Source organism: Gadus chalcogrammus, chromosome 17 (genome assembly GCF_026213295.1).
Source record: "Gadus chalcogrammus isolate NIFS_2021 chromosome 17, NIFS_Gcha_1.0, whole genome shotgun sequence".
Taxonomy (NCBI): Eukaryota; Metazoa; Chordata; class Actinopteri; order Gadiformes; family Gadidae; genus Gadus; species Gadus chalcogrammus.
The window spans coordinates 4,352,291-4,422,134 of NC_079428.1; the positions used below are offsets into that span (position 1 = coordinate 4,352,291).

Sequence of the window (69,844 nt, forward strand, 5' to 3'; positions counted from 1 at the left end):
GCACAGAGTTGCCGAATGAGCCCCTGGACATGTCTAACATGTAAAAACGGACAAAGGGGCCGGGGGAAGACCAAGACGCAGCCGCGCAGATGTCTTCCACAGAAACGCCCTTGAGTATAGCCGTTGAAGCGGCCACGCTCCGTGTGGAGTGAGCTTTAACGCCCAACGGTGGCGCCAAGCCCTGTCGAGAGTAGGCTAAGCAAACACCCTCACATACCCAGCGAGAAAACCGCTGCTTAGAGAGAGCGCGGCCCCTGCTAGCGTCGCTATAACACACAAACAACTGTTGAGTGGAGCGGAACGCGGCCGAGCGATTCACGTACATAGCCAATGCCCGAACCGTGCACAGGAGATGCAACTCCACCTCCGCCTCACTAGAATGAGGCGGGGGGTGAAAAGCCTTAAGCACAATATCCCTAGACCGAAAATAACTATTAATGTTCCTCGGGAGGAACGCAGGATTAGGTCTGAGCAACGCGAAGGAGCTGTCCTCGTTTAGCAACAAGCAACTCGGGCTGACAGACAGAGCGGTTAGCTCACCGGCCCGCTTGGCAGAAACCAAGGCCAAGAAGAGCACCGTCTTAAAGGACAGGGCATCCAAAGGGGCCTGAGAAAGAGGCTCAAAAGGATCCCTGGACAATCCGCGCAACACGGTGGGGAGATCCCAGCGTGGTGTAAGCACGGGTGAGACAGGCCTAACCCGTCTAGCCCCACGCAAGAATCTCTTGACCAGTGGATGGCTGAAGATCGGTCCACCATCAAAGCCTGCATGGCCAGCCGAAACGGCTGCCGCATAGACCTTGATTGTGGAGAAGACCAAACCTTTCTCCAATAAGTTTTGCAGAAACTAAAGCACGCTTCCCACCTCGCATTGAGATGGGACAGCGTGGTTCCTCTCACACCAATTAGAGAAGGCGCACCACTTCACCGCATAGAGGGAAGAAGTAGGAGGCGCACGAGCACTCAGAATAGTGTTGATAACCGTCTCAGGCAAACCTTTGCCCTGCAGGATCAACCTCTCAGGAGCCAAACCAACAGCCGTCCCGAGATATCGGGCGGGTGGTGCACCGTCCCGTGGGCCTGTGAAAGGGGGGGGAAAGAGGCAACATGGAGGAACGCACCACAAGCGTAGGATGCAGGTGGCCTAAGGAATATCGCTCTTTAGGTACCATGTACTGCCGTTCGGCCGAACGGTCTTTACTTTTTTCTTTATTGGGGAGGGAAAAAGTAGGAGCAAGCTTCCGGAACTTCCCGGTCCGTGGCGCTGCTCTCCCCGTCTGCGGCGGCGGCGGCTGCGGCTGCTGCTGCTGCTGCGGCACCGGGGCTGGAGTCGGAGGCGGCCCCCTGGAACGCTGGGACCGGCCTGGACCCCGCTTCCTCCCGGCCTGCTGGTGGGAGGAGCCCGTGAGAATCGCCCCGAACCGGGAACGATTCTCACGGACAGACTGCTGGTGCGCGAGAACCTCGGAGAACCGGGGACCAAAAAGGCCATCCGGCGCTAATGGACCCTGGACGAGGCTGGCCCGCTCTCGTTCCGGCACCGCAGTGTGGGAGAGCCATATGACCCTTTGGATCATGGAAGCCCACGCCATATGCCGGCCGGCCGAAACGGCTATCGGCTGGCATAGCTGGAGGATGGCGCTGGAAAAGCGGGAAACCGCCAGCCATCTCGCGGCTCCCTCCGGGCCGTAGGCCTCCCTGTCAGCCGACAAGGAGACCATGGCAGAGGAGAGCAGGGCGATGTTGTTGACCGCCGCCGCGGATTGAGAGGCACAAACGAACACCCTGTCTGTTAGGCCAACAATCTGCTTCTGGAGGCGGTCGGGGGGCAGCGGCTTTTCGTTAGGGCGCCATCCGGCGCCCGGACAGAGAAGCGCTGCCAGGGAAGGCTCCAGGCGAGGGATCCACCTCGCCTGAGTATCGGCCCACCCCTCCACGTTGGTGAAATCCGTGTAGGATTTCACCGGGGCCTTCAGGGTCGAAGGGTCCCCACCGGCAGCAGTGAACAAGTGCTGCACAGGCGGGAACAAGGGGCACTGGGTAACCCGTCGGGAAGAAGATGGGATGCGAAAGCACTCGCCCTGCATATATTCAGATACGGGGGCGAGATGCGGGGCCGGCATGGGAATCCCCTTGATGGCCGCCGCCTCACCCATGATCTCCCCGAAGAGATCGGCCATCCGGCGCGGTCTCTCGTGTTGCACGGCGGTGGCGGTTGAAACCCGGGAGTGGGAAAAACCGGACGCAGAGTCGCCGAAGACGTCGTCCATGGCGGCGTCGTCGTCGGCGTCGATGATGCCATCGTTGTCGTCAGGGCCGGCCCTGAACAGATCGATGGCGTCAGCCAGGTCCACCGCAGGGGAAAAGAAGAGCTGCCTGGAGAGGATCCCCTCTTCACTCTTCGACGACGCCTCCATGGACGACGTCTTCGGCGGGACAAGCCCATAAGGCGAAGCCTGGACGGCGTAGCCTACATGAAATACAACTGAATAATCCAGTTGCTTGTTTTGTTTGCGTGATATTTAGATAAAAAAACCGCAATGAATGCCGGGAAAAGGGCACGTGGTTTAAAAAATATATGCATAAAAGACGTTTCAAGCGTTCCATCGAGTCTCACGCATTCTACAATGGCCAGCGTGGGAGCCGGCGAGTCTGCGAGTGGGCGATCTGAAACTAAATCGGAAACTAGATTTCTTCTTCAAAGGTTTTGCTCCACACAGAACCTCCTCACCATCATAACGGAGCACATCGGGGCACCAGATTGCTTATGAGCGGTACTGATCGCGTCAAGTGTCTTTCCAGTATCAAATAGTTGACGAATAAAATCTCAATAAGGTTCAAGTGCGGCCATAACTAAGGCTAAATATAAATAGACAGTCTATTGCTGGTTTAGGTGGTTGGCTCTTTTTTCTTCGCTGCGTTCTGCCTTCTGGTGTAGCCTATAACTATAAATGTATCCATTTTTGTTTTTCTGTTTCGGGTTTAAAAAACCAACACACAAAACACACAAACACAAATAAAATGCTGTTGATTTGTTTATTCCTTTTACCCTTTTTCAGTTTAAAAACCAAATCAGAAAAACCAAAAAAACGACTTAATTGTTTTTTCTGATTTCGTTTTAAATCGGAATATTCAAAGAACGAACCATACACGGATTCAAAATCATCTGTACAGATGTCATGTTTGCGATTGTCGATGCCGTTAATTTGTGAAACGACAGTCACTGCCCTCTAGAGGATTTATGCGTAACATCCACAACAACGCTGAAACCAGACGGAGGTATGAAGGGTAGTTCCGGGGATAACGTTTGGGTCGACGGACGAATTTCGTCCGGATCCGGAGGTTTGGATCGGCCTTTACAGGCATCGTCATGGGCCTTTAATTAGCAAAATCCTTCCATTAATGAACTGAAGATAGAAAAAAAAGTATTTTACAAACAGTCAAAAAGTTACTGTTAACGTAGTTATTTTACGTAGTTAATTAAATGTAAATGTTTTGTTCATCAAATAAAAAAATGTGGATGCTAAGGATTGTATTTTCACAAGTACGTTTTTGTCACTTCTTAAAGTTGCTTTAAAGTTTCTTTATAGCAAGGCCAGCCCCATGGTCCCTAGGATGATGAGTAGAGCTGCAAATGGGGGCAAGAGAGGAAAAGAGGTGAGATTATTTCATCATTACTTTAAAACAATGAATTTAAGATTATCAGACAACTAGTTGCTACTTAAAAGCAAGGCCGAAGCAACTTGTATATTGATTAGTGAATAAAAGGATATGCAGATAACGCGGATATAGCTTTGCTAGCAGTTAGCGGGCCAAAACTAGAGGTTTAGCCTGGAGCGTAGCAAGAGGTTTAGCGTACAGCATTACTTGAGGTTTAGCTGGTAGTAGGGCTGGGCGATATAACTAAATATCATATCCCGATATAGGTCATTCATATCCCGATAACGATATATATCAGGATATAGCACATTTTCTGTAAATTCAATGAATAGATAGTTTATATAAAATGACCACATTTCTGTGGCCTATTTCGTATTACATTTTGAATTATATACTCTACAAATAAAGATAACTTACTCATGATTATTTTTCTCCTTTTATTTAGAACCTTGGTGCAATTTATGCATGGAACAAAATTTAAAATATGAATGTATAAATATAAAAAGGTAAATAGAAAATAAATTTTTGGTTGGTTTTCAAAAATATTCAAACCAACCATACCAATAGTCTTTAACAGTAGAACTTTGTATAGTAGCGGCAAACAAAAATGAATACAGGCCTAACATAAATATTGGTATATAAAATACGAAATGTAAACATGGAACACTTTCAAGTTTAAACTAATGCAGCAATATAAGGCTCACAATATAAATATATAGAATATAACAAGTACGTTTTGAGCACTCGACGTACTCGAGCACTGTACTTTTGTGGACTTCATCCGTAGACTCTCCATACTGTTTTTCGTGATTCTTTCGTAGGCGGTAAAATAGGTTTGTGGTGTTTGAGTCTGGTGAGGGGACCGGTTAGCCACTCTTTTAGGTACGAGCTCACTTTGTCTTGGCTGGTCGTCAGAGTCCTTCTCCTGTTCAGAATTGTCGAATTCACTCTCCTCCATGTTTGTTTGTGTTGCCTTCATGTGACGTGTGGAAGAATGAAAAGCGTTGTCCAAATGACGAAAAATATTACCGTAAAGTGTGATTTGCGACAAGATGATATAAACAATAGAGCATAATATGAAACGATAGACATTTTTATATCATCACACGATATATATCGTCATATCGCCCAGCCCTAGCTGGTAGCCTAGCTAGAGTCAAGTGTGCAACCTAGCAAGAGTTTAGTTTGCAGCCTAGCTAGAGTTTAGTGTGCAGCCTAGCTAGAGGTTAAGCAGGCAGCCTAGCTAGCTGTTTAGCGGGCTACCTAGCTCATGGGTTAGCACGCTTCTTAGCGCGAGGTTTAGTGGTCAGCCTAGTTAGCACTTTAGTGGGCAGCCTAGCTAGAAGTCAAGTGAACAGCCTAGCTTGTGGTATGGCGGGCAGAAAGAGAAGTGAGGAGAAAACATGAAAAAGTCATTGAATTAAATACTTTCTTTTAATATAATCAGACTAGTGGCTACTTAAAAGAGCCAGTAAGCCCAATGTTTCAGCTGGAATTCGAACACTACGTGATCATTTGATCTTCCTCCTGCACTGACAAGTGATTCGGGAAATTGACAAATGGGTTGCGGATCCACTCATTCATATAGACTTATGGCATGTAAAAGAGTGACAGTATTGCGAAGTAAATTGAGTTTATTAAGTGTGCGTGCATTTTGCATGAATTTTTTTTATTTATTTTTTCTATTCATGTCGTAGCCTACTAACCTACGGCCCGGTTAGGAATGTCCCGCGGCCCGGTACGGGCCGGTGGTTGGGGACCGCTGCATTAGATGACAGATGATAAGCCCATCCTTCCAATTAGCTTGTGTGGAGCGCAGATGCATACCACCAATCACCTTGAATGGTCATGACCATGATTGAAGAGATCGGGTTGCTCTAGTCTAGCATGTAAAATAATCCAATATAGGCCATTCCATCATGTAATGACCAGAAATTAGGTAAAGCATGGTTGCGTTACAAAGTAGGCAAGAACAGAATCAAGTTGACTGGTATAGGTATATTTAATTTAACAAACAAACAAAACAAAACATATTAGTTGTTGCAACAAAGTGCATAACAATCGGATCATACCACCACTGTTTGAATGCATGTTTTTTCTGTGAGCAGAATTAACTTAATTTAATACTGCTCTTAATTTTCGTGCTTAGATAATCACAAATCGCAAGTTTATTTAACATACAAGCCAGTATCGTTTCTGCCATCCAGTGGCATCATTCAACGAAGAGAGAGGGGACAAACATTGGTTCAGTGCCTGATAACCTGTTGGTCTGAGACTTACGCAATAAATACATGACACATACAATGGAATGCGTGGAAATATACACAAAACTCATGACTCACCCAAAGGCAAACAAAAGGACAAAATTGTTAGAAAAATAAATAGCTACTTGTTTAAGGCTAATTTCTAGGCATCGTCATGGGCCTTTAATTAACAATATCCTTCCATTAATGAACTGAGGATTGAAAAATACAAAGTATTTTACGAATTGTTCATATATTTTTGATGTAGTTAATATATGTAATGTAGGTTTTTACTACTTTTGGAACTTCTTAAAGCTGCTTTATAGCAAGGTCAGACCCATGGTCCCTAGGATGATGAGCAGAGCTGAAAATAGAGAGAAAGAGATTAAGTTATTTCATAATTGCATTAAACGTTGCTTTTACGATTAACAGACAACTAGTGGCTACTTTAAAGTGAGGCCTAGGCAACTATATCTGCTGAAGCAGATATTGACTTGCTAGCAGTTAAGATAGGGGATTTGTGGACAGCCTAGCTATAGGTTAACAGGGTAGCCTAGTTAGAGGTTAACAGGGTAGTTTACTTGAGGTTTAGCTTGTAGCCTAGCTTGCACTTAAGTGGCAGGCCTAGCTAGAGATTAAGAGGGCAGCCAAGCTCATGGATTAGCGTGCAGATACCGGTTTAGCAGGGAGCCTTGCTAGTCCGCCTACCTTGTGACAGTGCCTGGTAGGTTGGCCTGCCGCCGGCGGAGGTGATGAGGTTGGTGCTATTGGAGTTGGGGTTGCCCAGCTCCACCCTTCCGGTCTGGACTCTGGCCTCGGGAGCTCCCAGGACGTCGGTGGCTGGTTAAGAACATGTACAGTTAAGGATAAGCGATTGAAGATCCTGTGATCATATGATCCTGTTTGGTGTGTGTGTGTGTGTGTGTGTGTATGTGTGTGTATGTGTGGGGGTGGGTTGGTGTGAAACTTTCTTGGGCTTTTACTCGATTGGCTTACCGGGGTCGAATGCTCCGGTGACAAGAGCTAACGAAAAGGTAGACGGCGTCATTCTGACTGTCGCATTGGGGATAGTGGCTGCGAACGTACACTGGATTCTGTTTCCGTCGATGCGTCCCCTCACCGAGTTTGCATTCAGCTAAGAAGGCAGAGTCGAAGCCAGTCAATGTTTTGATATCAGCACGTCCATTGATAGTTAGTTAAGAGGTTACTGTTAAGGGGAACTTTCAGGTGCCGAATGAACTTAAACTTACAGTTCGTCGAATCAATTGATCGTTTTGCAAGATCGTTCCGATGAATTCAACCCTTCCATTGTTGTTGGCGCAAACGTAAGTAGTATCTCCTCCTCCCTGTGATGAGAACCAGCAAACAGACAGCACATTAGCAATGTTGCAGATATAAGTCGATTTTAATTGACCTGTGCGATTGTCAGGGATATTTACCAAAGCAATGTCCGGTGACAACGTGCAGCCTATGTAGCCATCGGACTGTCCAGAGAGTCCAAACTCAAAGTTCTGTCCGGCAGTCCGTCTGGCACCCACAAAGAAACAGGATCCAGCCAACGATGGGTCACAGCTCTGTGGCTGTGAGGCACAGAGCTGGGAACTGCTGCAGCCTTGGTTGGAGATGGGGCTCTGTGATTGATGACGGCGGGAAAAAGGATTTAATAAGTGCGGGAAAATTATTAATATTATGTGTCTGAATTTTTTTCTTTCCTAATTTATTATTGTGTACGCTATTTGATATAACACAATTTCTGTCAGTGTATTATTTAGGTTAAACACTTACCAATGGACCTACGGTATTGTTGGGTATCAGTACTGGTGGACTCGTTGTGGTTGCGGCGACTGTCGTGGTTGCGGCTGCTGGGGTTGTGGCGGCTGTCGTGGTTGCAGCTGCTGTTGTGGTTGCGCCTGCTGCTGTTGTGGTTGCAGCGGCTGTTGTTGCTGCTGCGGTGGTGGTTGCGGCTGCGGTGGTGGTTGCGGCTGCGGTGGTGGTTGCGGCTGCCATTGTGGTGGTTGCGGCTGCCGTGGTGGTTGCGGCTGCCATTGTGGTGGTTGCGGCTGCCGTGGTGGTTGCGGCTGCCATTGTGGTGGTTGCGGCTGCTGTTGTGGTGGTTGCGGCGACTGTCGAGGTTGCGGCTGCTGGGGTTGTGGCGGCTGTCGTGGTTGCAGCTGCTGTTGTGGTTGCGCCTGCTGTGGTTGTTGCGGCAGCTGTTGTTGCGGCTGCTGTTGTGGTTGTGCCTGCTGCTGTTGCAGCTGCTGTGATTGCACCTGCTGTTGTTGTTGCGGCAGCTGTTGTTGCGGCTGCTGTTGTGGTTGCGGCCGCTGTTGTGGTTGCGGCCGCTGTTGTTGTTGCTGCTGCCATTGTGGTTGCGGCTGCCGTGGTGGTGGCAGCGGCTGTTGTTGTTGCAGGGGCGGTGGTGGTTGCGGCCGCTGTTGTTGCTGCTGCGGTGGTGGTTGCGGCTGCGGTGGTAGTTGCAGGGGCTGTGGTGGTTGCGGCTGCGGTGGTGGTTGCGGCTGCGGTGGTGGTTGCGGCTGCGGTGGTGGTTGCGGCTGCGGTGGTGGTTGCGGCTGCTGCTGTTGTGGTTGCAGCGGCTGTTGTTGCTGCTGCGGTGGTGGTTGCGGCTGCGGTGGTGGTTGCGGCTGCGGTGGTGGTTGCAGCTGCCATTGTGGTGGTTGCGGCTGCCGTGGTGGTTGCGGCTGCCGTGGTGGTTGCGGCTGCCATTGTGGTGGTTGCGGCTGCCGTGGTGGTTGCGGCTGCCATTGTGGTGGTTGCGGCTGCTGTTGTGGTGGTTGCGGCGACTGTCGAGGTTGCGGCTGCTGGGGTTGTGGCGGCTGTCGTGGTTGCAGCTGCTGTTGTGGTTGCGCCTGCTGTGGTTGTTGCGGCAGCTGTTGTTGCGGCTGCTGTTGTGGTTGTGCCTGCTGCTGTTGCAGCTGCTGTGGTTGCACCTGCTGTTGTTGTTGCGGCAGCTGTTGTTGCGGCTGCTGTTGTGGTTGCGGCCGCTGTTGTGGTTGCGGCCGCTGTTGTTGTTGCTGCTGCCATTGTGGTTGCGGCTGCCGTGGTGGTGGCAGCGGCTGTTGTTGTTGCAGGGGCGGTGGTGGTTGCGGCCGCTGTTGTTGCTGCTGCAGTGGTGGTTGCGGCTGCGGTGGTGGTTGCGGCTGCGGTGGTAGTTGCAGGGGCTGTGGTGGTTGCGGCTGCGGTGGTGGTTGCGGCTGCGGTGGTGGTTGCGGCTGCGGTGGTGGTTGCGGCTGCTGTTGTGGTGGTTGCGGCTGCGGTGGTAGTTGCGGCTGCCGGTGTGGTTGCGGCTGCCGTGGTTGTTGCGGGGGCTGTGGTGGTTGCGGCTGCCGTGGTGGTTGCGGGGGCTGTTGTGGTCTGGCTAGAGGCTCCAGCCAGAATGGTCAGTGCCAAAAGCAGGGAGAACAGCATTCCTCCGGCCATGTCTAGCAATGGTAAAGTTAAAGTTGTGAGACATTGCCCCAGTGCTGCCATTTTTTGTGTTTGTTAGCATTTCAAATAATTGTCTTCAAATTGTTCTTGTATCGCCTAGAACAGATTGTTCTCAAACTATTTTAATTCAAAGGCTCATAGTTTGGTTACAACAAAGAATCTCCCTCTCTTAAAAAATTACACAATTTTGAAAATACCAACAGATTGATCCCTATTTAAAATAACCTAAATGTACACATTTGGCCTTGCTTAAAGTATACTTTACTATGAATGATTAATGTGAAGATTATTATTCTATAATAAAATACTAATCTATATCGTAGGCTGGTTTAGTTATACCACATGTATTATTATAACATGTGTGTAGGCGAACCCAACCTGAGCCTACTTTTTAGGAATAAACAAATTTATATTAAGAGATATCACTGGATTTAGCCGCTCACATATGTATGTTTTACATTTGCATTAAGCAAATAAAACCACTGGACACATTATCTTTGGTATAAGATTCAGAACACAAGGTGCCTTATAGTTAGTACAACTCAGTTAGTAGCCTCAATAAAGTGGGTTTACCTACCAGTCTCCTTTTTCACACGTACAAATCAATTTAGAGTAACAGTGGGGTTAATGTAGTCCGGCTCAGCTGGAAAAGATTTCTTTCCTCTCCTAAAGTCTCTCTTGCAGGTGTCTGCTGTCTGTGAATGGATGGACAGGGGATCTGTGTTCGGTATTTAAAGGAAGAAGGAGGAACTTGATCTTGTGGATAACACATGATCTTGCGTGTATGAGGTGTGGTGGAAATAATTCCGGATTATCAACTACGTCAAACCTTTTGTCATCCTCCTGATGGTAAACCTCCCAAGACTCTTGCTTCCTTTCGACAATTTTTGGACATTTTTGTCTCATTATTTCCCGTCATTGGCAAATTATGTCATGACCAGTTTTTCAGATTCAGACAATTATATTCATCCCAAGAAGGGCATTTAATTTGCAGCACTATACACAACTTTAAAAAAGTAGAAAACTCAGACAAAACAAGATAGTTATATGTCAGAGGCAACAGATCAGCGTTCATAGGTCAGTACAAGAAAACAACGGGCAGCAGTCAATTAAATAAAACATTTGTCATAGCTCATATTAATAATCAAGGTTAAAGGAATGTATCAGTCATTTAAAATACTGTCTGCATTCAATAGCCTGATACCAGGACAAAGGTAGATGTTGTGGGAAACTGGTTTATTGTAGAATTGGACGGTTTTGTGCATGCAGAGCAGGTATTGAATACTGACAAGGCAGAGTTCCTAATGAGTGTGTTGTTGTTGTTGTTGTGGTTGTGGTTGTTGTAACCTGAAAACAACAACAGAGTTGGAAGAAGTGTCAGTCAGGGAAGGTGCTCCGTATTGGCATGTCAGAGCTACCCATGAGCATGTGTGGTGATTGCTGGTTCAACCTGTGTGCCCTGATTATTGGATGTGTCACAGGTGTGCAGCCCCACCCAGCCCCAGAGCCTGTCAAGAGGATTCGGGTTAGTTGAGGCTGCCTAAACGCGCCATCAACAAAACTCTACATTGGTATCTATGTCTAGATATGGATATATTTCTGTCTGGATATATTTTTCTGTACAGTAAAAACTGAGATCTCCTAAAATCGACAAATACAAAATCAAATGACTTTTGAGCATTGAGCGATTACACTTTTGCCTTTAATTAACCCATTCATAGTCTTGACATTAAATAGCCGTATAGCAGGCGTTTGCCTTATAACAAGGCCAGTCCTATGGCTTCTATGATGATGGGCAGAGATAAAAATGCAGACAAGAGAGGGAAAGGGAGGAGAATATTTCATAATTACATTACAAAGCCATTATTTAAAAAAGGTTGCTTTTACAATTTGACAATGAGGCAACTAGAGGCAGTATCGTTTCTGCCATCCAGTGGCATCATTCAACGAAGAGAGAGGACAAGCATTGTTTCAGTGCCCGATAACCTGTTGGTCTGAGAGCAACACAATAAATACATGAAACATACAATCGGATGTGTGGAAATATACACTAAAGTCATGTCTCACCCCAAGTTAAAAAAAGGACATAATTGTTAAGAAAAATAAATAGCTCCCTCTTTAAGGCTAACTGACAGGCATCGTCATGGGCCTTTAATTAACAAAATCCTCCATTAATGAACTGAATATATAAAAAAAAAACAAGTGAAGTATTTTACAAACAGTCAAAATGTTTTTTTTATGTAGTTAATTAAATGTAAATGTTTTGTTCATCAAATAAAAAATTGTGGATGCTAAGGATTGTATTTTCACAATTATGTTTTTGTCACTTCTTAAAGTTTCTTTAAAGTTTCTTTATAGCAAGGCCAGGCCCATGGTCCCTAGGATGATGAGTAGAGCTGCAAATGGGGGCAAGAGAGGAAAATAGATGAGATAATTTCATCATTACTTTAAAACAATGAATTTTAGATTATCAGACAACTAGTTGCTACTTAAAAGCAATGCCGAAGCAACTTGTATATTAATTGGTGAATAAAAGGATATGCAGATAACGCGGATATAGCTTTGCTAGCAGTTAGCGGGCCAACAGATAGAGGTTTAATGGTCAGCCTAGCTAGAGCTTTAGTGGGCAGCCTAACTAGAGGTTTAGCCTGGAGCGTAGCTAGAGGTTTAGCGTACAGCATTACTTGAGGTTTAGCTGGTAGCCTAGCTAGAGTTAAGGGTGCATCCTAGCAAGAGTTTAGTTTGCAGCCTAGCTAGAGTTTAGTGTGCAGCCTAGCTAGAGGTTAAGCAGGCAGCCTAGCTAGCTGTTTAGCGGGCTGCCTAGCTCGTGGTTTAGCACGCTTCCTAGCTCGAGGTTCACTGGTCAGCCTAGTTAGCACTTTAGTGGGCAGCCTAGCTAGAAGTTAAGTGAACAGCCTAGCTTGTGGTATGGCGGGCAGAAAGAGAAGTGAGGAGAAAACATGAAAAACTCATTGAATTAAATACTTTCTTTTAATATAATCAGACTAGTGGCTACTTAAAAGAGCCAGTAAGCCCAATGTTTCAGCTGGAATTCAAACACTACGTGATTAAAAGCATTCTGGGCTGAAAGCTTTAGGAAAGAGCGGGGCGTGTTATCCTGTTGGTAACGACCCACGCCGACTTTATGATACTTTATGATGCCGGCCTAGCTCGTGGTTTAGTGGGCAGCACAGCTACTGGTTTGGCAGGAAGCCTTGCTAGTCTGCCTACCTTGTGACAGTGCCAGGTGAGTTGGTCGGCCACTGTTTGCAACGGTACTGGTTGCGACTGTGGTGGTTGCGACCGTGGTGAGGATACTGGTGCTGGAGCTGGCATCTGATATGTCCAGCACTTGTGTCTGCACTCTGGCCACAGGATTTCCCAGTACACCTGTGCCTAGTGAAGAACACGTACAGTTGAGGATAAGCGATTGCTGGTCACGTGATCATGTTATCCTGTATGTGGTTTTGTTGGTGTGTGGTTTGAATTGTGCGGATGGATGTGAAGCTTTGCGTGGCTTTGCTTAGATTGACTTACTGGAAAGGTTTCCGGTGAGAATAGCTAGAGAATAGGAGGTAGACACTGCTCTGGTAGTGGCATCAGGAATGGTGGCAGTAAACGTACACTGGATTGTGGTTCCGTTGATGAGACCCTTCACCGAGTTTACGGTCACCTAACAAGGCAGAGTGAGATCCAGACAATGTATTGATATTTACATTTACATTGATTTACAGTTGGGGGGTAAAGGTTAAGTAGAACTTGGAAGATGCCAAAAGTACTTAAACTTACGGTTTGTCTAATCAAAGCACTGTTGTTCAGCGAAGCACCGATGAATTCGAAGGACTCTTCATTGTTGGCGCAAATATAGGTAATGTCCCCTCCTCCCTGTTATGAGAACCAACAAACAGACAGAACATTAGCAGTGGCACAAATATATGTCGACTTTAATTGGCCTGTGCAATTAATAGAGCTGCCTTTGGAGTTTTTTCTTACTAAAGAGCTGTCAGTTGACAACGCGACGGCTATGTAGCCTTCCGACTCTCCAGAGAGGCTGAACCCATAGTTCAGGCCTTCAGTCTGCTGGGCGGATACAAAGTAGCATGTTGTCACCGATGGGTCGCAGCTCGCCGGCTCTTGGGCACAAAGCAGGGTCTCGGTGCAGCCTTCGCTGGAGATGGCCGTCTGCATTTTGAAGACGGAGGGAAAAACCATTTAAGAAGAGAAGAGAAAAAAAGTGTTTTGATATTATAATCTTTCAACTCTTAATCATTATTATCAAGGCTATTTGATTGAATATAGTTTCAGTCAATTGCATGGAATTGGAAGTGGATTGTATTTGTTCTAGATTAGACAAATCCTTACCAGTAGAGCTTCAACTGGGGTTTTAGTAGATGCTGCCGTAGAGGTGGCTACGGCAGACGTTGCAATGGTGCTAGCAGTGGTTTCAGCAGGCGTTGCCACGGTGCTAACGGTGGCACCGGCGGATGTAGAGCTCATCATTGGGGTACTTGTAGTGGATCCAGCTGCTATAGAGCTCATCATTGGGGTACTTGTAGTGGATCCAGCTGCTGTAGAGCTCATCATTGGGGTACTTGCAGTGGATCCAGCTGCTGTAGAGCTCATCATTGGGGTACTTGCAGTGGATCCAGCTGCTGTAGAGCTCATCATTGGGGTACTTGCGGTGGATACGGTTGCTATAGAGCTCATCATTGGGGTACTGACTGTGGATCCAGCTGCTGTAGAGCTGATCATTGGGGTACTAGGGGTTGATCCAGCTGCTATAGAGCTCATCATCGGGGTACTTGCAGTGGATCCAGCTGCTGTAGAGCTCATCATTGGGGTACTTGCGGTGGATACGGTTGCTATAGAGCTCATCATTGGGGTACTGACTGTGGATCCAGCTGCTGTAGAGCTGATCATTGGGGTACTAGGGGTTGATCCAGCTGCTATAGAGCTCATCATCGGGGTACTAGGGGTTGATCCTGATGCTATAGAGCTCATCATTGGGGTACTTGTAGTGGATCCAGCTGCTGTAGAGCTCATCATTGGGGTACTTGCAGTGGATCCAGCTGCTGTAGAGCTCATCATTGGGGTACTTGCAGTGGATCCAGCTGCTGTAGAGCTCATCATTGGGGTACTTGCGGTGGATACGGTTGCTATAGAGCTCATCATTGGGGTACTGACTGTGGATCCAGCTGCTGTAGAGCTGATCATTGGGGTACTAGGGGTTGATCCAGCTGCTATAGAGCTCATCATTGGGGTGCTAGCCGTGGATCCAGCTGCTGTAGAGCTCATCATTGGGGTACTTACGGTGGATCCAGCTGCTGTAGAGCTAATCATTGGGGTACTTGCAGTGGATCCAGCTGCTGTAGAGCTCATCATTAGGATACTAGGGGTTGATCCTGTTGCTATAGCGCTCATCATCGGGGTATTTGCGGTGGATCCGGTTGCTATAGAGCTCATCATCGGGGTACTTGTGGTGGATCCGGTTGCTATAGAGCTCATCATTGGGGTACTTGCGGTGGATCCGGTTGCTATAGAGCTCATCATTGGGGTACTGACTGTGGATCCAGCTGCTGTAGAGCTCATCATTTGGGTACTTGCGGTGGATCCAGCTGCTGTAGAGGTCATCATTGGGGTACTTGCTGTGGATCCGGTTGCTATAGAGCTCATCATTGGGGTACTTGCGGTGGATCCGGTTGCTATAGAGCTCATCATCGGGGTACTAGGGGTTGATCCAGCTGCTATAGAGCTCATCATCGGGGTACTAGCGGTTGATCCTGATGCTGTAGAGCTCATCATTGCGGTACTAGCCGTGGATCCGGCAGGCGTTGCCAGGTTACTAGAGGAGCTCACGGTAGTTGAGACTGTGGTTTGGGTGCTGGGGCTGTAACTGGCGTCTGATATGTCCAGAACTGGGGTCTGGACTCTGGCCACGGGAACTCCAAGTGTACCTGAGCCTAGTGAGGAACATGTACAGTTGAGGATATGCGGTTTCTGGTCACGTGATCATTTGATCCTGTATGTGGTTTTGTTCGTGTGTGTGTTGGATGTGCGGATGGATGTGAAGCTTTGTGTGGCTTTGACCAGATTGACTTACTGGAAAGGGTTCCGGTGACAATGGCTAGAGAATAGGACGTAAACAGTGCTCTGGTTGTGGCATCGGGAACGGTGGCTGTAAACGTACACTGGATTGTGGTTCCGTCGATGAGACCCTTCACCGAGTTCACGGTCACCTAAGAAGGCAGAGTCAGATCCAGACAAATGTATTGATATTTACATTTGTATTGATAGTCAGTTGGGGGGTTTGGTTTAAGTGGAACTTCCAGGTGCCGAAAGTACTTCAACTTACAGTTTGTCTACTCAAAGCACCATTGTCAAGCGAAGCACCGATGAATTCGAAGGACCCTTCATTGTTGGCGCAGATATAGGTGATGTCCCCTCCTCCCTGTTATGAGAACCAACAAACGGACAGAACATTAGCAGTGGCAAAAATATATGTAGACTTTCATTGGCCTGTGCAATTTTCAGCTGCCTTTGTAGTTTTTTCTTACTAAAGAGCTGTCGGTTGACAACGCGACGGCTATGTAGCCTTCCGACTCTCCAGAGAGGCTGAACCCATAGTTCCGGCCTTCAGTCTGCTGGGCGGATACAAAGTAGCATGTTGTCACCGATGGGTCGCAGCTCGCCGGCTCTTGGGCACAAAGCAGGGTCTCGGTGCAGCCTTCGCTGGAGATGGCCGTCTGGATTTTGAAGATGGAGGGAAAAACAATTTAAGAAGAGAAGGGAAAAAAAGTTATGATATTATAATCTTTCAACTCTTAATCATTATTATCTAGGCTATTTGATTGAATATAGTTTCAGTCAATTGTATGGAATTGAAGTGGATTGTATTTTTTCCTGATTAGACAAATCCTTACTAGTAGAGCTTCAACTGGGGTTTTAGTAGATGCTGCCGTAGAGGTGGTTACGGCAGACGTTGCAATGGTGCTAGCCGTGGTGCCAGCAGGCGTTGCCACGGTGCTAACGGTGGCACCGGCGGATGTAGAGCTCATCATTGGGGTACTTGTAGTGGATCCAGCTGCTGTAGAGCTCATCATTAGGGTACTAGGGGTTGATCCTGTTGCTGTAGCGCTCATCATCGGGGTACTTGCGGTGGATCCGGTTGCTATAGAGCTCATCATCGGGGTACTTGTGGTGGATCCGGTTTCTATAGAGCTCATCATTGGGGTACTTGCAGTGGATCCAGCTGCTGTAGAGCTCATCATTGGGGTACTGACTGTGGATCCAGCTGCTGTAGAGCTCATCATTGGGGTACTTGCAGTGGATCCAGCTGCTGTAGAGCGTATCATTGGGGTACTGACTGTGGATCCAGCTGCTGTAGAGCTCATCATTTGGCTACTTGCGGTGGATCCAGCTTCTGTAGAGCTCATCCTTGGGGTACTTGCGGTGGATCCGGTTGCTATAGAGCTCATCATCGGGGTACTTGCGGTGGATCCGGTTGCTATAGAGCTCACCATTGTGGTACTGACTGTGGATCCGATTGCTATAGAGCTCATCATTGGGGTGCTAGGGGTTGATCCAGCTGCTGTAGAGCTCATCATTGGGGTACTTGCGGTGGATCCAGCTGCTGTAGAGCTCATCATTGGGGTACTTGCGGTGGATCCGGTTGCTATAGAGCTCATCATCGGGGTACTAGGGGTTGATCCAGCTGCTGTAGAGCTCATCATTGGGGTACTTGCTGTGGATCCAGCTTCTGTAGAGCTCATCCTTGGGGTACTTGCGGTGGATCCGGTTGCTATAGAGCTCATCATCGGGGTACTTGCGGTGGATCCGGTTGCTATAGAGCTCACCATTGTGGTACTGACTGTGGATCCGATTGCTATAGAGCTCATCATTGGGGTGCTAGGGGTTGATCCAGCTGCTGTAGAGCTCATCATTGGGGTACTTGCGGTGGATCCAGCTGCTGTAGAGCTCATCATTGGGGTACTTGCGGTGGATCCGGTTGCTATAGAGCTCATCATCGGGGTACTAGGGGTTGATCCTGATGCTGTAGAGCTCATCATTGGGGTACTGACTGTGGATCCGGTTGCTATAGAGCTCATCATTGGGGTACTTGTAGTGGATCCAGCTGCTATAGAGCTCATCATCGGGGTACTAGGGGTTGATCCAGCTGTTGTAGAGCTTATCATCGGGGTACTAGGGGTTGATCCAGCTGTTGTAGAGCTTATCATCGGGGTATTAGGGGTTGATCCAGCTGTTGTAGAGCTCATCATCGGGGTACTTGCGGTGGATCCGGTTGCTATAGAGCTCACCATTGTGGTACTGACTGTGGATCCGATTGCTATAGAGCTCATCATTGGGGTGCTAGGGGTTGATCCAGCTGCTGTAGTGCTGATCATTGTGGTACTAGCGGTGGATCCAGCTGTTGTAGAGCTTATTGCCGTTGTCTGGGTAGAGGCTACTGGCACAATTGTCAGTGCCAATAGCAGGGAGAAGAGGAGACTCCAGCCCATGGCTAGAAATGGTAAAGTTAAAGTTAGTCGAGAGGCAGGGTTTATAGCCTGTGCTTTTGCAAGTTTTTACCATAAACTAGCCTCCTTTTAACTCTGAAACACTATGTTAGCATTTCAAATTGTTTTTTCCATATTTTTTCTATATTGCCTAACATGGTATTATTCTCAAATTTAACTCAAAGGGAGTTGGTGGTTACAGTTCAGATTCTCAACCAAATGTAAAAAAAAAAACAGCAGGTTCAATGCATTTGAATGACCAAAATTGACACATTTGACCACGCTGAAAATATACTTTACCCTTAATGTTTAATGACAAGATTATTATTCCATAATTATAAGCCTAATGTAGTATATATTAATTTGAACAGATGTTGTATTATTAAAGCTCGGTAGGCAAACCCAATATAAGACATTGTAGTAATAAACCAATTCATATAAATCAATAATCGCTAAATTAATATCATATTAGTAGGCCTATCGTTTAATATTTATGTTTAGCAATTAAAAACAATTGAAAATATAACCTTAAGCGGTAATTAACGGGGTCCGAGGAAAATGAAAAGTCAAGAACACATAATGGAAGATATATAAATATGACATATAATTATGAAGGAAAGATGTTGACGTTCCCCTTAATGCCATACTGTGCCTCGGCTTTCAGGTGACTGTGCTGTAGAGCAATGGCCGAATGTCATGTTCAGCTTGTTTATAATTGTCTCATCGGGATTCAAACTCTCAAACTAAGGATCACCAGTACAAGGCATTATCCCATTGAGCCACTGACAAACCTGAAATGTAGCCTCATTCACATGGTCAAAATGTATATTGATAAGCACACAACATCCAGAAAACTCCAAGCAAACATTTCTCAAATGAATTAAGGGCTTTCAAGCAAATACCTGAAAAATCTTTGAAATTCTGGGTAAATTAAACATTTGTTGTCAAGAACGCTAACGGAAGAAATATTAATATGTCAGAGTTCATTATGAAGGAAAAATGGTGAACGAAGAAGTTCCCCCTAATGCCATACTGTGTCTTGGAAGTCAGATTCTTGGAAACTAATGAGCGGGAATGTTGATTGCCTGATGAATTTCAGGTGGTGTTTAATGTTGTGTTTCTTAAATGATTGGCAATGACAGGATGTCATGTTCAGCTTGTTCATAATGCTCTAATCAGGATTCGAACACTCAACCTGAGTATCACCAGTACACGGCATTATCTTGTTGAGCCACTGACATTCCTGAACTGCTTGAAGCCTCATTCACATGGCGAAAATGTCTATTGATAAGCACACAACATCAAGAAAACAGTGCAAAAAAACATCAAGAGAATGTTTCACTGTTAACGGTTTCCAGCTAATAATAGCCCTATGTTATTGTATAGCTGTAGCTATACAATAACAAAATGTTCATATCGGCAAAACCGGCTGAGACTGTGGACGTTTGGCTTTTCTATGAAATTGTGGGAAAATCAAACGATTTTAGAGCAGAAGACCAGGGTTTTATAGATGCATCTGATTCTAGAGATTAATAATATGAGTCCAGGTCAATCTGGTGAGGAGAAATAAGGCTAATTCATGATTTTTTACAATAGCGCCACCTTTGGGGGTAGTCCCACCAATTTGGGTTTATGGGTAGTGGGGGTTATTGGTAACCATACCTCAAGATTTCAAGTGTTTTCGAACATACGGTATAGGCTGCAGAATGACTTACAGAATTTGAGGGGAAAAAAAACATTAAAGAAACAACAAACAACAACAACAACAAAGTAATGAAAACGCATGCTTTGTATTTTTGACTTTGGCTAGTGTCTAACAGTTGGGCCAACATCTCAGAGATAGTAGTAAGGTTTGTTAACCTACCTGTATTTTTTTTCGTTTCTTTTTAAATCACACGTCTGAATCGATTCGAAGTAAAAGACACTGGTGCTAAAGGTAGTGCGGCTCAGTGTTGGATGGTTATAGTTATTTTCCTCGGTCAGATCCCTCTCTCAGGTGAACAGTGTGTGAAGTGATGGACAGGGGAACCGGGCCCGCTATTTAAGGGGATGAGGAGGGACTTGAAATCGCGCTCTGCAAGACCTGGCCTCTCATGCATAATGCATATTGGAAACACTTCAGGGTCTGCAGAATGTGTCGGGCTCCTTGTCAACCTCCCAAGAAAAAACCTACCCTCTCAGTAATTGCTGTCTTGAGCAAAATACGGTCCAACCTGTTTGACTAATGGACAAGAAACCGACTCAAATGGAGGCGTCAAAAACATATAGTCCTAGGCCTACCTGAAATTTAGTTAAAATACATAAAGTTGCAGGCAACCATGACGGGGTCCTAATGTTTGACGAGTATGGTGGCCCAATGAAAGCCTGATAGTATACATTATTATTGGATGTAATGACACGTTTCACAGAATCGTTGTTTGCGATTGGTCTTGAAACAACAACCCCATGGTCATGTGGCCGACACAATACTACTACACTACATGGACATATAGAATATGCATGGTAGATAATAGTATATTTTGAGAAATAGAGGTTTTTCGTACGTGGCGGTATGGTGAGCTTGGTTGGTATGGTAATATGGCATTGGTATGCCCTAAAAACTGGTTTACCGGAGTCAAACATATCAAAACAATCACCAGCCATGTTTCTAAGGCATACTGTGTCAAAATCCAAACTGACCTTTGTGACATTACATTTGTACCACTTTTAGGCCGAGCCTGCTTTGGAGAGAGGCCGTGGTTCAGAAAGGCCACTTCGAACAAATGCATCTAATTTTTATTTTTTCAGATATAGACTTGAAATTTGGCAAGGCTATACTATTAGTAGCCATATTCGGATAACGAATACAATAGGGTTCCTGCGTTTTTTGTCGGAACTCCAATGATTATTATTATATGAAAGATATTTGTGTTTTTGGCACGTCTGACAGAACCCAAAATTGCCAGTATCCAAGGAGATGAAGCAGTGGAAGGAATGGACCAATGCAAGGAACAACCCTCAATGTTACTGCTAGATGCAATAATGTGTAGTTAAATTTTACCTCCTGTGTGTCTAACGTTAATTGTTAGGCACAGTGAACCACCAGATCCTCCTCTCAACCCTCAGAGAACTGAGAATCTCAGGCTCTGCATTCTCCTTGTTCACATCCTGCCTCAAGGATCGCACTGACAGGGTCACCTGGAAAGAATCTGTGTTAGAACCTTGTAGTCTCACTACTGGGGTCCCACATGGTTCTCTTCTGGGTCCCATCTGTTATTATTTACTCACATGGTCTCCCTACGACAGCTATGCAGAGGAAACACAACTTATTGTCTTTTCCAACGTCTAAAACCACACAGCAAGAACCTCTGCATGTCTGTTAGACATCTCTCAGTGGATGTGGACACACTACCTTAAGTTTAATCTGGACGTGACTGAGCTGCTCTTCCTGCCAAGGAAGGCATCTCCCATTCACAACCTCTCCATCAATATTGACAACCAGCTCCTGCAGATTAATTCTCAACAACATCCGGAGGACACATCAGATGTGTCCTCCTCACTTGTTTGGCCATCTGGATGAGGAACAGATTCTGTTCCTCATCCAGAGGGCCAAAAAAGTGTTGGACTCTAGACTCTACGTTCTTGTCATCTTGCAACTAGACTAATGCAACTCACTTCTGGTTGGTCTGCCAGCATGTGCAATTCATCCTCTGCAACTCATCTAGAATGGTGCAGCCAACCAGTTATCCCCCACTGCATCTCTCCTCCGCACCCTGCCCTTGTGGTTTGTCCAATCTGATGAAAAGTCACTGGTATTTGAATTCTGTGCTGCAAACTACTCCACCCCATCCTCCATCCAGGACATGGTTAAACCACACCCCCGAGCCAGTCAACTAGGCTGAAAGTCTGTCTTCCGGCTTGCTACTCCATCACGCTTTACAAAATCTTAACTGTTAGCGTTTCTGGCTCCACAATGTTGGAACAAACTCCTCACCGACATCAGGAAAGCTGAAACCCTACATTTCTGCTGTTGCAGACAGATATTATTTTTTGAGTGCATGTTGGCCCATGATTTATTCATTTTTTTTAAACAGCAATCTCTTGTACATTGTGTGTAATGTAGCACTTGAAATTGTCTCATGTGCTTTGGATAAAAGTAAGCAAGAGGCTTTGAATAAAAGCTAAGTAAATGTAATGTAAAGACTATCAAAGGAATATCCAAAGCTGGCAAACAACTTGCAAATATGAAAAAACACTGTTCAGTGGTTTGGTAGAATTGTAATTCAAATAAAACCAAGTTTAAAAACTCAGTTTTTAGACAGTATTTATTTATTATCTTTTTATTTTGGATTAATGAGCTGATATATTAAACAAACGTTTCTACCAAGGCAAACAAGGCTTTTAGAGCAGGACAATGTCAACTTTTAATCAATGACATAATGCAATATTGACCGTGGCCTACTTTGTCTCTCTAGCCTGTAAGAAAATCCAACATAGGCCCAATCATCATGTATGACAAGAAATAAGGTAAAGCAAGTTTGCATTACTTTTTCCGAACATATTTTCCCAAAAAGGTTTATTGTACAAAGTAGGCAAGAACAGAATCTAGTTGACTGGTATAGGCTATTTATATATTATTTAACATTCAAACAAAGCAAAACATATTAGAAGTCGCAACACGGTGCATTAACTGATACAACCAGTGTTTGAATGCCTGTTCATTCTGTGAGCAAGATTAAAATATGCAGTGATCACTTTAATCACTTTCCTCTTGTGCTTAGATAATAAAAAATCACTATTTCATTCAGCATTCAAGCCAGTATCGTTTCTGCCATCCAGTGGCATCATTCAACGAAGAGAGAGTGGACAAACATTGATTCAGTGCCTGATGATCTGTTTGTCTGAGAAGAACACAATACATAGAGTACACATATAGATGTGTCGAAACATACAGAAAAACTCATCTCTCACCCAAAGGCAAAAAAAAGGGCATAATTGTAAGAAAAATAAATAGCTCTTTCTTTAAGGCTAACATTCAGGCTTCGTCATGGGGCTGTATTTATCACGATCCTTTGATTAAATAAACGATTTGAGGCATTTTACTAATTGTAAAAAAAAAAGTATCTAATGAAATGAACGTCTTTGTTCATCAAATAAAAATAATTTGATTCTAAGGATTTTATTTCCACATGTATTTTATCAATTTATACAGTTTCAAAGCTGCTTTATATATGAGCGGCCAGTCCCATGGTCACTATGATGATGAGCAGAGCTGAAAAGGAAGCAAGAGAGGGAAAGAGATGAGATTATTTCATAAATTGATTAAAACGTTTCTTTTGCTAGGCCAAGGCAACTTGTATATTAAATGGTAAAAAAAAAAGGACATGCAGATAAACACTGTAGCGATATAGCCTTGCTAGCAGTTTAGCGGGCAGCCTACCTAGAGGTAAAGTGAGCATCCTAGCTAGAAGTCTAGCCTGGAGTGTAGCAAGAGATTTAGCAGACATCGTAATTTGAGGTTTAACTGGTAGCCCTGTTCAGAGTTTAATGGGCAGCCTAGCTAGAAGTTTAGCTGCCACACCTTTCCCCTAAATATCCGCATTTTGATGTGTTTTCATGTTCAAATCAATTCAACTCATTATTTATTTCTTGCATTCTCTTTGTTTCTCTCATTCTCTCGGTTGTGATTAGACCGTTCTTGCCGTGCGTTGGCGTGTAATGAGGTTATTTGGAACAGAAAGCCTCAACAGAATTATTTGCCTGTAACCGCTGCGACACGTCACGGAGGATGCACAACGGGTCCCCCCACGGCACGAAATGGGGGGGTCTAAGTCCACAACCCTCATGAAATTGTCTGTGGTTGAAAATGCTTAGCTAGAGGTTTAGCAGGCAGCCTAGTTAGTGCATAAGCGGGCAGCCTAGCAAAAGATTAAGTGGGTATTCTAGCTAGTTTTTTAGCGATCAGCCTAGCTAATGGATTAGCATGCAGCCTAGCTAGAGGTTTAGCAGGCATCCTAGCTTATGGTTTAGCGGGCGGCCTAGCTTGTAGTTTAGCAGGCAGTTTAGCTAGTGATTCGGCAGGAAGCCGAGCTAGTGTGCCTACCTTCTGACAGTGCCTGGTTGGTTGGCCGGCCGCTGTTTAGGATGCTTGAGGTGATGGAGTTGGTGTCTGCTATGTCCAGCACTTTTGTCTGGACTTTGGCCTCAGGAGCTCCAAGGTCACCTGTGCCTGGTTAAGAACATGTACACGGTTGAGTATAAGCGTTGGCAGGTCATGTGATCGTGTGACACTGTATGTTGTTTTGTATGTGTGTTTGTTAAAAGTCTGTTGGTGTGAAGCTTTGTGTGGCCTTGACTTGAACGGCTTACCAGGCGAGAAGGTTCCACTGACAACAGCTAACGCAAAGGACGTTGCCGACCCTCTGGCTGTGGTGTCGGGAACGGTGGCTTTAAACGTACACTGGATTGTGGTTCCGTTGATGTGACCCTTCACCGAGCTTGCGTTCACCTAACGAGGCAGAGTGAGATCCAGACAATGTATTGATATTTACATTTGTATTGATAATCAGTTGGGGGGTTAGGATTAAGTGGAACTTCCAGGTGCCAAAAGTACTTGAACTTACAGTTTGTCTACTCAAAGCACCATTGTCAAGCGAAGCACCGATGAATTTGAGGGTCCCTTTGTTGTTGGCGCAAATGAAGGTAATATCCCCTCCTCCCTGTTATGAGAACAAACAAACAGACAGAACGTTAGCAATGGCACAAATATGTAGACTTTAATGGACCTGTTTAATTAACAGCTGCCTTTGGAGTTTTTTTCTTACCAACGAGCTGTCGGTTGACAACGTGCAGCCTATGTAGCCTTTGGACTCTCCAGAGAGGCTGAACTCAAAGTTCTGTCCGGCAGTACGTTTGATACCCACAAAGAAACAGGATCCAGGCTTCGATGGGTCACAGCTCTCCGGCGCTCCGGCACAAAGCAGGGAAATGCCGCAGCCTGCGTTGGAGATGGGGCTCTGTATTTTCATGACAGCGCGACAAAGGACTTGATTAGAGTGCAAACCGTTTTCGACAAGAGCAGGGTTATTATTATCAGTCTTATTTTTGATGTTCTCTTTGTGCTCCTACTCATCATTACGTAGGCTATTTGATTGATTATAAGTTCAGTCAATTGTATGTTATTGAAGTAAATTGTGTTGCGAATACTAATAATAGCTCACCATTGTGGTACTAGCGGTGGATCCTGCTGCTGTAGAGCTCATCATGGCGGTACTGGCGGTTGATCCAGCTGCTGTAGAGCTCACCATTGCGGTACTGGCGGTTGATCCAGCTGCTGTAGAGCTCATCATGGCGGTACTAGCGGTTGATCCAGCTGCTGTAGAGCTCATCATGGCGGTACTGGCGGTTGATCCAGCTGCTACAGAGTTCATAATTGGGGTACTGGCGGTTGATCCAGCTGCTGTAGAGCCCATCATTGCGGTACTGGCGGTTGATCCAGCTGCTGTAGAGCCCATCATTGCGTACTGGCGGTTGATCCAGCTGCTGTAGAGCTCATCATGGCGGTACTGGCGGTTGATCCAGCTGCTGTAGAGCTCATCATGGCGGTACTGGCGGTTGATCCAGCTGCTACAGAGTTCATAATTGGGGTACTGGCGGTTGATCCAGCTGCTGTAGAGCCCATCATTGCGGTACTGGCGGTTGATCCAGCTGCTGTAGAGCTCATCATGGCGGTACTAGCGGTTGATCCAGCTGCTGTAGAGCTCATCATGGCGGTACTGGCGGTTGATCCAGCTGCTACAGAGTTCATAATTGGGGTACTGGCGGTTGATCCAGCTGCTGTAGAGCCCATCATTGCGGTACTGGCGGTTGATCCAGCTGCTGTAGAGCTCATCATTGCGGTACTGGCGGTTGATCCAGCTGCTGTAGAGCTCTCCATTGTGGTACTAGCGGTGGATCCAGCTGCTGTAGAGCTCATTGTCGTTGACTGGGTAGAGGCTTTTGGCACAATTGTCAGTGCCAATAGCAGGGAGAAGAGGACACTCCAGCCCATGGCTAGAAATGGTAAAGTTAAAGTTAGTCGAGAGGCAGGGTTTATAGTCTGTGCTTCGGTTAAAGTTTTTAACAATAAGATGGCCTACTTAAAATGTGAAACATTGTTTGCAGCATTTCAAATAGTTTTCATCATATTGTGCATGTATCACCTAGCATAGTATTATTCTTTATTATTATTAAAAATATCAGGATTGTTTCATATTTTATATTGAATGCATTTTTGACAAAAATTGACACATTTGACCACTCTGAAAATATACTTTAAGATTATCATTCTATAATTATTAGCCTATCGTAGGCTGTATTAATTATACCAGATATAATGTTATCATAACTGTGTGTTGGTAAACACAATAAAAGACTACATTGTAGTAATAAACAAATTATTATAAACTGATATCACTGGATTAATATCATATGAGTTGGTCGAATTACATTTAGCAATTCAAACAAAGTAAAACAACATTTTAGGTTCAGGTATCATAACTTGAGGTTTGTATTTTTTCATACTAGTGCCTCACAGTTAATCTCACAGGTTTTCTCTCAGAGTTAGTAGTAAGGTTCGTTTACCTACCTGTCTTTGATTTAATTTTTAATAATCACACGAATAGATTGGGAGTACAAGTTGTGCTAAAGATACTGCGGCTCAGTGGTGGATGGTAATAGGCCTAGTTATTTTCCTCTTCTCAGATCCCTCTCGCAGGTGAACAGTGCAGGGAAGTGATGGACACTGAGAACGTGCCCGCTATTTAAAGTGATGAGGCGGGACTTGAACTCGTGCTGTACAATACCTGATGTCTGTGCGTGTGGTCTCGTCGGAAACACTTCGTGGTCTACCGACTGGCTCGAGCTTCTCATCATCAAAACGTCATTTTGTCTCTGATTTACGCCATTTTTCTCTCCCTAATTCTCGTCTTGAGCAAAACAAATATAACGGTCTGAACGAGTGAGAAACAAACGTCTCAAATCTGGACGGCAAAGAAAAAAATAGTCCGATACCTGAAAAATCGAATTAATATAATTATTAAAACGATTATACAAGATAAATAATAATAACAATGATTATAAGGAATTGTATTAAAGACATTTGGGTTGTTGCCATGTCTGTCAGACACACGAGTGTAATAATCCAAGATGAAGCAATGGACAAGGAACCCACATTGTTAAAAAATAACATCTATCCTCAAGCAATTATCGTGTCTACCGTTAATTGCTAGAATAAAATGACGACGAACACATTCATTGTCTGAAATTATCTGGTTTAAACATCTAGCTTGAGATATACATCTAGCTTGAGATATATAGCCTACCTCATACAAAATATATAAATGTTTTGTATGAGGCCTACGTTGAAGATATATTTTTTTTTCATTCGCATTTTATGCGTTTCAATGTTCAAATCAAAACTTTTGAATCAACTTTCTTTTTTCTTTCTTGCATTCTATTTCTTTGTTTCTCTCAGTTGTAAAGGGCAATGTTCGTTGCCGTGCGTGTCCGTTTGATGATGTTTGACACACAACGGACTGTTCCTGTAACGCGACCCGTCACGGGACAAGGACAAAAAAAAAAAAACAGGTCCGTCCTCATGAAAACGTCTGGGGTTGAAAATGCGCATTGTGCTCTGCGGAAATGGTACTCTGCAGCTTAGTTGACCCGGCAAGCCCAGGCGGCAGGGAGGTCTTGGTTACCATGGACACAAGTGACAACTGACACTCAATCCAATTGACACAAATGACAATTCAGCTCACACTGATTTCCCGCATACAAATTCTACATTCAAATCCCGAGGAACCCCAGGACCCTTCTCCCTGAGACTGTGTTTCTGCTACGTTATTTTAAAAGCCAGTGAACTTTAAATCGGTAGGATTCACAAGGAGATTAAAAAAAAACATGAAAAAAAGGAAATATGAATGGGAAAATAATCTAAAACACAGATAGGGTTGAATTAAAGTAAATGACAGAAAAAAAGTATTACAAAAACAGGTTGCATGTTTATATACGAATGTTCAACTCAGCTTTTTCAGACCAACAGAGCATTCAGTGAAGTGATCAAGGAAGGGGAAATCTCCTGTCTAACCTGTTGACCACTTGATACTCAGTTTCTGAAATCTTTTGTGCTAGTTCATAGCTGGCTCCACACACACACACACACACACACACACACACACACACACACACACACACACACACACACACACACACACACACACACACACACACACACACACACACACACACACACACAACACACACACACACACACCCTGATTCTATGTAAAAAGCAGAAGTGGCGAATCGGTTATATCTAAACTATAGCTTATAGCAAATGAAAGGGGAAGAATAGTGACCCGGGCGGGCCTTCCAATCAGGACAAGGAAGTGGACCAGTGAGAGGAAGAGTCGGAGAAAGTGAAATTGATGAGGAACAGGAATTTCTTAAAAAATACACCTGTGTGTGTGTGTCTGATTCTCTAGGCTCCTGTTATAATGAACAGCAGACCATGTAGTAGGCCTATTTCTGTCATGTGCAATTTGTGTTTACTGAAGGTGGGTGACACGTCCATGCCGGACATATCCGGGTCACAGCCGGTTTTCCTTATGTACCTTCACACAACACGTACAGACTACAATAATATCAGAGGGATTAATTTATCAGTCATTCGCAACGTTCAATGCATCACACACCGATTGGTTCCTGCTCTCTCTCTCTCCCCCAATCATACGATCTTTACCTGTTCCGCCCCTGGTCTGTGGTATCTATGTTCAGACTGTGAAAACAACTATCCTCATTCGTTCTGAAACCACAGCTGTGTAGGTCACAATCTTTACCATAAACCAGATGTGTCAAACCAAAATAATATCCAACTATTACAGCTCTTAAACGGACCGAAGGAACGCTTAAAGAGTGAACCATTAACACAAAAGGAGGGAGACCCATTACCAGCTCTATGGATTTGTAGATTGCACCCTCAGCATGAAAAGTACGATTTGGAATTTGTAGGCAGCAGAGAAGACTACCGGGACTTGAAGTGGCGTTTTAATTGACAGCGGTTTAAAAGCCTGAAGCATCAAGGTCTTGGGGAGGCCGTCACATGTAAATGCTGTGAGCTATACCGATGTAAATCAGGAAAGCAGGGGGGATTGTGACTCACCCCTTGGGGAAACACCTTATTAGGTACTACTAAATAGATCCGGCTCTTTATATTATAGACTGGTACATTTTATCTTCAAAAGATTTGCGTTATGAAACTCAGTATGCTACAATGCATGACCTTGGTTGCCTCTAGGAAGGGTTCATAACGTCACCTTAATTAAACAATTAATTTGAATACTATCGAATGATGCTCAGACACGCATGCAGGGGTTGACGGGACTAACCATTGCTTTTTTACGTCTCAATTTATTTTGTTCAAAAATAAGGGTTGAAGGGTTATAAGATGAAAGGTAAGATATCGATATTTGTTGGGCGGGGAGGGGGCAGTGTGTGGAGCAGGGGCAGTCAGACTTGGAACTGAAAACCAACCTCTTTAATCTTGCAGATGAAGAACTTAATCCGAAATTCACGATCCTTAAATCCTAGATTGCATTAGAGGGCTTGTCCAATCACATGTGAAGTCAGGGTCACACCCATAACTCGTGGGACAAGAGCACATAGACATTTTTTTGTGCGCCATTTTCTAAACGTGAAAACTTGAAAGCTATCTCCTCAACCTCGACACCCCAGATACGTCAGAGTAACCCAGCTGATCGCCCTAGGTGGAGTGTAGCGAGGCCAACTAGCCCATTGGATAAAACATCTGTCTCCCGTGAAGGCAGAGCCATCTATTCAAAGCATGAAAAACATTTTAAACTTGAAGGGCTTGGCAACAGGCACACAGTAATAGATACACATTTATTTAATCATTTTGTTGATCGTTGATGTGCGGACCAAGTTTTCCCCAGGATTCACTTTCGGTTTAAGCACCATTTAGTGCGTACCATTCAAGAGGCCAGAGGCAAAATGTCTCGGATGTCTGCCGTTTGCCTTGCACTAAACTAAACTTGATGCATTTAAACTTCTCAATAATCAAAACCTCCAACACGTCCTACAAAGTTCATCCCCAGTGAAAATCAGTGGCGGTTCCAGAGCACTTCTCTGGGGGCCTGACGGGGGTCTGTAATGTAAAAAGGTGCTGTATAAATAAAGTTCATTACGACCATGCTATTGACATCAGGTTTGTATTTTGGAACGGCGCAATCCGTCACTTGGAAATAATATGACGTCCCCACGGCCTCAAAGAACCGTGATTCGGTGTGACTTACGCACAGTCATACGTCATCGACCCAGCCTTTACACCAGACTTGCACGCGGTCTGGTGTAAATATAGATTCAATGGCATCTTAATTGTCCATTGTATGCATTTCCCAAAACCGTTTCACTCAAGCATTAAAACAAACCGGCCCGACCGGATTCAACCCGCCTCAGATGGTCACGCTTCTAGGTTTTACGGATGATTGACGCCACAATGACATGGGTTATGATAGCCATAGCCAGTGGTCATGCTGCAGAAAAAACTTGCAGATTAAAATGCAGTTGGCCTGATAACAAGGTAGAACTTACATAGGGTCTGTTTGTAATGCTTTTCTCCCTACTCCTGTACATTAGGGCATGAAAAGTACCATCCGTTCAAGTGGTTGAACAAGACACAAAAGGCAATTCAATAACTTCAACACATTTATTTAATTGCAATTCAGAAAAAATGTGCATAAAATGTCAAATGAAACATACTTCTATGATAGCAGCTAAAATACAGTTAAAATATATTGCTAAAAATATATGCTACAACATCTGTTCCAAATGACAATCGTCACAGTGTACAGTAGGCAGCTAACGATCAATACCCTGTAACAGTCCGATTTAGAACCGAGGAATAATGCAATATAACTAGTAAAACCCTTCCATTGATAAAGTCTCCTTCAGCGTCATGGAACAGTGGTTCGAGCCGGAACGCATAGCCGGAATTCCAGCGAATCGTCAGTTTTGGACATTCTTGCGCCGTCCTGTACCTTCGGCCTCCTTCAACCAAGCCAACCGCCTACCCTCCCCCACAACCCAAACGTCACCTCTCCTACTCCTCGAGCTCGATCAGCTTCTTCACGCTGGACCTCAGCTCCTCCTCCTGCCCCTCATCATCGCCGCCCTCCCCCTCCGCCTCCACCTCGATGCCGTCCATGGTCTTCTGCAGCTGCTCCTTGATGCGGTTCAGCTCCAGCAGGCCCCCCTGCAGCTCCTGGCACACCTCGCGGATCTTGACAGCAAACTCCGTCTTGGCGCCCTTCTTGAGCTCCATCGAGTCCTTGGCTAGGAAGAAGACGTCCAGCGCCAGGAAGAGGCCCGACATGACGCCCGTGGTCACGCTCATCACCTGCGCCGCCTTGGCCGCCACGCCGGACACGCTGAGCACCTGGATGGTGCTCACCAGGCTCTCCGTGTTGATGAGCAGCGCCTTGCCCGCCCGCCCGCCCTCCTTCACCACGTGCTTTACGTTCTGGTTCAGGTGGCTCCGGGTGATCACCTCGGCGTACGTCTCAAAGTCCCACGCCTCCAGGGCCTCCATGCCGTCCTGGAGCGCGGGGAGGGGGGGGGGGGGGGGGGGTGTAATCAAGAATATGTTCTTTATGAGAACAATTCCCCTATACCTTTGTGAAGATGCATTGCTTCTTTTAGAGATAACATGTTCTTTATGAATATCACACCCCTATACCTTCATGAAGATGCATTGCTTCTTTTAGAGATAACATGTTCTTTATGAATATCACACCCCTATACCTTCATGAAGATGCATTGCTTCTTTTAGAGATAACATGTTCTTTATGAATGTCACACCCCTATACCTTCATGAAGATGCAATGCTTCTCTTAGAGATAATATGTTCTTTATGAAAATGACACCCCTTGGATTCAATTCATATATGTGTAAGCTCTCTTGAAGATAAGCTGTACCCTCTGAATCAGAAAGTACGGGAAAGTAATAAGAATCGATTACAAAATAAAAAGTATAAACCATGACTAAGCTTGAGAACAACGTGGGTAAAATGACTCCATAACAGGAAAGGTCTTTGCGTACCAAGTCCGATCTTTTCTAGACCAAGTCGGATATGGATTTAACACTGCACTATACACGCGTGCAGAAACGTATTAATGCAGTCCGTCATATTTGTCTGAAGTGTGCAAGAGGCCGTAGCTATAGTTTTAAAAAATGTTACTACATTTTTACCAAAAAAATCTGTTTTACATTGGGATGCAAGTCCCTAAATGCAAATCCAAAAGGATATTGATTGTAAGTGCAGGCATCTTGCAAATACCATAATCTTATATTTTTTCGAAAAGGAAATAATATGGACTTATATAGTTTAATTTTCAATTTAAATACTGGATAACAGGATCTTCCATACTGTTAAACCTCGATAACAGTTTTATGGTGACAGGATTGGAGGTTCATTGCCAAAAGCCTTCACTATGTAGGAATAAATGTGTTCGAAAAATCACGCAATATCTAGCAGTGCTTTGGTACTTCATGAATTCAGTGTCCAGGTGTTTGGGAAGGAGAAACTGATTTAGCTAATTTGCTTTTCATTCAAACCCTTTCATCGTCTACGAAATATTCAAAATACTTCATAGACATTAATTTACGATGGATCTCTTTCATGTAAATTACTTAAGATACTATAAGTGGTATCTTTAGCTGCACCCGAAAGTAAGACGCAGCTTTTCCACAAGCAGATCTTTTCCCACAACAACACCAAGCGGATGGGGAGGGACAAGTCCTGGTTCCCACCCTGGAAATCCCACAGCAACCCCGATCCCCCCACACCACATCCGTCCACAATACCCCCCATCCAGCCCACATACATCCCCCATATATCCATCAACCTCCCACACCCCCATTACCCTCACACAGCCTCATCCACCCACATTAACCTCACACACCCACCCTTCATCCACCCACAGCACCATCCTCATCACCCATCCACCCCCGTCAACCTTGAACACCCATACCCACCCTTCACCCCTATCCCTCCCCCCCCCCTCCCCCCATCACCCCTCACCTGCACGAACTGCAGGCAGTCGCTGATGTCCCGCATGCTGTCCTGGTAGTCCTGGATCATCTTCTCCACCTTCTTGCGGTCCGTCTTGGAGTGCACCGTGTCCGTGATGTTGGCCGACGCCGACACCAGGCCGCCCGCCGTGGCCACGCCGATGCCCACCGCCGTGACGATCAGCGACGTGCCCATGGTGAACGGCGCCAGGATGAGGCCCGTGATGGTGGTGATGGAGCCCGCCACGCTGGCCACGCCCCCGCCCACGCTGGCCTTCACCGTGCGCTTGTGGAAGCTGTCGGCGTCGTCGGCGAGCGCCAGCAGCTCCAGGATGTGCGTCTGCAGCGTGCCGCCGCGGCGGTTGAAGAGCCGCACGAAGAGCCGCGCCGCCATGAACACCCGGTCGGCCGCCTCCTCCACCATCTCCCTAGGAGGGGGAGAGAAGGGGGAGAGGGTGAGGGGGAGTCGGTGGCGCATTGCTTTGGATGGTATTTACTGTTTTTTTTATGTTCAAATGGAGAGGGAATTTTTGTTTTTCCCCTTCATTATTTGTTTTTCTTTTGTGCATAGAAATGTCCATCTTGTCACTGTGGTATTACCCGCAGGGATTTGTGAATACATATGTTGAAAATCAATAAGAAGATTTAAATATAAAATGGAGAGGGAGGAAAGTGTGTGATGAGCGTAATGTATTACATTGATTTGACTATTGATCATTTTGTGTTCGTATTCCTTTTTGAGACAATGTCAATTGCGAGGGGAACTGTGTGTGCATTAGATGGATGGGACTGGGAATTTTTGTGTTGTTACTTTTATTTAATTTAGAACTTTGAAAGTTTAGTTTCAGAGAGCGCTGGATGCGTTTCATCAGCAAGAGACCGAGATAGAAAGAGTCAGAGAACACGCGACAGATAGAAAGAGGGAGAGCAAGGAGCGGATGGTGAGAGCGAGAGACAGATCGAAAGATGGAGAGAGCGGGAGAGAAATACCAGAAGGGTGATGAAACGATAAGATCAACTTCATTATCATCATTTGATCATTATTGTTTCTGTAACGTTTTATTTTTTCCTCAAATTCTGTAAAAGTCATGCTGTAGCCTATACCGTGAGTCGAAAACTCTTGAAATTTTCAGGTATGGTTACCAAAAAGCCCCTCTACCCCCTACCTAAATGTGTGGTACTGCACCCAAAGGTGGCGCTATTGTAAAAAAAAACATGAATTAGACTTATTTCTCCTCACCAGTTTGACCTGGACTCAAAATTATTTCAGAACATTAATCTCTAGAATCAGACGCATTTAGAAAACCCTGGTCTTCTGCTCTAAAATGTTTACTTTTCCCACAATTTCATAGAAAAGCCAAACGTCCACAGTCTCAACCCATTTTGCCTATATGACCATTTTGTTATAGTATACGGTAACTACTATACGGCTATCATTAGGTGGATACCATTGAAAGTGCACATTTTCAGATCTGTACTCTTTTAAGAAAGCCCTTAATTCTCTTGTGAAATGTGTGCTTGGAGTTTTCTTGGTGTTGTGTGCTTATCCATCGACATTTTCACGATGTGAATGAGGCTTCATGCAGTTCAGGAATGTCAGTGGCTCAACAGGATAATGCCGTATACTGGTTATCCTTAGGTTCAGAGTTTGAATCCTGATTAGAGCATTAAGAACAAGCTGCACATGAAATTCTGTCATTGCCACTCATTTAAGAAACACAACATTGAACAGCATCTGAAATTCATCAGGCAATCAACATTCCGGCTCATTAGTTTCCAAGAATCGGTCTGCCAAGACACAGTATGGCATTAGGGGAACTTCTTCGTTAACCATTTTTCCTTCATAATTAACTGTCATATTTATATTTCTTCCGTTCTTGACTACAAAGGTTTAATTTCCACAGAATTTCAAAGATTTCTCAGGTATATGCTTTTAAAAAAGCCCTTCATTCGCTTGAGAAATGTGTGCTTGGAGGTTTCTGGATGTTGTATGCTTAACATTTTGACCATTTGAATGAGGCTACCGTTCAGGTTTATCAGCGGCTCAATGGGATAATGCCTTGTACAGGTGATCCTTAGGTTGGGAATTTCGAATCCCGATTATAGCATTATGAACAAGCTGAACATGACATTCGGCCATTGCTTCGTAGCCCACCTGAAAGCCGAGGCACAGTATGGCATTAAGTGGAACACCTTCATAAACATCTTTCCTTCAGAATTATTTGTCATATTTATACATCTTCCATTAGTGTGTTCTTGACTTTTAATTTTGCTCGGACCCCGTTAATCACCGCTTGGGGTTATATTTATCAATATAACTAGGTAAAGAATAGGGTTAAAGTTCACCGAAAGAGCAGGGTACATACTTTGAGACTAGACTTGCAAGACTAGCAGGGTAGGGGAAGAATGTCAGTTATCTCCACTTCTACTTACTCCTCCGCCGGCGCGTCCTCGGTGGACTGGTTCCACTCATCCCATCCTGTCAGAGCACATGGGTTCAATCACTAACTCCATTTTACCCGCCATGGTCAATGAATGTCAAAAATGGTCATCTCAGCTTTAGGCATAAACAAAAATACAAGACGGCGCAGCAGAGGGCTGGAGGGATAAAACAAGGAGGAGATGAGGGCATCTACCCTCGACGGTTCTCCACCAAGACATCAGGCCCTCCTCATCCTGCAAACAGGGCACACGATGTAAAGTGAACACAAAGGCATTTGCTTCGTAGAGACAAAATGGCGGCCAATATGGAGGATGTGGGGTAAGCTAACGTGATGGGATGCTACAAAAAAAATGGACGACAGAAAAATCCATCGAAAGATGGGACTTTTTCAAACTGGTCCGACTTAATAAACCGTACGTCGAGGGGACCCAAGGACTCGTCGTCGCCGGGCTCTGGGGCGTCGGCCAACTGCAGGGTCTGCACCTCCACCACCTCCGTCACCTCCTCCGCCTACGGACATTCACAACACAACCACGCACATATTGCAGCCCTACCAAATACACGGAGGCCCACATTATCCATGCATCGCCCCGAGGGAGAGTTCAGAATGTGGTGTGTTACATTTACATTTTACATTTACATTTCTCCCCGTTCGTGTTCCAAAATGTGTGATTTTACCTTTGATTGGGCACAGGTATAGTATTGTCACACACATACAGACCTTATCTTCACAAACATTGTTATCTACACAAATATTCATGCACTATCTACACATGCACAAACCACATTGTTTGCAGAATGTCCTGCAGACAGTCTAAGCATTCGGTCGGTTGTGGAATGCTACTCATTTCAAACCTGAGCCAAGAGTGGTCCGTCATCTAATCCGGCGGACGAGGTCTGTGTGGGGAGAGGTGCACATTGTTAAGAGGTATAAAAGAAAGTTGTTATGTTTTCCCACGGCCACACACACGGCCACGGCCACGGCCACACACACACACACACACACACACACACACACACACACACACACACACACACACACACACACACACACACACACACACACACACACACACACACACACACACACACACACACACACACACACACACACCTACCTTTGTCCCTGAACTGAACAAGGCGGCCGGAAGTATTCTTTTTATCCTGAAAGTCTAGAAATTGGAGAGGAAAAAAACCAAAAAGGTTAATCCTTCATACTGTAATTCAAAAAAATACAATGGCCGTTAAGAATGGGAGTGCAGAACATGATATCTATTTATTGTGGAAGCCTAACAGAGTGGAGAAATGGGACTTGGAACAGGTTCTTCGCAAACAGAAAATAGCTTTATTTGTGCGTGGTGTTATTTCTTTGCAGGATGCCTGCGCAACACTTCGCACACAGAGAATTCTGCGAATATCGAAAGACCAGTTTGGGCTGGTAGAACGTACCAACGTCTTCCTGGGTGGCCCTTCCTTTGGTGCACTCCTGACGGCGACACTCTCGCTCTCCTCCGCATACCAGACCGACTGGAAGAGCAGGAAGAGTTTCACCGGGAAGTTTCGGCTCATGTGATCCCGCGTATGCTGGGATATCATTAATACCGTACGCTGAAATAAGACGAGCTTGGGACGACAAATAAGGAAAGCAATGTGTGTGTGCGTCAAATTTTTGTAAATTGACTGCATTTATTGTGGCGCTTTTGACCAAAGCGCTTTAAAATATGGCCTGACATTCACCCATTCATTCACCCATTCAAAACACGGACGGCAGGGTGAACCATGCAAGGTGACAGCCAGCTCGTCAGGAGCAGTTAGGGTAAGGTGCTTTGCTCAGGGACACCCCGACACGCCGTCATGATAAACCGCAGCGGTGCACGTGCCGAGGGTGTGTGACGACCCCGAGCCAAAGGGCCGTGGTGAGACATTGTCCTAGGACTGTGTGTAGTCGCCCCCGGGGGCAAGAGGCCCCCCCTGCTTCATTGCTGACATGCCTCGAACACGAGCCCCCCCCCCCCCCCCCCCCCCCCCTGAGAAAGCCACGGGCTAAAAAGGCCCCCGGACCCGTTAACCGGCCGTACGTGTCTCTCGATGGAGCCGTCGTCCAGGCTGCCGGAGTCTGAGCTGGAGGAGGAGTCGCTGCGGAGCGACGGTCCCTGGCGCCCCACAAAGGCAGCAGGCTGCCAGGGGAGAGAGCGAGAGACAGAGAAGAGAGACGGGGAGAGGCAGATTGGATGCATAGTGACCTTGGGTGTCTTGAAAGGCGCCTCTAAATTAAATGTATTATTATAGTTTCAAAACGCCAGGAGCCAAGGAGCCAGGTGACTCGACGTGGGCCCCACGCCCTCGCCCGAGGGCGTTTGTTTACACGCCCTCTCCCGTCTGACAGGAAAAAAAAAACCGTTGGTTGAAACGCCGTGCTGTTCCAACCACACCTTTGTATCGCTCAGACAACATCAGAATTGTTATTGTATCGGCGTCACCGTTGTTAACTGAAGAGATCCATCACCTTGACCAAATAGTGTACAGAGGATAACAAGGCAAACAATTGGGATCCAAATTCAATGAATATTCAACTTCAAAAAGACACGAGAGCGTCTTTACTTCTCCCTCTGCTGCCGTGGCCTTGAAGGGGTTGACTTTCTGCATCATTCCTTGAAACATCCCAGGGTTCTAAAATGATTGAAAAAGGAGACACAAGGCCCAACTAGTGCGATGGCATTTAAATCTGATGTATCTTATTCAAAGTCTATGTAAATGCATTCCTCGCACGGAAAAAAATAATGGCTGAAAGGATAAGTCCTCGCTCATACCTCTTTCGGCGGTTGCTGATCTACGGTGTCGATTGAAACTTCGGACGTCTGGGATAGGGAAAAACGTACGCGTTTGATGACGCGCGTTTGAATTCAGATTGAATTAAAATCTAAAAATGACCTCAAATGTGTACCTGTTTTTTAGTGGCGTTGTTGTTGTCAGTTAGACTTCCTGTGCTGGACGAGAGGTTGTCGTTGGAGGACTGAGTGCGAGGGGATAAATAGACCAGAGAAGAAGATTGTACTATTAGTAAGGCCACGGTTTGATTTGAAGAGGTCATTTCAAGGGTTGCCCCTAGATCAAGGAGGTTAATTTGCGGGGCAGGGTGACCCGTAAATTAACCCTCTGCGAGCTTAATTAGACGCGTGTGCATTGAACATACAGGTGGATGATGTTGTGCGTTTTGAGATTTAAAAGAGTCGCATTTTAAGAGCTGATAGCCCGACTACACTTTTGAAATGTCGTGCCGAAAGCAGAGCGATAACTGCATTGAGGTACACGTCTTGCGTGGGGACGGGCGGTACCTGGGTCTTCACCGTGGATTTGAAAGGGTTCACCTTCTGCATCATCCCCACAAACACTCCGGGATTCTGGATGAGAATAATAAAAATGAATTCTAATTGAATGAACCCCACAGAGGAGCTACACTGAAATAGATCCAATTAGAAGAAACCTGGGTTTGAATGGCTAAGTTCGATTTGGAGAGTCAGAGCTCGCCATGTGCATTAAAGTACAGTGCGTCACAGCACTGCCGAGCCTAACTGCAAACGCACCCCTCTTCATCCTCATCCTCCTCATCTGTTACACACCTGGGACGGTTCTGAGCTCCCTCCTGGCTCCAGTGACTCAGAGGACGGCGCTTTGGGGACCGCTGAAGACGCCTGGGTTCAAAACAAGACTTTGGTGAACCTTTCCATTGGGGGGGTAGGGGGGGGACAGAGTGTCTGGGGGGGGGTTACCTGAGAGGCAGAGCGGAATGGGTTCATCTTCTGCACGGCCGACTGCAACCGGCCAGGGTTCTGAAGACAACACAAGACAAGATGTCCGTCATTAATGGGAAGTTCAGTCAAATGCACAGCAGCTGGTTGACCTGTTCACCAAAGGCCATTGTGGGACCGTAGGGGGGAACACAGGTGTGTCTCATGATGTCAACGAGGGGCACGCCTACTGACCCATAAGCCACGCCCACTATCAAACCTCTGCGATTAAAAAGCCTTTTCGTAGTACGATTAAAAAAAACGTACAAACTTTTAGACCAGGCAGACCAGAAGGCAAACGGGACGGTTTTTCAAACAGGACAATACTTTCGGTAAACACACAGCACTTCTTGTTGTCACTTCCCTCCAGTCTACGGAGTGAAATACCCAATGACGAAACGCCAGCTGCCTCCCCATCTCATGTGGTGCAGGTTGCATTCTCTAGGCTGGACGCATTCCACACACACACACACACACACACACACACACACACACACACACACACACACACACACACACACACACACACACACACACACACACACACACACACACACACACACACACACACACACACACACACACACACACACACACACACCTGGGGAGAGTCCGGACAGCCTCCCTGGTCCAGGGACCCTGACGAAGACGCTCGCGTGACCTTGGCTGAGGCCTGCGATCGAGAGCAAGAAAATCATTCACAGAAAACCTAAACTTAATTTGCCAAGCGTCGTTTATGGAACGAGCAGGGGGGCTGGTTTGGTAGTTCACCTGTTCAGGTAGACGCACCTGTGGTGTGGACTTAAAGGGGTTGACCTTTTGGATGACCCCCATCAGTTTGCCAGAGCTCTGAGGAAGGAAAGAACGATAAATTCGGTTTCCTTCGACCAAGAGGACCTTTGTTTGGCTTGAGAACAAAGGAACATATAATTATATCGAGGCAACGGAATGCACATTAAAGTGCAAAAGGAGAACGAACCACAACATAGCAATAACAACTACCATGCCCTTTGAAAACAATGTGACCAGTGGGGTATTCCACGAATGGAGGTTTAACAAACACAGAGTTAACGCTGAACTCTAGGTCGATTGACCCTGTGTCAAAAAAAACCAGAGCCGTCGGTTCCACGGTACGGGTTATGCATTAGTTCAATCAACAGGGTTGTGCTCGTCCACGCCAAACCTATAAAGACGTGATGTATGGATCATGGAAACCCGGATCGATGGCGAAACGGGCCGCTTATTTCAATGAAACTCCAGGTTCTCCTGGAGAGCTATGACGAGGAGAAGGCCTCACAAGAAAGGGGAACGCTAAAGCCTCTGCAACCCGGAGAACCAAAGCCTGGCAGCGGATCGCTGACCGCGTAAATGCATTAGCTACACGTCAAAAGCTTGATCCTTAATATTTGAGCCATGAATCTGTTAATATCCCTGTTAAGCATTCTTAACGCTCCTACCACATAACCCTTTTCTTCTAAAAAAAATATGTACTCCGATGTCTCCCAAGCGGTCAGCGGATCAAGTAAAAATGAAGTGTAAAAACATACAAACTGGTAAGCTTTTCCCACCATCGTATTGGTATATTTTGTCAGTCCAGCATTTAAATTGTCATACCATATTTGTCACTCCTGCATTTAAATAATCCCTTTTTTTTTAAGCCAATCGTAAAGAGGCCGACAGTCGGCAAGACTGGAGCTGGCAATATTCAGGGCGCCCTGGCATGGAGGGGGTACCTGGAGGTACCTCCTCAGAGAGTCAGGGTCCATGTGAGGGCACCCCACTGGTTGAATGTAGGTTTTTCTGTCTTTCTTGTTTTTTAGATTCTGTTTGTCTTCGAAGTAACACATGCACACCGTGTGCGTGCCACAGCGCAAATGTTCCAAATGCTTTTTTTTTGATAACTGGGTAGAAAACCTAAAAGTGACAATTCATCAACTTCACAGATCAAGATGGATCAGTGCTTGTAATGAAGCCGCCGATACGATCGAACATTCTCCAGTGGATGTAAGTCCGTTAGGACTATTTTATACTTTCTATTGTAAGCGCCTCTCGGCATAGTACTCAGCCAATATTGCTCTTTGTATGATAGGAGGCCCATGAAAATCTTGGTCCGGATGTGGACGGGACAGAAAAGACTGAGATGTGTTCAGCATCTCCAATATTATAGATAAAACGACCATTTTAGGGTTACCGCAAACCCTGGGTTGACTTACCCGGTTATGTGATAAAACCGGCTTTGTGGAATACCCCACAGAACATCTTTATGGCTGAGTTGCAGTTACGTTAACTAAACGCCCTGCGCAGCTATGCACAGAGCATGAAGCCTGGGGGAAGAGCGGTAGCTACAGGCTCAACTGTGACACTGAGTGTGAAACGCTTGCGGAACTGGTTTCTCGTGTACCGCGACACTCGTACTCAACCCCGGGGATGTTTTGGGAACACTGCAATAAACACCCGTTTACTGCAGTGTGCACCTGCTCCCATGGCACCCATGCACCCACCTGTGTGGCCCCCGCCGTGGCGTCCACCTGGGGAGGCTCCTGTGAGGCCGCGGCTTTGACGGTAGAAGAAGCCTGGGGCCCAATCACACATTAGCACTCAGGTTAAAGGTTAAATGGTGGCATATCTTTAGCAGTGAAGCGGAAATTTCCTTGAGTAAACTACACGCACACTCTACTACTATGCCAACAATGCATAGCGGTTACGTGGGAGAAAAGAAGGGTAGGATGTGATCAACGTGTTTTGTTTTTTTAACTGGCCGTTAGTTACCTGAAGGGTAGATTTGAATGGATTGACCTTCTGAATCGCCCCCATCATTCCAGACCTCTGAAATCAAAGTAATCGCACAGAAATGCATGCACTAATTTCATCGATGATTTATCATTCCCAGTAATCAATTCAGACAATTGATTGAACTGTGTCCTCTAAATACTTTGTTGAGATGGAATTGAAAGAATATACATCAAATCTAAAAATGGCTGAATAATAATCCCCTTTTTGTGTAACTGTGAAAGGTAGGCTATAGGATTCATATATGAGGGCTAGGCTAAATGTGTAGTCTATCATACGCTATAGTCCTAGTTATTTTAATATTTCAACCGTTCGGTGGCCATGAGAATGTATTCAGATGTAGGCCTACATGAATTCGACTTTTGAAGATAGATTCACATCGTAGATCATGACACACTGCTCTCCTCTGGCGATGCGTCTGATACACAAGAACGCGCAGTCCGTTGTGTTTTTTTGAGGTCAACCACTTCTTCCTCCGAACAGAAACAAGGGCTGTCGCCACCGCAGCCCGCCTGCGGGGGTCGGCGCGTTTCAAATGGTAGTGGACCGACGGCACGAGGAGAGCTTGAGTATCCGATTTTCTAAGTATTAATGTTTTTGGTACACTATTTGGACATTTTGAAAGATCATTTTCACTGCACCCAAAAAGGCCCACTAGTGTTAAATAATTGTTTCAGCTGATTATAGAAATCAATACATTTGATAAATTAATAAATAAATGAAAGGTTATAGACAATCAAGTTCTTTGTGTGACGTTGCATAAGACGTATGAACACGGGTTCATTCCTTCATTCTGACACACACACACACACACACACACACACACACACGTACCCTATTGTTCGTAACAAAATCGTCCGTGACGTCATTGTTCTGAAAAAGAAAAAAAATGAACAATTCCAACTTAATAAGATAAGATAAGATAGACTTTATTGTCATTGTACAGCCACCTATGCAACGAAATTGGGAGTGCTAACTGAAGGTGCATTGTACATACAAAATAAATAAATAAATAAACAAACAAATAAATAAACGAGCAATTTAAGTTAAATAAGTTGAACAAGACAAGGACAGGTGATGTCAGAATAAATAAGCACCAACATGAGAATACCCCCCCACCACCCCCTACTGTTTGTACCGTTTACTGTTTGCACTGTGCAGTATGGACAAACAATACCTTCTGGCCCCACTCTCCCTCCCCCCTTCCCCATATGCTGTGTCTGGCTGCCCATGTTTTATGATACTGCAGGTTGGCGCCAGTAAACGACACCCAATTATAATGCAATAATAATACCACCGTCTGGGGACGAAAGCCTACTGTTCTAAAGCAGGTTCACGCACCCTCTCGCTGGGCCTGGGCGGTAGCTGTGGCGTAGAGGATGACGATTCGCTGCATTGATCTCTCCGTAACATACTGGTGGTCAATGAAAATAGACGATGAGCATGTTGGTGATACAATGCCGGGTGTCTTTGACACTCATCACATGGTTTGACTAAATAGTCGCCAGTAAATCAAGTTGCACACGTCATTGACAAGTTCCATTCTTTCCAACACAAAAATAGAGATTATACGTCTTTTTACGCATGTTGTCCCACCGGTTCGCTTTCAGTCGCGACTGCAGGAATGTTTGACGCACCCGCACCGTGACGCTAGTTATTAAAAGTATTGAACTCAAGTTCAAAGTTATGGTCTCGTTACATTGTGTGACTTCGGACAGACTTAAAACATGGAAGTGGATGTGAAAAACAACGCTGACCTTGCTTTAGCCTACTTCTCTCGTCTCTTCCAACTTGCTTCAACGTCAACTGATGAAGAGAAAAGGCAGCAAGGCAAAAGGGGGACAGGCTCTGATTTCAGAACGAAACAAAGTTTATTTACCTTCACAACTGGAACAATGCGCTATATTGGACCCCCAATGCCAACAAATACCGGCTTGATTTTGTAAACGGAGGACTTTGAGGCAGTATTTCGCTTCCCTAAATAATGCTCATTCGCTGCACCTGTGTGGGCGTGGCTTAGCATTCCTATGAAGTCCATAGCCTTTGTTTACCCGAAAGGAGTGTCACTCAGGAATTGATACGTTACCTTATATATTCATAATACACAACTTTACATTTTGTAAAACGTCACTTTATTACATAATTAATTATTTTTACAAATAGAGTTGCAGGGTATCAAGAAAGACGTTGATTTAGATTATAAAACCACACATCGCCCATAGAGAATAGACATCATCACCCGTGTTAAAGAATACTATTTTATAATTATAAAGTGAAAGCGTCGTGTGCAAAACAACTGTAAATGATAAAACTCCAACCCCAAAAATAGAACTTGGACATAAATAAACATAAGCTATAAGTGGCACCGTAAAACAATAAGCGGAACTGAACCCATTGTACTATAAATAAATCATATTCCTTCCAGACAATGGGTGATTACATGTTCTTTTAGTAACTTTCTAAAAAGGTTATAATCATGGTTTGCAAGGAACTTCGGGCATTGCCCTTTGAAGGTTTCCCAGCAACATATTGTAGCCTACGAACTATAGTAACCTAACCCTAACCCTAACTAAATGGGGCCAATTTCAGAACCAGCCAAGCCAGATAAGGGTTTGGCCCCGTAGATATTCCCCAACGCCCGATTTGAGTCACACGCCGGCATTCCTCTGATCAACTGTACTCAATTACACCCCATATACGTAAACCTCCGACAATAATTAGATCCCTACAGGAACAACAGGTACTGCGCCCAGTGCGTCTCTGCATATACTTAAGAGTATGACGGGGTGGTGTCATACCTCAGCTTAGCCAGTAGAGGGCGCTGCCGGTCTAACTATTACCAGAAAGCAGCCTGTACATGAACCGGGAGGAGGAGGAGGGTGGCGGTGGAAGGGGTATGGGGTTAGGGGTGGTTGTGATGGTGGTGGGGGTATAGGGCTAGTAGTGATTGAGGGTGTGGCACTAGGGGTGGTAGTGGTTGTGGGGGTGATGGTGGTAGCGGTATGGTGACGGTGGTGGTGCGGTCGGGGGTTGATGGTGGTGGGGGTAGGGTGGTGGTGGTGTGGTAGGGAAGGGGGGGGGGAACACGACCAATCACACCCCGCCGGTGGCGTCCTGCAGCTCCTGCCTGATGGCGCTGAGCTCCACCAGGCCGTCGTTGAGCTGCCCCACCACCCCGCGCACCTCCGTCACCAGCTCCGCCTTGGCGCCGCGCTTCAGCTCCCGCGAGTCCTTCACGAAGTACTTGTCCATGCCCTGGAAGAGCCCCCGCAGGACCACCACCGAGTCCTCGGCCAGCGCCTGGGCGCGCGCCACGGGCTCGTCCACCTGGCCGATGGTCTGCACCGCCCGCCGCACCTCCCAGGCGGCGGCGTAGTGCTGGTTCCCCGCCCGCAGCAGGGGGTGGCCCCGCAGCCGGTACAGCCCCTGGCCCACGAAGCGCAGCACCCGGCCCAGGTCCAGCAGGAGGGCCTCGTAGGCCTTCAGGAGCACCTCCAGCTACGGGGGGGAGGGGGACAGAGACAGACGGACAGACAGACAGACAGACAGACAGACAGAGAGAGAGAGAGAGACACAGAGACAGAGACAGGGACAGAGACACAGAGAGAGGGAGACAGAGACACAGAGAGAGAGAGAGAGAGACAGAGACACAGAGAGAGAGAGACAGAGACAGAGAGACAGAGAGAGACACAGACACAAAGACAGAGAGACACAGAGACAGAGACAGAGAGAGACACAGACACAGAGAGAGACCCACAGACAGATGGAGAGACAGACAGACAGATGGAGAGACAGACAGAAAGAGTCCCACACACAGAAAGACAGAGACCCACAGAGAGACAGACAGAATCAATAAATAGGTTAACCAAGGAAATGACCCACCACACCAAACCATTTTCCATCAGGTGATCAGACATATTGTTTGGTATTTGTTGTTGAAGGGGGCGGCTTGTCTAACATGTCGTTCTTTGAACCTCTGGACGGTTCTAATTAATTTGAACAAAATCAAGACCATGACCGCAAACGAGTGCGTCTGTATCGGTACTCGCACGCCCACCTTCTTGCGGTCGTGCATGTTGTTGATGTTGTCCGAGATGGAGGCGGAGGCCGAGGTGATGCCGCCGGCCGCCACCACGCCCACGCCCACGGCCGTGAGCAGCAGCGAGGCGCCGAAGGTCACGGGGATCAGCGCCAGGCCGGCGATGGCGGCCACGCCCCCCACGGCCGTGGTGGTGCCGCCCGTGATGCTGGCGATCTTGGCCTTGCGGTGGAAGCTGCTGATGTCGTCCGTGACGGCGTGCAGCGCGACGATGTGCTGCCAGAGCAGCTCGGCGCGCTCCGTGAACACCTTGTCGAACACGCTGAGGCCGCGGTGCACCTTGTGCGCCAGGGCGGTGAACGACCTGGGGGGGGGGAGGGGGTTAGGGCCGTAGCGGCGCAATGCATGTTTTTTTTTTTTTTTGATACTGTCAATAATGTTAACGTTTAGTTTGGGTGTACATTTCGTGCGTGTGTGTGTGTGTGTGTGTGTGTGTGTGTGTGTGTGTGTGTGTGTGTGTGTGTGTGTGTGTGTGTGTGTGTGTGTGTGTGTGTGTGTGTGTGTGTGTGTGTGTGTGTGTGTGTGTGTGTGTGTGTGTCTTTTTTTTTCCCCCTGCCCAAACTATGTTCACAATTTGTATATTTATTCATTATCTTAAACCACAGCGACAGACGAACGCTAGATGGAAAGGGGATTGCCAAATCATTTTTGGATTTGGTCCTACTTTGTCTCGTCTTCCTTCATGTCGAGGTCCTCATCATCTGAAGGCACCTCGTCCCATTCTAAACACACAAACAGGTTGTAGACGCATTCAGTAGACGCATACAATTATAAACATACCACACACAATAGGGTACAAACTAACAATACAAACATACCACACCTCATAGGGTACAAACATACCACAAGCATTAGGGTACAAACATACCACAAGCATTAGGGTACAAACATACCACACGCGTACAAACATCGAATAAAAACAGGGACGTGCGTGTTCGCACGGGTGTGTATCACTCACGCTCCACTGTGTTCCACCACTCCATCAGACTGTCGGTGTCCTGTAACAAACACAAACCAAAACCAGTACAACGACCAGTCACCTGCAGCTCTTCCTCGTGAAACCATGACGACAGAGCTATTCACACGCTGGTCATGTGCTCGCACACACACACACACACACACACACACACACACACACACACACACACACACACACACACACACACACACACACACACACACACACACACACACACACACACACACACACACACACACACACACACACACACACACACACACACACACACACACACACACACACACTCTGCCAGCAGTAGTGAGCTGTTAAGTAGTGCGATTTCAGATCAACATCGTGCAGACGGGTAACTGCAGAAATACACTTATTAAAACTATGTTGGACCGCTGGTTCAGAGGTTCTGCTGTAACACAGTAGGACCACTGGATCCCAGACTAACCAGCAGCATCGACAGGGGGATGGGACCAACACTCACCCCATCCTCCTCCCCCTTCTCCAGCCCAGCCATAGCACGCTCGTCCCTCTGGGCGGACAACCACTCCGCCTGGAGAGAGAGTGAGAGAGTAAGATAGAGATAGAGATAGAGATAGAGAGAGAGTGAGAGTGTGAGAGTGTGAGAGAGTGAGAGAGTGAGAGAGTGGGACTTTTATTTCAAAATAATCATTGAGATGATCCAATTCAAAATGAGAGAGCAACACACGATGACACCGAGAGGCCATGTTGTCTCGTTAAACAACCAACCACCACAATTTGAAAACCCGATCACATCAAAGGCCTTCAGAATAAAAGTAACTTTACTCAAACGAATGGCAACAAAAGATGACTCATAAGAAACCCTTATGGTATAACCCGCCTGTCACATGAGGGCTAAGTATGTATCTCGGGGCGTGATAAAGCATACCTGAATGATCTTAATGATGCGGCAAACAAAGACAACTGGCACACTATCAACTGAGGCAGGAATACCTTCTCTGTCGCATATTAAAAGGTCTTCTGTGTTCACACAACACTCTTTTTTTTATTCTGCAGTACCGGGATTTTCCAGCTCCACCTTCTACCTCCATGTGACTGATGTCCTCATGTGATTTCAGATTTGACGTGCATTTCATAAAAATGTTTAACAGTCTACAGAAGGGAGGCTTAAGTTGAATATTAAAGATCGGCTCTCCGGAGTTTAAGGTTTTAGAAGTTTATAGATTTGATTTTGAACGCTTTGAAGTCACGCAGATTATCGGGGTGCTAAACCCTGACTGGTAGAAGCTTCTGAAACATGCGTGTGGTGGTCCGTACCGCGGCAGCCTCGGACTGGAAGTAGTCACTAGAGGTGGCTCCTGGGGGGTCCACATCCAGGGTCCCACTCTGGATGGACACCCGAGGACAAATAGAAAGGTGAGAAGAGAATTAAAAACCAAGTGACACATTGGAAATACTCTTAGAACTACCCGTGGCAACCGTCAAGCGCTTTGCCTGCACTTTACTTGAATTACCTCTGACTTTAGGCCCTTTGACTTACCTTTGCTTTGTGCTTCTTAATCCCTTTTAGTTTGGGCAACCTCTTATGCTAAAGAAAGTGAAAAAAAAAAAAAGTGAAAAAAAAAACATAACAGCAATATAAACCAAAACGGAAATATTTGTTATATTTGGCGTTACGAAGAAATTCCGTACGGGTTTTGAGAGGTCCATCCCGTTCTCCTCCTCCTCGTACGGCCCCCAAGGGCTGGGGGGACCCCCTTCACCCTGTTGGTAGTCTTCGTCCTCCAGGAAGGAGCCCTACCAAGGAACACAACACCCAAACGTCTCACATCAGCCTGAATGATCCGTCCTAATATACAGAAATATCATCTACTTCAAGCTTTAATCCAAGCTGTGGGACTGGACTCGGGTACCATGGGGGACGCGTGGAGGAACACCTTCTTCTGGGACGGCTTCTGTTTATGACTTTTGTGTTTGGGATTTTTCTGTAGAAAAAAAAAAAAAAAACTGGTTTTATAAAAATCATAATTTGACTGAGATAACATACGTTTTCTCCCCTGCAGGTTCGATAAAATAATAGATTGATTTTATATTCCAATGACAAGATTAGGACCATAACACAGATAAAGCGTTGTTCTAGCTTGTCTAGTCCTGATAAGAACTTGTGGTTCAGTCAGTCACTACAAACAAGCCTCTGTGTTCCCCCTAAACCACATCACCAGCACGATGTATGCCGTTGATGAGTAACACTGCTTCAAATCGATCTAAGATGCAAGAACGAGCAACCATGGCTGAAGGCCACATATTCGACCACCAGGTGCGAGTGTGATTAGCCGTTAGAAGCCGTTTTGAAATTCTGCCTCTTCTGACATCAAAGCGGGCTGATCTACCCAGCACACATCTTGGTGTGCACGCCCGCTTGGGGCATCAGAAGAAGCAGATTTTCAAAACGGCTTGTAACGGCTAATCACACTCACACCTGGTGGTATAATATGTCACCTTTAAACCTAGAGCTCTGGTTTTAAACACACAAAGCGGTGAACCTGCTGCCTTTGTCATCCAGGCAAGGGTTGACCGACAAGTGTACCTGTTTGGCGTAATCCATTTCCTTCTCCTCTCCATCCTCCCACTTCTCAGAGAACCCTTCGGGGCGATAAGGGCTGCACTCCTCCAGCATGTCCTCCTAAAAGCAACAAACGAAAATACATGAAATTAATGTTTATGATGCGTTTAGAGAGGCGCCGATGCCATGCCAACTTTCATAAGCGACTGCGGGAGCGTGCGGGTATTGCCATATTAGGTCATGATGTAGATGAGTGATGACATCATCAAAACGGGACGTCTCGTTACCTTGGAGCTTCGGCGCTTCACGAGCGGATATTTAGACACTTGGGTTTTCTGTCGATAATGGGATGGAAACAAAATAAAAAACACACAATGAGTGAAATAAACACAACAACGTAGGTAACGTAAAACGCGTTCCGCAGAACAAAATGGACAAGTGTCCGGTTCTTACCGGTCTGCAGTCCTTCATGTCGTGGTGGAAGTCGTCTCCGTTGAGTCCCGCCGAAACGTTGGAACCGTAGTAATCCTCTTCCAGGAACGCTGCCTAGTGCACAAGAGTACAAGTACCATCAAGTACCGGCCTTACCAGGCGGTGTCTGGAGTGGCATCTGATGATACGATACATCTCATCAATCCTCTAAGTGTTGGGCATCGCACTAGTGCTTGGTTGTGGACACTGGGCATCGAACCCGGCACCTTTAGACTGGGAGTCAAACACCAACGTATCCTTGGTAATTTACAATTACAGTTGAGCATACAGTTGCCAATTAACAATATCAGTAAAGAAAGAAATATTTTGTGAAAGAAATATACACATTTTATTTTATCCAGTGGAGAAATTAAATTGAAAACAAATGGAATATGAAGTAAAAGTACTTTGCCAGTAGACTGAGGAGTGTAGATATTTGCAGTGTTCAGGTCCTCGAACACATAGCCCTAAGAGAAGTATTCAAATGATTTAGGCAATGTGAATGAACCTAGAGAAACCTGTAGTGTGAATGCAGTGGTCGAGAGAAACGATGACATCTGAATGCAAGGTACAGTACCACACACACACACACACACACACACACACACACACACACACACACACACACACACACACACACACACACACACACACACACACACACACACACACACACACACACACACACACACACACACACACACACACACACACACACACACCTTAGAGCCTCTTTTGGGCGAGTAGCCGGAAGCCCCTTTCGATTCCTCCTCTTTCTACAGGAAACACATCGATTACAACTGATGGTTAACATCACAAAGCACAATTAAGGAAGAATGAATTAAATTCTGATTTAGACAGAGTCCTTTACCGCCACTCTGCTGATGGCGAAACCCCTCCGTGGAACAAACTTGATTTCCAATTTGTTTTTCTTCTTCTGCGAGACAAGAGGAATTTTACAATTGTGCAGGTATGTCAAACATTTTAGTATTCATCGGAGTTCAAAACTACCTCAAATGGTTGGCATCAAGATGACTTAAAGAATTCGGCTATATTCAAGCTATTTGATTGGCTGGAATTAATCACACAAAAGAGAACTCAATACGGCGATTCCCTGGCACTAGTGGATGGCACCCTTAGAGAGCCAGTGAATCCACTGTTTCAGCTGGAACTCCAACACTGAGATTTGAGTTCACTGTCTCTTAGGTTTGTTTTCGTGGTTTAGGCTTTCGAAACATTTTTTGAAACACCTTTTTTGTTTATTTTGGAGCAACCTTTATGGCCACACTGGTGCAGAGACGGGAACCAGGAAGGAAAAACCACGACAAAGAACCAAGGGCTGGATTTGAACCTACGACTACTAGACCTTTCGTCTACATGCCAAGCGCACTAGCGGGCCGCGCCTCCATTCCTCACCTAAGCTTGTTAGCTAATTATAACACCAAGCCCTTCATGCCTAATCCCTGTGTATTGTACAGTATAATCATCCAATTAAACAAGCTATACCATTAACCCGATATAGATGAAACAACATACAATGTCACCGTCGCTCGTCCCCTTCTTCATACCCTCGTCTTCATCATCCAGGAGCATACCCTAAAAATGACCGAACACACACACACACACACACACACACACACACACACACACACACACACACACACACACACACACACACACACACACACACACACACACACACACACACACACACACACACACACACACACACACACACACACACACACACAATGTTACACAGAACACGACATAATCCATCTACTACAGTGAACGTTTTTCATTTAATTGTTGTGACAGTGTAGGCCAGGGGAGAGTGGTATATATATATATATATATATATATATATATATATATATAACATGTAAATCCATATCTATGACTGTAGTGGAGCACAGTACACAACATGTGTATCAGTAATTCCATCAGCTGACCTCAGACCATCGCCGCGCTACGGAGTCGCTCTTCTGGACCTTCAGCCTTTGTCCGTCCTCATCCTACGAAGGAAGAAGAAAGAAATGAGTTTCATTATAGGATCGTATTGATACGACCCTGATATCATAACCCCATATTGAGGATGTAGATATACTTGTGTTAATAACTTGTGAACACAATGACCGACCTACTGTGATCTGATTTTAAATGAGTGTAAAAAAAAGGTTTAAAATATGTTAAGTACATTCAACAGAACTGAACTTCCACACGACCTGCAAATTTATATTGTCTACCAATCGCAAATTATCAGAAAAAAATATTTTTTGTTAAAGAAGAACGCAATCGCAGAGAGACGTCACATTTTAATTGTGAACGTTGGCCATTTGAACTCTGACTCACTCGCTTAAACACCTTGCGTTAGCTTAGCTTACCTGCGTTTCCTGACACCATCGGCTGTCGTCCCATTGGCTGGCATTCACCTGGTCGCCGTCTGCCTTGCTGTGGAGGACAGACGCCTCGGAACCCTTGCGGAGAAAGGTGCCAAGCCGAAGCTTGGCCTTACTCTTCTGGAGAGAGAGAGAGACAGAGGGGGAGAGATAGACAGACAAAAGGAGATAAACACAGAGATACATTATTGATGATCAAACTTCAAACAAACATTTTGTTATAGTTGAGAATTTTATTTATTTTTTTAAAGACTAACCGGCTTGTGGTCCATTTCCTCTTCCATCTCGTCTTCGTAAAGGCTAGTTTCTGGAAAAGCCTCCTGGAAATCAACATGGAGGAAAATTAATACTGGAAAAGATCATTATGGTGGCCAAGCAGCACTGTTATTAAACAGCACTCACCATTGAACTCTTGGAGAAGGAGTAGTCGCTGATGTCATCTTTGTCTTCTTTGTCACGCTGAAAGATGAAAACATTAAATAAAACAAATATGTTTTTTATAAAAAAATAATAAATCTAGAGATAGTTGTGCATTTGTGTTGTTTTTTCATATTTCACCTTTGACGCCCTGAGAAGCGTTTCACCTTTGCCGTCGTTTGACACATTCCGATATTTATCCTGGTAACAAAACATTGTCATTAACGGGGGCGGACACACACACACACACACACACACACACACACACACACACACACACACACACACACACACACACACACACACACACACACACACACACACACACACACACACACACACACACACACACACACACACACACACACACACACCTTAAGCGAGCCTTTGAGGAAAGTTGACGTTCTGAATTTTCTTCCTCTTTTCTGTTAAAAAGAAAGGAGACCAACGTTAAAGCTTTGTTCTCGAGCTCCGTTCCCATTCCTTCCCCCCCGTTGCTATTAAAATCTGGGGTATGTTTTTTCCCTTGACCTCTGGAGGGGGTAGGGTTAGCGGGTACGGCCTACTGTGATGAAGTGCAATACGAATAAAGTTGACATGAATTGAACAAGAAAAAAAACGACGCGTTTGTGATCTCTTCTGGGCCTACGTCAGTGTGATGAGGTGTTACGCAAATAAAGTTTCGGAAAACATGCAGGGACAGTGGATGGAAGCTGAGCGAGCGAGTGAGTGAGCGAGTGAGTGAGTGAGCGAGTGAGTGAGCGAGCGAGCGAGCGAGCACCTTCTCAGGATTGTCCAGAGGGCTGTAGCCATCTCCATCAGAGAGACCGTTCACCTGTTGGATTAACCACCTCAGTGTTATTTTCCTGCCATTCATGAAGATGTTTTTTTCATTATTATTTGGTTCGTCGCTTATGAACATCCAATCGAACTCTGCCCTTGAGCAGTAGTGGGCTCACCCTCATTGATTCTCTGCGCAGCCGGAAGGTTCCAGACTAGAGGGAGATGGCGACATGGGGATCAAAATACACACATAGGTTGATCTAGCTATATCTACTGGGGACCCGCTCAAACATCAATTTAATTATTTTAAACACTATTTAAATATTATAATACACTTCGTTTGTAAAGCACCTTTACAAATTGAAGCAACTAACAATAAAAAGAATAACAGCAGGGTAATATTAACAAGCGGGAGTCTTACTGGGTGGGAGGGGATCATTCCAATACAGAGGATAAAAATAACAAAAAGACTACAATCACACAATGAACGTAGTAAGTGGAGTCTGACCGGTTTGAATTCGGGGTCCAGCTGAGGACTGTCCTCGGGCCAGTCTTCAACACATCTCTCCTAGGGTGCGGAGATACAGGAAGGGTTAATGAGGGTCAGTAAACGATCAGCAATGTACACCAACAAGAGAAAACATTTTTAAATCAAAGCAGCAGCAACCGACCTGGCCGTTGAGCACGATGTCCAGATAGACGACGTCCCCTTCAGGGGGATCCTTCTGGAAAACAAAGCAAACACACCAGTCTAACCACTGTCCACCTTAACAATGAGATCACTGTACCCCACCAGAGACCTTCACTGTACCCCACCAGAGACCTTCACTGTACCCCAACAGAGACCCTCACTGTACCCCAATAGAGACCCTCACTGTACCCCACCAGAGACCTTCACTGTACCCCACCAGAGACCCTCACTGTACCCCAATAGAGACCCTCACTGTACCCCACCAGAGACCTTCACTGTACCCCACCAGAGACCTCCACTGTACCCCACCAGAGACCCTCACTGTACCCCACCAGAGACCTCCACTGTACCCCACCAGAGACCTCCACTGTACCCCACCAGAGATATTCACTGCAACCCATCGGAGATATTCCAGACACCAAGATCATGATGTCCAACATAGTCATTAAAACACAGACGATACATAATTAAATACACCTTTATCAAATGATATGCTTACACATGTAATGAACCACATTAAATATAATTACATTTAATTGAATTGCCCTGTGATCTTTACCTCTGCAGCTTGTTTGAGGCGAGGAACCGGCTTGGGGGTCGGCGTTGGAGCCGTGACGTGGGTCAGTGAGGCGGAGGTGGTGGTGTTCAGTCTTGGGGTGGCTGAGGGCAAGGGGTGTGGCTCTGAGAGTTGAGTGTTTGGGGTTGACGTGGAGGTCGGGGTGGGGGTGAGGGTGGGTTTCTGGACCATCCAGGGTTCTGGGTTCGAGGCTGTGATGGGGGTGAGGGTGGGGGTCGGTCCTTGGGTGGTGAAGGGGTTTGAGGGGCCGATGGGGCTGAGGGCGAGGGCGGGGGCTAGTGCTGGCTTGAGTGTTAAGGGTTCTAGAATTAAGGGTTCTGAAGTTAAGGGTTCTGAAGTTAAGGGTTCTGGAGTTAAGGGCGAGCTAGGGGAGAACCTGAGGGTGGCCGGTAGGGTCGGTCTGGGTGGAGCTTTGGGTGGTGTCTTCGGTGGAGTCTTGCCGGGCGCTGGAGAAGCATGTTGCCCAGCCTGAAATAAACAACAACAACAACAACACAAACCAACACCGTCAGCGGTGGACTTCAAAAGGAGCGCCATCAGCGACTCATGCTAAAGAACGGCGTTAATATTTGAGACGACCGTACCGGACTCTCTGTTGGCCGGAGTACCAGGCCCGCGGGCCGCTGGGGTCTGCCACGCGGCACAGGCTTCGGAGGTCTGCTGAAGGCGCTGCCCTGCAGGGCGGAGAGGAGATTGGGGTGAGAAAGAAATCCCCCCCCTCCTTCAGGAACCCTGATCAACCCCACCCTCCCGGGGACAACGACGAGACCCAAACTCAAACTATTGAGTACGGTCGCGTTCTACAACTGAATACTGCTGTGGAAATAATGTCCATCCAGATAAAGCGTCGATACTAATTGTTGGTAACTGTTAAAAAAAAACAAAAAAACAATTTAATTAAAAATGTCAGCCATTTGCCTAAAGCTTTTTAAATGAAAATATTTGGTAGCATTTCTGTTTCAGGTGATTCTAACAAATTCTTGTCTGTTGAAATGACAAAGCACAAGTTTTAAACAACACTGAGCGCTGCTCACTTCAGTATCATGGCCCTTTGCCATTATTTACATCTACAAGTCACTACACCGACAACAAATCGAATAATAATTGACCACGGTTGCGTCCCTGTCCTCTACCACCGGCAGACGGACAGACGGACACTCACCGACGGCGTCGGGGACGGTTGCGCCGTTGCCATGGAAGCCAGGGCCAGAGCGAAGGGCGTCGGTTGGAGTATGCCACGATTCGATCCCATGGGGGTGGTCAGCGTCACGGCCGGCGGTACGTCGGGGCGGGCCGGCGTTGGAGGGCGGGACGTCGGAGCCACGCCCGTCCCGGGATCGACGGCGGGAGAGAAAATGTCCGCCGCGTCGGAAAGGTTGGGGGAAAGCGCGGCGCGGGGGGCCGTGACGGTGATGGTGTCGGCGGCGGGGGCGGAGCTGGAAGCGCTGCTGGTGTTGACGCAAACCGACCAATTAGGACTGCCGGAAGGTCGGTTTGCGGACTGCGACAAGGGGGCGGGGAGTACGACGGACCCCTGTGCTTCCATAGGCCCTCGCTGGAAGAACGGGTCGCCGTCGGGAGAACGCTGGATCCCGTTGGTCGAGAGCGACAGCGCCTCACTCGGCGGGTGATCTGAGAAACTGAACAGGTCGTTGTCCGCAGAGAAGGGATCTCTGTAGACGAGGGCTCCGTTCGGGAGCGGCGTCTGGAACAAACCGGTCTCCTTCTCCGGGAGAGGGGTCCGGAGTAGTTTGTCTCCTTCCTTGGGCCGGGATTGGAAGATGTTCTCCTGCTGCTCCGGAGAGAAGAGGAAGGGGCCCGCGCGCTCCGGAGCCTGGACCTCTTGGGTGCCCGGCGGGGTTCTGAACGGATCGAGGGTGTTCTCGTCAAAGGGGAACCACGGGAACACGTCCGCCTTTTTGACAACGGACCCGTCGCCTTCCGCCACGGAGCGGCTGAGCCCGTCTCCCGCCGCGGGGGCGGGGGACGCGTCGTACCCGCCGGACGGCTCTGTGAGCTGGGGCGACCACGTCGGGTCAGAGAACGCCTGGTTCATCAACGACGCGCTCCCAAACGCCGCCGCCGCCGCCGCGTTCTGTGACGACAGGTGCCGGGCGGATGATTGATCCAGGCTGGAGAGATCGGACGGGCTCTGGAATCGACCCAGGTCAGAGGTCGAGCTCAGGGGCGGCTGGGACAGGGAGGAGTCGGGAGGCGGAGCGGAGGCCTCCCCAGGGGATGCCTGGAGCGCCGTTTGAGGAGTGCAGAGCGGGAATGCTCCTTCAGGGAGAGAGGAAGAGGCCGCCTGAAGACGCGCCGTGGGGGTCTTTTGGCCACCGGGCCCCTGAAGACACGACACGGAGGGAGTAGGGGTCACCACACGATAAACGTTGCTCGTACCATCACTTATGTACCGTTAGGTCTCCAGAGAAAGGAGTGTTAGAGGTGGGAGGAAGGGGTTCAGCTCTGCCAGCAGCATGCAACGCTCGGAGAAGGAACTGTAGGTAACTCACCCTCACGGAGGCCCGTGATAGCATCCCATGTAGCCTGATGCTACCCTGTAAACACACACACGCAGGGACACACACACACACACACACACTTGAGTAAAACTGTACAAAACAGAATCCAACTTAGACTAAGAAATGGAATAATTTCATTATAAATAATATGACAGCTTTGTGTTTATCAGCTTACATATCCATATTTGGATAAGTTACCCGCATTGTGCCAAGTCATCTACATACTTAGTCATCTAATTGGGACAGGTGTGTCACATGGAATCTATTGGCATGGCCTGCACAATATGTTTTGACAATCAAAACACAGCGTTAAATTTCAATGAGAGAGTTCCGACACCATATTTGGGCTGTCTAATTTAAGGCCAACCCAGCAATATAGATTTTTAATTAACAATTTCGTGTGTGTGCGGGTGTGCGTGTGTGTGTGTGTGTGTGTGTGTGTACATAATTCTCACCGTTCGCTTAACTGCATGAGATATCTTGGTCCGATCCGTGAACCGTGTGAGGGTGACTGCTTCCTTGTTCTCCAGATATAATTAGGGGGGGGGAAGACAATAAATATAAAGCAATCAACACATCGAACTGCCTCCAGCACAAAAAAACGACACAAGCAAACCATCGCTCACATCACTCGTCTCTATCCATCCAAAACGTTTCTAGCAGTAGGCCTTAACACTCTGATTGCAGGCCTACACACTCACACAGCAGGTCTACAAACACATACACATACTAGGCCTACACACACACACACACACGTGTCCACGTTCAGTTCCAGACGAACATCCAGAATACCCTCAAAGCGTACTGACCATGATTGCGTCTCCCGTCCAATACTAGTCTTCATTCAGAGCGATCTAAAGCCAGACTTCCCCGCGTCTCAGATGCAAAGCAGTGATCGACAGTGATTGGTGATTGGCAAGGGTTCACGTCGTGGGACTGTTTATCTTGTTCAGCCCTCCCTCAGATCCTTCAAGGCTTCACCATGCAGCCCAACCGGTCGCGCCTGCTCCCTCCGATCGGCTGGTATGCGGCCCCGTGATGACGTTTGATAGGAGACCTTTGGCTTACCAACACGGCCTTTCAACGCATATTCATATTATTTTATTATTTTTAAATAAAAAATGGACCACGACTGTATTTATGAGCTGACATGATCACAACATTGCAGTGTGAACACAGTTAAGACGACTTGACTTCCTGAACAGGCGTCCTTCAAAGTAAAGTCTCACCTAACCAAAGCAGAGTCCAGTCTGATAAAATTGATCAGTAATATTACCACATAGTATGAGTGGTAGTATTATTATATGGGAAAGCGCATTGTTTTCATTGCCACAGGAAGGAATACAGAAATTGAGCATTGATAATTGCACGGCTATGCTAATTTTAAGTATTTATTCACATAGAATATAATACAGTTATGATTGCACGGTTGTTGTTAAATTAGTGTCTGCAATTGCCCATTTAAATACAACTTTTAAATACGACAACTTTTATTTTGAAGAAGAATGTGACCTTTTATAGTCGAAAACACCAAATGAACCTCATACTCCAAAAGAAAGTAATTTCTTTGTAACCCTGCCAACACTGAAAAGGGTGCAGTCAATCTGGAATGAGGACTACACTGAACTTAACTGAAGCACATGATTTGGTCCGTCAGTCCGTCAGGGATTTAATCATTCAGTTACTCTAATCGATGTATTCTTCCCAGGAGAGCAAATTGTCAGCAAAACATCCACACCTCAAAACAGACCACACGTTCACCATCCAATCATGCATCCTATGCATCTCTAACCACACAAAGCAGACAGAATCCCAACAGAAAGACCTCAAACTCTCCCATCTCCGCGACCACATTCAGCAGCAATACTCACAACCCCCTGGGCAGTCTGCACTGGTGGGCTCCGTCGCTGTCCTGGAACCAGAACGTTCTCTGCGGTCCACCAGAAGGTGGGGGGGGTGAAACCGGGGCCGGGCAGCGGTGGATGTGGTCGGGGAGTCCGGCGTCATTATAAGAAGGCTGTGTCTGTGTCCGTGGGTTTTGTCACTTGTTCCTGCTGCCAAAAAAATCCTGATAAATATCTCTGGAATCCATGTCATAGGGGAAGAGGAAACCGAGAGCCGCCCAGGTGTGCCCTGCGTTGTCTCTGTCTCCTCCTGCCCATTCCTGCCCTTGTCTCAGTAAATGGACTACATTCATGCAGCGCTATCCTAACCAGCGGCCCCTCACGGCGCCTTTTACAATATTGCCCAACATTCGCCCATTCACGCACACGCGGGGTTCACCACGCAAGGCGACTGCCAGCTCGTCGTGGGGCAGTTAGGGCGAGGTGTCTTGCTCAGGGACACTTTGACACTCAAGCAAGAAGGAGACGGGGGTTTCGGACTAGCAACCTTCCGGATACCAGCCCCACCCGCTCTACCTCCTAAGCCACATGCAACCCCTCCCTCCCAGTGCGCGCATTGTCCAGTTTATTCATTTCAAACAAAGGATACAGATTATAGGACATCAAAGAGTAAGGCCCAATCCCATTTCTACTCCTTACCCCTTCCTCTTACCCCTCCCCCTTGTTTTGAAGGGGTAAGGGGTAAGGGTAAGGGTAAGGGTAAGGGGAAGGGGAAGGGGAAGGGGAAGGGGAAGGGGAAGGGGAAGGGGACGGGGAAGGGGAAGGGGAAGGGGTAAGGGGTGGAAATGGGATTGGGCCTTAGGCCCAATCCCATTTCTACCCCTTACCCCTTCCCCTTACCCCTTCAAAACAAGGGGGAGGGGTAAGGGGAAGGGGTAAGGGGTAAGGGGTAGATATGGGATTGGGCCTTTGTCAACCACAGCCCACCACAACTACCAAACCTGGTCCAGGAAATGTGAAACAGAGGATGACATGGCCAATCTGTGTCATGACCGAGAGCTCTCCCTGCTGTGCCACAGGACGACGCTGGAGGTAACACAGGCCCACATCCTGGATCCACCAAGGCCAACTCCGCCAGCGGGAGAAGGTTTCTCTGGCAAGGTTGAAACCTAAATCAAAGCCTTGATGCAGAGCAATGCAGGACATTGTGCTATTTTTTGCCTCAAAGGTTGTTTTCCGGTTGTTGTATAATCTTAGTGTCATGCCTATTTCATTGTATGTATTAATTTCATTTGTTTGTATGTCATTGTTCTGTTTTTCATTCGTGTGGCTGTTGGGTCTCTCTTTCAAAAGAGGTAACTAAACTCATTAAGACTGTCTGAATCAATTAATGTTACAAAAAATACAATACACTACAATAAGTAATAAGTCTATGTGTGTTATTATTCACTGTCTATTCAATGTCTAATCCCTACCCGCTCATTAATTACATGTTTCCGTATTCACTCTCTAACTCCTACCTGCTCATTAATTACATGTTTCTGTATTGACTCACTGTAAATAGCTTCTGATGAGTAGATACAGGGGTGGATATAATCATATTGTCAATCCTATGCTACGTTAAACTAATAAAATCCCTCATAAAACTACTAAAAACACAACATTTTATAGATATTTTTATATTATACAAACAGAAACTAATTAATTTATGATATGATTTGTATTAAGTGTCATGTAAAAACTAAATTCTCATACACTCAAAATGCTATAAGATACCGAATATTAAGAAACCTTTTTGTATAAACAATGCACACTTTTTTCAGTAATGTACTGGTGGAAAATTACAAAGCATTCAGAAAGAAAGCGAAAGAGGGCAATCTCACCTTCTCAGATGGTCGGAAAAAACTAAACAAAGCTTGTCTGAAAGTTAAAGTTCATGTGACGAAGGTCCATCTCAAGAAATGAACTGGTTGCATTTACAAGAAATGACAACAGAAACGTGGACTCCACCCATTAGAGCAGGAGCTCATATAAAGTGAACAGCTCTGTTTCTCTTTAAGTTTATCCACGCCTCGCACCACCAGGTAAGTACACCTCACGCAACCTAATTTTGAAATATAAGAATAGTTGGTAAAACTGAATGTTAGTCCTAACACCGATATTCATAGCTGCATGTCATGATGACTCCACCACGTTGATGACTAATTTGTAAACACCACAATGTTTTAGCTTAGGGCTACGTTTAAATTATGAGTTTATTGTGAGTAATAAACACAGTAAAATGATGGAAACACACACTTTTTAAATATGGCAAAACGAATCTCTGAATGAATGAAATATTGCATCCTTTTAATGTTTCTGTATTTGAGAAAAACCTGTTTTGAACATTCTATATTATTACCTTTATTACATTGAGATCAAATCAATAGGAATTATAGTTTGAGCATGTTGAAATATGAAGAGTGTACATAAGCATGTAAGCTGATGTTGAGTGTTGAAGTGTTGACATTTCTTCTCTCTCTGTAGCGAGTAAGATGGCTGCCAACATCAACAGTGATCTCCGGATCCAAAATGGGTTGGCCTCGAATCAACTGGACAATGACGAGAGGCTTCTTATCAAAAAACTTCAAAGTCTCGGCAAAAATTGCAACTGGTGCCGTGCGGAACTCGATGATTTGTTGTGCGCTCTTCAAGTGCGGTTTGAATCGTCGCCGACCAATTTATCACGGATGATAAAAGTCTTGCATTCTTTAGAAATCCATTACATCTCTCCGACTTTGGTACTTCCAGATGGACAGACGGCTACACAGTTAGTGAAGGATCTAACTAAACCTTATGAAACCCTCCTGGACATCTTAAGCAGGGACAAAGACAAAGAACTCACAGAGATTCTAGAAGAAATCCGACAGCAACAGTTAAATCACATAGACGAAGACCTTCTATCTAAGGTGAAAGATACCATCGTGTCAGTCTGTGACAGCCTTGAATCCACCGATGGAGAGTCTGAGCTTCAAGGCTTGAAAAGGACATTGTACCAGCTTTGTCTTGGAGTGAAAAAAGCCAAAAGATACCTACCCAGATTGACTCAAATGGTGAGCTGGGTGCTGATGGCCCTCTCTGAAACCGGTTGGTTGATTCAGGTTGGCACAGGCGAGGGAAAGTCCTGCATCGTGGCAATGTTTGCTGCGTTTCGTGCCAAGAAGGGCGAGACTGTGGACATCATGTCCAGCTCCCGGGTTCTGGCAGAGAGAGACTGTATTGATTGGAAGACATTTTATGGAAACATGGGAATCAGTGTCGGTTGCAACACAAGTACATCCAGAGATGATGCGGCTTTAAAGAAGTGTTACCAGTGCCAGGTGGTTTATGGATCGACTGACCAGTTTGCTGGGGACGTGCTGAGACAGCAATTCCAGCGCATGCATATACGCGGGGAAAGGCGATTCCAATGCGCAATCATTGACGAAGCAGACTCTTTAATGCTGGATAGGGCTTGCCACACGGTTTACTTGAGTAGCGAAATGCCTGCTTTGCAGCATCTCAACCCCCTCCTGGCATTGATATGGTACACCGTGAACCGATACGATAGGATTAACTCACAAACCACAGTGGGTCCTGAATGCCTTTTCCAAGACATTGTGCTTGAAAACCTCAACCGGAGGGAGGGTGTCGACAAGTTTACTGTCCTTCAAATGGCAGAAGACGCAGGGATCCTTTTACAAGGTACCGTACATGACATTCAAAACTGTCCAATTCTTCTTGGAACAAAAATTAAGGAAAATTGTCATGTTACCGCCACCCAAATGGCTGAGTTTTTTCAGTCAGTGGCGATGAAATACTCAACTAATCGCTTTGTCCTGCATGTACAAAATGCTGCCGGAGCGCTTGAGGAGCTGAACCCTAGATCCCCAGTAGACAACAGTGAAAGATTCCAGGTGCCGTTGCTGTATATCAAAGGCGCCATCTGTCGTTACATATATAACGATCGAGAGTCACTGATAAGAGCAGTAGAAGAAACAGTGAAAGGTTTCATGCAGTTCGAAAAATGTGCAGTGACTGGTGGCGCCACCGTTTGCCAACTTCCTAGATTCCTTGCCCAGCTGGTGAAGTCCAAACTGAAGTCATGGATAAATCATGCATTAATAGCCCAAACACTGTCAATTGACGAAGATTATATTGTTGAGCAAGGGAGGGTAGTGCCTGTTGACTATAGGTACACAGGTGTGGTTGAGAGCTATATGGAATTGTCAGATGGGCTTCAGCAGTTCCTCGAAATGGACAATTGGACCAAAATAAGCAACATGAGAGTCATCACAAACTTCATGTCAAACTATTGTTTATTTCAAAAGTACAGTACTCAGATATATGGAGTCACCGGAACGCTCGGTAACCAGTCAGAAAGAGCGGTGTTTCGGAGACTCTACAACGGGGTAAAGACTTGTGACATACCTTCGTTCAAACGGAGGAAACTGTTTGAGGTTCAAGGTTTGGGAGTCAAGGATGACGAGTGGCTCAAGGAGGTCTGCAAAGTTGTTACAGTGCAAATCAGTCCTACTCCTTTTCGAGCCGAAAGAGCTGTGTTAGTAATCTGTGAGACAATCAACAAAGCAAAGGTGGTTTACAATGCTCTCAGTGAGGACATTTCCCCAAAAAAGCTATACATTAACAACAACTGCGACAATTCAGCAATCTTTCAAAAGAGGCTTGAAGCTGGAGATGTCATTATAGCCACTAACCTTGCAGGTCGTGGGACTGACCTTACAATATCTGAGCAGGTCAACAAGGCTGGCGGTTTGTTTGTAGTACAGACCTTTCTGACCCCAAATGGGCGTGTCGAACAACAGGCATTCGGACGCACTGCTAGACAAGGTTCTCCTGGGTGTGCCCAGCTGGTTGTTTGTCTCGATCTTCCCTCAACAAGCGCACCATGTTGTTCCATCTCTCAGGGGTTTCCGCAGGTTTCACCTGAAACCCATGCCTCAAGATTGACTGCTGCTAAAAAAGCCAGAGATGTGTCTGCGGAAGACAGACTCTCCTGTTATGTGGAGCATGACATTGAGGAGCTGAATAAAAAAGATAATCTGTTCGGAAGGTATCTGGTCATCTTGGATGAGTTCTACAAAAGCTATTCAAACAAACCGCCAAAGTCGGCGGTTGACTCCCTGAACGAAACCTGGGGTCTGTGGTTACTCATGCACTTCGACAAGGACAACTCTATTCAAGACTTGACCAGCAGGATGGAAGCAGACATGAAAGCGGCGTGGGCAAAGGTTGCATCGAGACATTCACCCTCTTCAAACCTTCACCATTACACAGGGTTTGGCAATGACCTGCGGGAGGCTGGCAAGCCTGAGGAAAGCATTGTCATGTACACCAGGGCCATAGAAGAAGATGGTGCCTGGGCTGCCATTGCACTGTACAACCGTGCAATGGTGGTTTTATCCCAAAGAAACCGAAGGCAGGACGAAAGCTGCATGAATCAAGCACTGGCTGATTTGGATGATGCTCACATGTCCATTCAGTTCTACCAGAAACAGATAGAAGCCACGCTGACCTTCTCAAACCTAGCCACCAGAAACCCCAACCCCAGTGCCACCAGATTTGAAAAGCACATGAGGAAAAAACTCTCGATATTGGAGCTGTTCAAGAAAAATGTAATCAAGGCCTTAGGTACTCTTATGGTAGTCAGAGACGATTACAAGGTGGTAGAGGTCAAGCAGTTGCCAGTCTTGTCCATGATTATTGAAGACTTGATAGCTTCAATTTGGGATCAGCTTAGTGATGTTCCACTAGGGCAAAGGCTGAACACTACCCAATGTCTGGACTCTCTGATAGAACTCCAGATTCTTGAGTCAATGGGCTTGACACATATCTTTACCTTGGTGCCTCAATTCTCCTTTCTGCAGTACATCAAACGTTATGTAAACCACTAACCACCAAATGGTTTGAAAAGTATCACTAGATGACTGACTAATGATGATGACTAATGCCATAGTAATCATTGCAAGATATGTTTTATTGTATGCTTATGTTATATGTATAATATTTTCAACCTTTTTCTTGCGTTGGGTTATTGTATTATTTTAAGGAATGTATTAACTATGGGACATGAAAAGAAAACAGCTGGCACAAAGAAAATGCCCTTATTTTATTTTGATTTCATTCTTATTTTGGAAATTTAGCTTTTCACTGTCAGATGCTTTGTTTGAACCGAAGAGCACAAATTAAAAAGAATGATTTTAATGTTTTATTCATATTATCAAATGTTTATTCCAGAGAATAGGCCACTGCACGAAAAGATAGCCATGGGTGGTTCCCCATTCATATCAGTTATGAACTCCCCATTCATATCATCAGTTATGATATGAATGGGGAGTTCTTTCGGGAGTTCCCCAAAGTCCTTCGGGAGTTCCTCAAAGTCTTTCGGGAGTTCCCCAAACGCCCCAGCCATTGAAAATCCAAATGCAGAGACAGAAAAAATCTTCTTCAGCTTTTTATTAATATTTAATGTTTTTCTTTATCATAGTACACAGAGAAATTAGCCACACAAGTTTGATTGTATTCTCTTAAACATTTTTTTTATTGTTATTTATTTATATTATGCTATTATCCCTTATTAAGCTAATGCCTAAAAAGGTTACACACAATCTATCACACATTTCAACTAACTTGAGAGTACACTAGGACAGTAAACTAACACTTCACAGAGATAAAACCTAATTATTTCCCTAAAAAGAGACATGGGTAAAAAAAAAGAAACATGGTAAAAGCAAATCAAAATAAAAAGGACGAGCATTACATTCGCACAGCCCAGCTCAACAAAATGTCTCATTTCCCACCAAAAAAGATTTCACTTTCTATTTCTCTCTTTATTTCGGACAGTTGTATGCCCCACCTCTTATTCCTTATTTGGTAAAGGGACCAATGCCTGATTGGAGGACTCATGTTTCAAACTGGGACGCCTAATCCTCTCATGGCTGTTATTTCCATGATGAATGCCAGCCAGGAGAGGTTTACTCCAGTCCAGCCAGGATCTTTACCACACCACAACCTGACCTCAACCCAACACCTGAGCATAACCATTTCAAACTTCACACCAAGAAGTCTACCGTTCGTTAGCCATTACGGAAACGTGATAGATTAAAAGATATCACGGAGAACGCACCAGAAAAGGTCCTGTTTGAGACACAACGTGAAGGGGTCATCCGAGCGCGTCATTGGTTAAACCAGGGTGGTCCTATAAACGTATTAATGTTTACAAGGGCAGTGTTGAGCTTAGAAGGAGGGAGAATCCTCTTCCCTAACTAATAATAAAGCAGGGGATTCCCAGAACAGCATTTCTAATGTAAATTCTGTGCTTTAGTGCGATATAAAAGTAAAAATATTGTCCAGCTGCGCTAAAGGCTTATTGTTATGGCCAGTGGGCAAGCTAACTGGTTCACATACTGGTCAGCTTTGGAGCACTCTCGGAAAAATACAGAAACCTGGCACTTTAGAATGACAACGTCCTGTCGTACCAATATTTGGAGCTGAACATTTATAATTTGTCATATTATTGACATTAATTATAATGTTTGACGATATTATTATTTGATAATAATATTTGAGCATTTAAATATTTAAATCGTAATAAAAATGAACTAAAAAGTTCAACTGTTAAAACTGAGCACAGTGGATCCTAATCATAACCTAATTAATATAATTAAATGAATGTGTGGACATTTAAGGAACTCTGAACTCTCAATAACAAAAACAATTGGCACAAGTCATTCAGGAAACGCTTTTTTTGTTTTGTTTTTCTTAGGTGTTCCCAGATACTTTGGTCGCTAATGCTAAAGGACATACTTCTTCAAGTGCACGCTTTTATTTTGAAGAGTGAGTGAATGGGGCTGGTGCAGAGTTCTGTCGGGGTCATTGAAAGAGTTTAGTTGGCCTCTCAAAATCATAACCATGCACTACATTTTTCAGAAGGTGCATTAGAAAAGTAGACCTCCGGTGTCACTCCGCAACGATGGATGAATAACAAAAATGTTCACTTTGGCAGCGTATCGCTGTTCTACTAGGAAAGGTGCTGTCTGACCGGAGGTAAGAGTTTGGTTTAGAAATGGCGCTATTCCATTTCAGCCCACTAGGGCGGCAGTATAAACCCAGAGTGCAGTAAATCAACATGGCCGCCAGAGCCAATTAACGTTAAGAGTCACACCTGTGTCAAAATGGTTCATATTGTGCTTATGGGTGGTAACATTTTCTAAATATACCATTCGTACTAGCAGAACACATACAAACACACATACATAGAAACACATACACCCAAGCACAAAAAATGAAAAATATAAAAAAGGAGAGAAATACTGAAAACAGATGTGCAGATACCAGGTAGCCATTTTCCCACTGCAAGACAAGCCCCGCTATAACTCCATTCCCAATGCATCACTTACAAAGACAGGATTATGGAAGACGTAAAACAGCCCGGCAACAGCAAGGTGGAGGAAGTCACAACATGGGATTGGCTGTTCCCGAGATTATTTCAACCAATCGGTAGTCCCTACCCCAATGCCGGAGCAGTTTACATAGAGCAAGAATAAACAAGTTTCACAGAGAGAAAAAAACTCACAAAAACTACCCTTAAGTTATTCCGACATACACACATCGTTACGTTTTTCTGCTAAATATATTTTTTTCATCTATGTCATTTTAAACTTGTTTAATAAAAAGTTATTTGCTAGTACGTTATTGTCATTACTAATATCAATGGCATTATCACCTTCATCTACCACAAGCATTACCAGCATTATAACTATCGGTATCAGGGGGCGTGGTCTATACAGGCCCCACCCCCTCACAAAGTGAAAGGGCTGACGAAGAGTCCAATTAGATGGAGGGAGAGAGGGCTGGCCGCCGCCCTTCTCCTTAACTCCTCCTCTCATCCCAATTCCTCCCACTAGTTTGACGACTTCAAACTTCTAGTTTCTTATGTCCCTGTTTTCAAAATGGTTTTCAAAACAGTCGTTTTAAAACAGTAGTTTGGGACGGGGCTCAGATAATGGGCAAAAAAAAAGTGCACAAGTATAAGCTGATTTAATTATTATTCGCCCCAATCTCCATCCGTACAGGTTGAGGGAATTTACAATAATGATCTTTCTGAGTCTCTGTCACACTCACCCTTTATCTCCCCCTCAACATATTTACCCCCCCCACTCTCTCTCTCTCTCTCTCTCTCTCTCTCTCTCTCTCTCTCTCTCTCTCTCTCTCTCTCTCTCTCTCTCTCTCTCTCTCTCTCTCTCTCTCTCTCTCTCTCTCTCTCTCTTCAGCAGGACACCTCCATGGTCTGGGGCGGGCTGGGGGGCACCGGGCCCCCCTGGCCCCCCTGGCCCCCCTGGCCCCCCTGGGAGCCCTGGGACAGGGTGCGGGAGCGGGAGCGGGAGCCGTCCATGGAGAAGGAGGAGGAGAGGGAGGTGGTGCGGGAGCGGGAGAGACGCGTCATGCAGGACGAGGCCACTAGGGGGAGAGAAAGAGAGGGGGGAGGGAGGGATGGTGGGGGAGGGGAGGGGAGGGGGTGAGGTGGTAGGAAGGGGGGAGAGGGAGGGAGAGAGAAGGGGTAGAAGGAAGAGGGAAAGGGAGAGGGGAGGAGAAAGGGAGAGAGAAACAAAAAGACAGAAAAGATTGTTAATTGCTGAATGTATAATTCTATATAAATAACACAACTCTGTAATTTTTCTGCTTTGGCTCATGCTTGGCGAAAATGTATTTAAATCAAAATGAATTATGAATCAATTTCCTAAATCTAAAAGGGATAAAGCAAAAGAGAGAAGGGGAGAAAGAGTTGTCACTTGAGACTTACTGTATCCCATGCCCTGAATGAAGTACTTGAAGGCCTCTGTCAGTTTAGCCGGCTGCAAACAATCACACAACCATGATGAGCTCCACCAATCAAATCACTGCATTTATTCCTAAATCCCGCCCCTAATGTCTGCTTTCTGCTTACATAATACACACGATTATATTAATACATTATACCGCAGACAACAATGTACTTTACAGGATAAGTCTAGATACATGATGCAGCGTAATATATATATATATTATCTATAGAAAACGCAATATATGATTGAAAATAATTTATATACGATACATTATACAATACATACATTAGACGCACGTGAGTACTTTATAACTTATGAGTGTATATTAAGTACATATTGTTACCTGGGTTAACTGTGGGAGACCTCCAGCATCAGCCATCTGTGGAGAAAAATAAATATTATATCAACAAATTATTGAAATATAGACAGTATGGCAGACATCATGCACACAGGGATACAGAAAGACGACAACCAGGAAGACAGACAGCCAGACAAATACCTTCAGGAAGGAGGTTGTGGTCGGGTCCAGTTTGCTGTTGCATTCCACCTTGTGGACAGAGAGGGTAAGGAACACCTTAGAACAGTCTGACAATATTATTATTACGTATTTTATGATAATTACTAGGTTATTCAATAATAGTTCTTAGAAAAACAATGGAATTAATGTTTTC

General features: G+C 45.7%; 6 protein-coding genes across 16 annotated transcripts in view; all 6 read right to left on the reverse strand.

Annotated features, from left to right (window-relative positions):
* Nucleotides 1-4,435: 4,435 nt before the first annotated feature.
* On the reverse strand, nt 4,436-11,489 carry LOC130370413 (GATA zinc finger domain-containing protein 14-like). The gene is made up of 7 exons (XM_056576170.1): nt 11,484-11,489; nt 7,689-9,279; nt 7,343-7,534; nt 7,154-7,249; nt 6,900-7,038; nt 6,612-6,743; nt 4,436-6,267 (listed from the first exon to the last, which is right to left on the reverse strand). Exons 1-3 carry the CDS (start codon nt 11,487-11,489, stop codon nt 7,470-7,472), a joined length of 1,662 nt encoding a protein of 553 aa, XP_056432145.1. The 3' UTR covers nt 4,436-6,267; nt 6,612-6,743; nt 6,900-7,038; nt 7,154-7,249; nt 7,343-7,469.
* On the reverse strand, nt 11,032-13,962 carry LOC130370156 (uncharacterized). The gene is made up of 6 exons (XM_056575857.1): nt 13,713-13,962; nt 13,344-13,532; nt 13,140-13,235; nt 12,888-13,023; nt 12,582-12,746; nt 11,032-11,746 (listed from the first exon to the last, which is right to left on the reverse strand). The coding sequence occupies exons 1-6, from the start codon at nt 13,932-13,934 to the stop codon at nt 11,703-11,705; spliced, it is 852 nt and encodes a 283-aa protein (XP_056431832.1). The 5' UTR covers nt 13,935-13,962; the 3' UTR covers nt 11,032-11,702.
* Nucleotides 13,963-22,123: 8,161 nt separating this feature from the next.
* LOC130370414 (autotransporter adhesin BpaC-like) lies at nt 22,124-25,892 on the reverse strand. The gene is made up of 7 exons (XM_056576171.1): nt 25,848-25,892; nt 25,063-25,575; nt 24,667-24,858; nt 24,466-24,561; nt 24,212-24,350; nt 23,946-24,071; nt 22,124-23,114 (listed from the first exon to the last, which is right to left on the reverse strand). The coding sequence occupies exons 1-7, from the start codon at nt 25,890-25,892 to the stop codon at nt 23,068-23,070; spliced, it is 1,158 nt and encodes a 385-aa protein (XP_056432146.1). The 3' UTR covers nt 22,124-23,067.
* Nucleotides 25,893-30,587: 4,695 nt separating this feature from the next.
* Nucleotides 30,588-44,020, reverse strand: LOC130370074 (uncharacterized). 11 transcript variants are annotated; one of them, XM_056575734.1, is made up of 24 exons: nt 43,872-44,014; nt 43,750-43,798; nt 43,334-43,406; nt 42,827-42,865; nt 42,342-42,410; nt 41,972-42,028; nt 41,704-41,775; nt 39,974-40,051; nt 39,804-39,875; nt 39,185-39,244; nt 39,035-39,106; nt 38,750-38,815; nt 38,359-38,427; nt 38,225-38,272; nt 38,016-38,084; nt 37,493-37,591; nt 36,864-36,941; nt 36,533-36,586; nt 36,270-36,311; nt 35,832-35,924; nt 35,608-35,647; nt 35,405-35,450; nt 32,982-33,399; nt 30,588-31,496 (listed from the first exon to the last, which is right to left on the reverse strand). In XM_056575734.1, the coding sequence occupies exons 3-24, from the start codon at nt 43,403-43,405 to the stop codon at nt 31,002-31,004; spliced, it is 2,208 nt and encodes a 735-aa protein (XP_056431709.1). In that variant the 5' UTR covers nt 43,406; nt 43,750-43,798; nt 43,872-44,014; the 3' UTR covers nt 30,588-31,001. The 11 variants fall into 11 exon arrangements, with proteins under 11 accessions (XP_056431709.1, XP_056431710.1, XP_056431712.1 ...); XM_056575735.1 differs by lacking the exon at nt 43,750-43,798 and having other exon boundaries at nt 43,872-44,015; XM_056575737.1 differs by having other exon boundaries at nt 39,992-40,051; nt 43,750-44,013.
* Nucleotides 44,021-44,664: 644 nt separating this feature from the next.
* Nucleotides 44,665-59,510, reverse strand: si:cabz01007807.1 (uncharacterized). The gene is made up of 33 exons (XM_056576172.1): nt 59,338-59,510; nt 58,276-58,543; nt 57,922-57,990; nt 57,458-57,502; nt 56,107-57,288; nt 55,529-55,618; nt 54,927-55,412; nt 54,348-54,401; nt 54,185-54,244; nt 53,853-53,888; nt 53,675-53,728; nt 53,268-53,318; nt 53,035-53,094; nt 52,879-52,935; nt 52,734-52,796; nt 52,462-52,596; nt 52,030-52,092; nt 51,614-51,673; nt 50,949-51,014; nt 50,800-50,853; nt 50,485-50,544; nt 50,060-50,152; nt 49,894-49,941; nt 49,631-49,726; nt 48,957-49,028; nt 48,736-48,840; nt 48,584-48,631; nt 48,361-48,429; nt 47,546-47,614; nt 47,050-47,089; nt 46,756-46,813; nt 46,050-46,395; nt 44,665-45,490 (listed from the first exon to the last, which is right to left on the reverse strand). The coding sequence occupies exons 2-33, from the start codon at nt 58,276-58,278 to the stop codon at nt 45,086-45,088; spliced, it is 4,197 nt and encodes a 1,398-aa protein (XP_056432147.1). The 5' UTR covers nt 58,279-58,543; nt 59,338-59,510; the 3' UTR covers nt 44,665-45,085.
* A 6,260-nt stretch (nt 59,511-65,770) lies between these two features.
* The window catches only part of ndrg2 (NDRG family member 2), a 9,129-nt gene continuing 5,055 nt past the window's right edge, over nt 65,771-69,844 (reverse strand). Inside the window, exons 11-14 of the mRNA XM_056575920.1 lie at nt 69,673-69,720; nt 69,517-69,552; nt 69,152-69,203; nt 65,771-68,808 (exon numbers count right to left, since the gene is read on the reverse strand). Coding sequence (XP_056431895.1) covers nt 68,618-68,808; nt 69,152-69,203; nt 69,517-69,552; nt 69,673-69,720 — 327 coding nt within the window. The 3' untranslated portion in view covers nt 65,771-68,617. The remainder of the gene's footprint in view (nt 68,809-69,151; nt 69,204-69,516; nt 69,553-69,672; nt 69,721-69,844) is intronic.

Excerpts from the sequence above, each read along its gene's own strand:
- LOC130370413 (XM_056576170.1), bottom strand. Across the intron at positions 7,535-7,688 it reads ACAATACCGTAGGTCCATTG|AGCCCCATCTCCAACCAAGG; the intron begins GTAAGTGTTTAA and ends CATCAATCACAG.
- LOC130370156 (XM_056575857.1), bottom strand. The coding sequence starts at position 13,934 with ATGATGAGCTCTACAGCAGCTGGATCCACTACAAGTACCCCAATGATG. Across the intron at positions 13,236-13,343 it reads TGTCAACTGACAGCTCTTTA|GGAGGAGGGGACATTACCTA; the intron begins GTAAGAAAAAAC and ends TTCTCATAACAG. Across the intron at positions 12,747-12,887 it reads TCTCACCGGAAACCTTTCCA|GCACAGGTGTACTGGGAAAT; the intron begins GTAAGTCAATCT and ends GTTCTTCACTAG.
- LOC130370414 (XM_056576171.1), bottom strand. The coding sequence starts at position 25,892 with ATGGGCTGGAGTGTCCTCTTCTCCCTGCTATTGGCACTGACAATT. Across the intron at positions 24,351-24,465 it reads GTGCTTTGAGTAGACAAACT|GTGAACGCAAGCTCGGTGAA; the intron begins GTAAGTTCAAGT and ends CTGCCTCGTTAG. Across the intron at positions 24,072-24,211 it reads CAGTGGAACCTTCTCGCCTG|GCACAGGTGACCTTGGAGCT; the intron begins GTAAGCCGTTCA and ends GTTCTTAACCAG.
- LOC130370074 (XM_056575735.1), bottom strand. The coding sequence starts at position 43,405 with ATGTTACGGAGAGATCAATGCAGCGAATCGTCATCCTCTACGCCACAG. Across the intron at positions 36,312-36,532 it reads TGTTCAGTTCAGGGACAAAG|ACCTCGTCCGCCGGATTAGA; the intron begins GTAGGTGTGTGT and ends CTCCCCACACAG. Across the intron at positions 35,648-35,831 it reads AGTCCTTGGGTCCCCTCGAC|GATGAGGAGGGCCTGATGTC; the intron begins GTACGGTTTATT and ends CCCTGTTTGCAG.
- si:cabz01007807.1 (XM_056576172.1), bottom strand. Across the intron at positions 51,015-51,613 it reads GGACGAGCGACGGTGACATT|AAGAAGAAAAACAAATTGGA; the intron begins GTATGTTGTTTC and ends CTTGTCTCGCAG. Across the intron at positions 46,814-47,049 it reads GTGGTGGAACACAGTGGAGC|AATGGGACGAGGTGCCTTCA; the intron begins GTGAGTGATACA and ends TTGTGTGTTTAG.